The 60,948-nt window shown below is 42.6% G+C and overlaps 1 protein-coding gene across 2 annotated transcripts; it reads left to right on the top strand.

Annotated features, from left to right (window-relative positions):
• The first annotated feature begins 6,020 nt into the window (after window positions 1–6,020).
• FBLN5 (fibulin 5) lies at window positions 6,021–56,914 on the top strand. 2 transcript variants are annotated; one of them, XM_035107353.3, is made up of 12 exons: window positions 6,021–6,326; window positions 10,110–10,164; window positions 15,136–15,186; window positions 18,771–18,822; window positions 21,912–22,160; window positions 44,169–44,291; window positions 47,104–47,220; window positions 48,564–48,683; window positions 51,587–51,706; window positions 53,560–53,686; window positions 56,262–56,454; window positions 56,576–56,914. In XM_035107353.3, the coding sequence occupies exons 1-12, from the start codon at window positions 6,232–6,234 to the stop codon at window positions 56,735–56,737; spliced, it is 1,464 nt and encodes a 487-aa protein (XP_034963244.1). In that variant the 5' UTR covers window positions 6,021–6,231; the 3' UTR covers window positions 56,738–56,914. The 2 variants fall into 2 exon arrangements, with proteins under 2 accessions (XP_034963244.1, XP_034963254.1); XM_035107363.3 differs by lacking the exon at window positions 15,136–15,186 and having other exon boundaries at window positions 6,042–6,326.
• Window positions 56,915–60,948: the final 4,034 nt, after the last annotated feature.

Below are 60,948 nucleotides of genomic sequence, written 5' to 3'. Positions count from 1 at the left end.
TCCTTAAAGATGTTTGTCTCATGCATGCCATGCAGATGTACTAGTGCAGCAAAAGTAATTGCACATTCTTATTTTGCCAAACTGTTTAGCTGTATAAACTCAGTTGCATTTGCTTGGTACTGTTGCTCAGTTGCATTTCCCTGGTACTGTTGCAAATTAATACTGTTCTAAGTGGAAGTTCGGGGAACACTTTTTATCTCCGCTTCATTGTGTTTATATAGTGCTCGATGGAGCTAGTCTTCCATCCACAAGTCATTGTTCAGTTTCATTACTCAATGGCTTATGCAGGTTCCAGTTCACAAAACTGTGTATGAAGGATGGAGAGATAGACCCCCAAATCTAGGGGTGTACCAAGTTATGTGCCAGGCAGCAGCATTCTAAAAATGCACATGAATACAAAATTGTTTCAAGGCTCTAAAACTGCAGGTAAGATTATTGAAGTTCAAAGTTTGCAGACTCCTATTTCTCTCCTACCTAAAATATTTAAAATGTGTCATGATCCCTTTTAATTCCTCTCAACTGAAGGAGTGCACAAAGGCTATAAACCTCTGTCAGGATAGTAAAGGGGCTGGTCTTATTCTATCCACTTTGTGAATTTTATTAAACAATATACATGTTTAGTGATAAAGGGATGGGAAGGAGGTCAGTTGGTACTTGACACTCGATAGCAGGAGGGAAGGATAAAGGGGTTGGGGGGAATAAAAGATGAGTTTGGTACATAACTGTTGACCAACAGATACATAATTATATTTGTCTTCTTCAAAGCAGGCATCCTCTTGTTGCATTATAATGTAGTTTGCAAATGAATTGTTTTTTAAAAAAATACCTCTTTGAAAAATCATGAAAATGAAGAAGGTGGCTTCAACCAAGGGCCAAACAGTGGCTATGAAGTTAATATTTTCATCCACCCAAATGGTTAAAAACCAGGTGCTCTTTAGTGTAGTAAAACCTCTTCAGCAACACAGTTCTGGGCTGGAGGGCTCAAGAGGAGCAAAAGGTGGTTGTGAATTGCATATCGTCCCAACTTTTCACAGATAAAAATGTGGATTCCTTGTGTATTTTCAACACCCCTGTTCCCACACTGATGATTGTACCTGTCTATCTGCTGAATGTTGCATTCATCTACTCTCCAGTAGCTCCCCTGATTTAAAAGCAGAGGGGATCTGGTACAAAAAGCATTCCTGTCCTATGATATCTATACCAAAATAAACCTCACCAGTTGTAGCATGAGCAATTGTAGTCTGTGCACTTCTTGGTGCCTCGACAACACAATCCTTTTTTCCTTTCTACTCAGATGTAAGCCCCATTAAGTTCAGTGGGGCACAGGTAGTTATAAGATTTCAACCTTAGGCTCAATGGCTGTGCATTTATGCATATAGAGATTAGAGACACTATATATCTGTTCACTTCCCAGATTTAATATCTAGCAGCTTTCATGCACAAACTTATACTTTCCAAAAGGCAAAAACACTGTTGTAGTCCAAGCACCTGCCAGAAGGAGGTGTACAAGCCAAGGAATCACCTAACCATCTTAGGGACTCCACTCCAGATTTGTGTAGGGTTTACTCCATAGCCTTTTCTTCTCCCACAAGGCAGCAGAGTTTTAAGATCAGTTTTCCTTCTCCTAGATGGACTAGCTTTGCAAGTTGATGAGCCACATCTGCCCCTCATTTCCCTCTACAGCACATGCAGAATCTACCTCCTTGACCATTGAACCCACTATTGGTCTTGTCCACTCAATCTGCTGAAGCATGCAGGGGAACTGCCCTAACTCACAGAGGGTTTGAGACCCGTTGGCTCCCTTCACCTGGTTTAGCTGGCCACTGAAAGCCGTTTTCCCGAGATGAGGCTGCTATCGCATGCTGACAGCTTCTAGGAGCCACAGGCGAGAGCTCCATGCAGGGTGGGGGCCAAAGGTGAGCAAACAATCCCAGAAGGTGCATAGTGTGTCACTCATCAGTGGTACTACCCCCCCCCCTGACTTCCCATACACCCCAGATAGGTATCATGTTGTTTAGTCGTGTCTGACTCTTCGTGACCCCATGGACTAGAGCACGCCAAGCACTCCTGTCTTCCACTTCCTCCCACAGTTTGGTCAGACTCATGTTGGTAGCTTCAAGGTATCATAGAGCAAGCAAATAAGTGGTGAGAATCTGTATCTTACAAAAATACTGCAAAACAGAATTTTGATTGCATTTTAGTAGTCAAAGTTTAACCAGTGTGGGAACAGTGGATTAATTTGATATTGTATACGTGATATTAGCTATAAACCTTCAGCACATGATGGACTAGAAGCATTTAAAGCTTATTCAGTCAGACTACGAAAGCAAACGGGACTTGGCTTGCCATTTATACAGTCAGTACAGTCTCTTATCTGAAAATCCATTCAATTTGCACTTATCTCTGAACTTCATGTAGTTTCTGGAATAATGAATTTTAAAAGGATATGGGTACATTGCCAACATTACGATAAACAATAAAAAATACCAAATAGTGATTTAAAACAACACTATATCATATTGCAGACAGCAGTTAAAACAAACAATATAGAAATGTCATAAAACTATTGGCCCAAAGCCCGTTTTTTAAAAAAAGATATTTACATGTTTCTTGAATGGAGGTAAAGGTTTATTAATTGTTAAACTAGTCAGGCAAGTTAATGAGACAATGGCCACCTAAGGACCACCATTAGTCTAAAAAGAGAAGCGACGGTGCCCTCTGGGCAAATGAGTGGAACCTGCTGCTACTTAAAAAGGCAATAGGCAGTGCTAGAAGCAGGACTATGGATGGAGGCTCGTAACATTATACAGGAGGCAGCAACGAAAACCATCCCAAGGAAAAGGAAATGCAAGAAAGCAAAATGGCTGTCCAACGAGGCCTTACAAATAGCGGAGGAGAGGAGGCAAGCAAAATGCAAGGGAGAAAGGGAAAGATACAGGAAACTGAATGCAGATTTCCAAAAAACAGCAAGGAGAGACAAGAGGGTCTTCTTAAGTGAGCAATGCAAAGAAATAGAGGAAAACAATAGAATGGGGAAAACCAGAGATCTGTTCAAGAAAATTGGAGACATGAAAGGAACATTTCGTACAAAGATTACCATAATCAAGGACAAAAGTGGTAAGGACCTAACAGAAGCAGAAGACATCAAGAAGAGGTGGCAAGAATACACAGAGGAATTATACCAGAAAGATATGGAGGTCTCGTACACCCCAGGTAGTGTGGTTGCTGACCTTGAGCCAGACATCTTGGAGAGTGAAGTCAAATGGGCCTTAGAAAGCACTGCTAATAACAAGGCCAGTGGAAGTGATTATATTCCAGCTGAACTATTTAAAATTTTAAAAGATGATGCTGTTAAGGTGCTACACCCAATATGCCAGCAAGTTTGGAAAACTCAGCAATGGCCAGAGGATTGGAGAAGATCAGTCTACATCCCAATTCCAAAGAAGGGCAGTGCCAAAGAATGCTCCAACTACCGCACAATTGCGCTCATTTCACACGCTAGCAAGGTTATGCTTAAAATTCTACAAGGCAGGCTTAGGCAGTATGTGGACCGAGAACTCCCAGAACAACTGAGTGGTTCAAAATTGGGAAAGGAGTACGACAAGGTTGTATATTGTCTCCCTGCTTATTTAACTTATATGCAGAATTCATCATGCGAAAGGCTGGACTAGATGAATCCCTAGCCGGAATTAAGATTGCCGGAAGAAATATCAACAACCTCAGATATGCAGATGACACAACCTTGATGGCAGAAAGCGAGGAGGAATTAAAGAACCTTTTAATGAGGGTGAAAGAGGAGAGCGCAAAATATGGTCTGAAGCTCAACATCAAAAAAACCAAGATCATGGCCAGTGGTCCCATCACCTCCTGGCAAATAGAAGGGGAAGAAATGGAGGCAGTGAGAGATTTCACCTTCTTGGGCTCCTTGATCACTGCAGATGGTGACAGCAGTCACGAAATTAAAAGACGCCTGCTTCTTGGGAGAAAAGCAATGACAAACCTAGACAGCATCTTAAAAAGCAGAGACATCACCTTGCCGACAAAGGTCCGTATAGTTAAAGCTATGGTTTTCCCAGTAGTGATGTATGGAAGTGAGAGCTGGACCATAAAGAAGGCTGATCGCCGAAGAATTGATGCTTTTGAATTGTGGTGCTGGAGGAGACTCTTGAGAGTCCCATGGACTGCAAGAAGATCAAACCTATCCATTCTGAAGGAAATCAGCCCTGAGTGCTCCCTGGAAGGACAGATTGTGAAGCTGAGGCTCCAATACTTTGGCCACCTCATGAGAAGAGAAGAATCCTTGGGAAAGACCCTGATGTTGGGAAAGATGGAGGGCACTAGGAGAAGGGGACGTCAGAGGACAAGATGGTTGGACAGTGTTCTCGCAGCTACGAACATGAGTTTGACCAAACTGCGGGAGGCAGTGCAAGACAGGAGTGCCTGGCGTGCTATGGTCCATGGGGTCACGAAGAGTCGGACACGACTAAACGACTAAACAACAACAAGAAGAAGCAGGCAGCAGCTAAAGACAGAGCCATTTCTGCTTGATTCCAAGACTGTGACTCTGGGACAGGCAAGACCTTATAGGTCCGGATGTTAATGCTGTGAGCCACCCCAACCCAACCCAAATCTTAGGCTCAAGTTGTATATTTGTGACCATATATCATAAGACACCATGGTCTCCACTGTCTCCCATTCCAAGGAAATCAAACCCTGGGAAAGCGCCCGGAACCCCTCGGAGACTGGGGTGGCATGCAACAATACATAGAAAGCAGCCATATACTGTCTATCTAGTGCAGTATTGCCTGTATACCTTGTGAAACATGGACCACTTATAAACGCCATCTCCAACTCCTCAAAAGATTCCATCAACAGTGTCTCCAAAAATTTTACACATCACTTGCAAGGCAGGAAACTAATGCTAGTGTAGTGGAAGAAGCAAAGATCATCAGTGTCAAAGCAATGATTCTTCAACATCAACTTTGTTGGACTGGTCATGTTGTTTGGATGCCTGATTATTGTCTTCCAAAGCAACTACTCTATTCTGAACTTAAAAATGGAAATTGTAATGGTGGTGGTCAACAAAAGAGGTTTAAAGACTCTCAAGGCAAATCTTTAAAAATGTAGTATAAATACCAGCAACTGGGAAACACTGGCCTGCGAGCGCTCCAATTGGAGAACAGCCTTTACCAAAGGTTTCATGGACTTTGAAGATGCTCAAACTCAGGACAAAAGGGAGAAATGCACTAAGAGGAAGGCACACTTGGCAAACCCTCACCATATCAACTCCCACTCAGAAACCTGTGTCCCCACTATGGAAGGACGTGTGGATCCAGAATTGGCCTCCAAAGTCATTTACGGACTCACTTTTAAAACCATGTTTATGGAAGACAATCTTACTTGGCTACGAGTGAGAAGAAGAAGAAGAAGAAGAAGAAGAAGAAGAAGAAGAAGAAGAAGAAGAAGAAGAAGAAGAAGAAGAAGAAGAAGAAGAAGAAGAAGAAGAAGAAGAAGAAGAAGAATCTATTTGCGTTTACTATATTTATTTTGCCATTACATTTTAATTCTACCTTTTCTCCAAAGAACTCAAGGAAGGAACTCATTCTTTGCCCATCAGATGGTTGAAGCTCTCTTTGGTATACATTTGGTTGGCAACAAATTGTTTAGGAAGGGATAAGATGAGACATAAGCAAGATTGTTCTTGAGGAAGGCTTTCTGTCTGCCCTATGCCAGTACTGCTGCTCCTCCCGTGGCACGCTCCTCAGTAACATTTGCAGCGGGAAAGGCTTCCCTTCAAACTGCGAGCAGTTTTTTTAAAAAATCCTGGCAGGCTCCTCAGGAGTGTTGTGAGGAGTCTAGCCAGTTGGTGAGCTCTCTAATCTAAAACAGCTGTCCCCAGACTGAGGCCTCACATTTGCATTGTTTAACATACTTAGAAAATGAAGTGTTCATTTTTAACATTCCTCCTCCAATTGGTTTAATGCTGAATTACAGAAGAGAACTAAGCAAAACCAGGTGCTTTTGCTGTATTCTCTCCAGTGTCTAAGGAGGAGCAGATCTCTCCTTCTCCCTTCACTCTTCTCCCCTCCCTCCTTCCTTCCCTCCCTCCCTCCTCCTCCTTCCTTCCTTCCCTCTTTCTCTCTCTCTCTCCTTCTGCTTCTCTATGATTTTGGGTCTTTCATTCTGTGGAATATAAATGATGGCAGGACTAACGTTCTGGCAAAAGGTTTAATGTGCAAAACTATTTTTCAGCTATTCAGCTGTGCACACATTATTTCCCCCGCTCAACTTTTTTCTTCAGTTTTGGACATGACAGGATTAAAAAGGTAGGTCCTATGTGCTCTCTCTCTCTCTCTCTCTCTCTCTCTCTCTCTCTCTCTCTCTCTCTCTCTCTCTCTCTCTCAGTGGTTACTGAATGCAAACCTTGCTTAATAGCTGATTTCTCTTCTCCTATCACATTTGCTAAAACTGTATGTAAACTACCGGTAGCAGGAGGGAGAGCGGGAAACAGACTATTCTGTAGCATGATGTATACGTAGCATCTACCAATATCCTTTGCACTCTTTTCTGCCCTTGATAGCTGCAGTAACTCATAGAAAGTGTGGATCTTAAAGGGGGTTTCCCCTCTGTGCAAACATGCATTAAAAAAATATTGATTTCATCATTCACTATTATTTAACTGCTATTGCATCTGGTGGCTGAGCCAGCCTCTCCAGCTGATAAATGTGACAGATCTCTTGAGAATAGCTGTCTTGAAGAAGTGATAGGGATTGTAAATAGAACTCTTACAAAAGTAAACCTGGAAACATGACACTGAAGAGATATACAGAAATTCAGGGATTTGTTGTTGATGATGAAGATTATATCACTCTCCCTGTAAATGGTGCTTTACAGAGGAAGCAAAAAAAAAAAAGTCAGGTCTCTACCCCAAGGAGCTTGCAATGTAAATTTTGAATGGGAAAAAATGACAGAGGGAGGAAGAGGAAGGCAAGAGGTGAATAATATGCACAAGGCCAGTTACATGCAGCTAGGAATTAAGCCAAATCCTTAATCTTGCTGTTGACTGGTGACTCTGAAACCTCTTTCTTCCTCCACCCTCAAAAGTGTCGATGATCAGACCTTTATGTGTAGCACTTTCAGTACAGAGGAACAGAGCTCCTTCAGGGCCATTTAAGCAAGAAAGGTCTACTCTGAATACCAGTTGCACCAGCAAAGGATGACTTTTGCTTTCATGCGCTGCTTGCAGGTTCCATGGGTGCACCTGGTTGGCCATGGTGGCAAACTGGACTAGATGGAACTTGTGTCTGACCCAGCAGTCATCTTCCTATGCTATATTTGCACGTGTGCATGTTCTAATGTGTGGATGTAACCAACGTGTGGTCACAAACAGGTGTGCCATATACTGGTATATTAATCAGGGATCCAGGATTGCCCACTCTCATTGGCAAACCCAGGTTTGCTGTGTAATATGAGCAACAGCTTGATTTCCTTCTACTTGTGCTACAGAATGAATCTGCACTTGGGTGTGCATTTTTGAAGTTGGACTACCTCTCTGGAAAGCTTCCTGGAGCTCCATAGACAAAGTTCAGCATTGAATGACATATGACATAGCACTAGGCAGTGTCTCTGGAGAACAATTCTAGTTTTCTATGACTGAAAGGCCTGCCAAGCAAGCAAACATCTGTCTACACAGGATTACCAATGGAGGGATTTGCTTGTTTGTTTGTTTTTGGTGCTTTGTTTCTGAATCATGTTCTGAAGGGCTTGAAAAGTTGCTGTTAGAATTAAAAACAGCATTGTTTGCCTCCTCTGTAATATGCAGAGAGAACAAAATATGCTGTTAGCATCCACTTGTGCTTTGGGAGTTGAAAACTCTGGGAGCGGCAATGAGGAAAGTTTTCTTTGAAGCACTGGCCTTCCTAGAAAATGTTTTAAATCAAATCCCCTGCAAACAGTTAAATAGACATAGAAGCTATATATTAATGAAGGTGCAATCAACCAAAAAGTTGTATTGCACAAGCTCCATTATACCATCACACTCTCTCATACATCAAATTTCAGTGGGGCTTGTACTAAAAATTATTAGCGAGTGGCACTGTGGGTTAAACCACAGAGCCTAGGGCTTGCCGATCAGAAGGTTGGCGGTTAGAATCCCCACGATGGGGTGAGCTCCCGTTGCTTGGTCCCAGCTCCTGCCAACCTAGCAGTTCGAAAGCACGTCAAAGTGCAAGTAGATAAATAGGTACCACTACAGCGGGAAGGTAAACGGCGTTTCCGTATGCTGCTCTGGTTCGCCAGAAGCGGCTTTGTCATGCTGGCCACATGACCTGGAAGCTGTACTAACGCAAGATGAGTGCTGCAACCCCAGAGTCGGTCATGATGGGACCTAATGGTTGGGGGTCCCTTTATCTTTTTATGTCTGCTAATGTAAACAAGTTGCTTTCCTGGAAAGTAGATCACACAAATACAGTATGAACTGAAGTTCAAGAAACTTATGTTGAGAGACTGAGAGATTATATGACAACAAATCTACAGAAATATAATGCTCACATTTTAAACATTTGATTTCCAAGGCATAGGGAAAGCTGTATTTTAACCTTAAGTATTGTGAAAATATTCAGCACTCTTATACCACATTAAAAGTCATGGCTTCTTCCAAAGAATCCTGGGAACTGCAGCTTGTTAAGGGTGCTGAGAAGTGTTATGATTGCTAAGGTTTCAGTGGTTCATACACAATCTTTTACCTGGAAGAGCTAATGATCAATTGTAATGATGAGCTGTACCTTTGAAGAGTTGGCATCCAGCACCTAAACACAGGACAGATATTAACCCAGCGATTCTCAAACTGTGTGCCATCCGAAAGTGTGCTGTAAAAATAAAATTAGGCGTTCTTTTAAGTATAGACTTCACATGAAAGGCAGCATGAGGTCTCACTAACTCTACTGGGAGACCAAAACGATAAAACAACAGAGGACAGCAACTCCCTGCTAGCTGCAGGATCACATGGCTCAAATTCTCTACAGATGGGGAACCTGTAGCCCCTGTGGATGGTTTTGTAGTACAGTATATTTCCCATCATCCTATGCTATCTGGGGCTAATGGGAGCTGGAGTCCAACAACGTCTTGGAGGGCCACAGTTTCCCCACAGTTTCTGCCTAGTCCCAACAACCAGGAAATGACCCTTAAAGATACAGCAACTCTATTTTAAAGAACTGTTCAATAGGCCACAAGCTCCTCCTGAATGCTTTTATGTACCTTCTTTCATAAAGTAGGACCATAAAGTTAGGTCCAGTCGCAGACGACTCTGGGGTTGTAGCACTCATCTCGCTTTACTGGCTGAGGGAGCAAGCGTACAGTTTCCGGGCCATGTGGCCAGCATGACTAAACCACTTCTGGCCAACCAGAGCAGCGCACAGAAACGCCGTTTACCTTCCCGCTGGAGCGGTGCCTATTTATCTACTTGCACTTTGATGTCCTTCGAACTGCTACGTTGGCAGGAGCAGGGACCGAGCAACGGGAGCTCACCCTGTCACAGGGATTCGAACCGCCGACCTTCTGATCAGCAAGCCCTAGGCTCAGTGGTTTAGACCACAGCACCAAGGTGGCTGCATATTACTTGACTCTGTGAATGTTTCACTGCCCTGCCCTGCTATTCTTCTGTTGGGAGTGGGTAATTTAGCCATGTCTCTTGAGAGTGGCCAATTTTGCTGTGTTGTGCAATCATACCTGGTGCAGAGAAAGACAGCATTACTTACCCTCAGAGGAAGTGCACATTACGGTCAGGACAGACCTTTGTAGGCAAAAGCCCAGAGTCTTGCTCAGCGGAGAGCAGCCTCAAATGCAACAGGACTGGCTTGCCGCATATTAAAGTCAACAAAGTGAATATATAAGCCTTGAACACCCCACCACCACTCATGGTTACTGCAGTTAAGAGTGTGCTTGTTCTCATAACCCCATTTTCAGATTATAATAATTATCCTTAGCTAAATGTTCCTCTGGTGTAGCTCTGCATGCAGTGGTGGCTAAGTGCAGTGGGGTCATATCAGAAAACAGGTGGGTTACACATATCGCTGTCCTGCATAATGATGAGGTTTATGTTCCTATTGCAGGATAATTACCATTTTCATGGTGGCTGCCTGCCTCTTAAGTTGTGGGAAGACGCAGGTAAGATATGTAACAAATATTTCAATGTTTTATACAAGGAGATTTCATGACCATGGACTGCCAAAGAGGAAGACCAGGACACAGTGCAATATTGGATTTGTAACAAAATAAAAAAATTCCTTCAGTAGCACCTTAAAGACCAAGTAAGTTTTTATTTTGGTATTTTATTTATTTATTTTATTTATTTTATTTTGGTATAAAAACTTAGTTGGTCTTTAAGGTGCTACTGAAGGAATTTTCTTATTTTGTTTCGACTCAGACCATCACGGCTACCTACCTGTAACTAGAAATATTGGATTTGTGTTATACTGTTGTCTTGGGTCAAGGCAGAACCAGAGCCTGACATCTGCATTAGACTTACAGTGGTTTCTCAGGTTAAGAACTTAATTCGTTCCAGACGTCCGTTCTTAACCTGAAACGGTTCTTAACCTGAGGCGTGCTCTCGCTAATGGGACTTCCTGCTGCCGCTGCGCCGCTGGTGCGTGATTTCCATTCTTATCCTGGGGCAAAGTTCTTAACCTGGAGCAACCACTTCCTGGTTAGCGGAGTTTGTAACCTGAAGTGTTTGTAACCCGAAGCATCTGTAACCCGAGGTACTACCAGTGGTACCTCTGGTTACGAACTTAATTCGTTCCGGAGGTCCATTCTTAACCTGAAACCGTTCTTAACCTGAGGTACCACTTTAGCTAATGAGGCCTCCTGCTGCCGCTGCGCCGCCACCACACGATTTCTGTTCTCATCCTGAGGTAAAGTTCTTAACCCGAGGTACTACTTCTGGGTTAGCGGAGTCTGTAACCTGAAGTGTCTGTAACCCGAGGTAGCACTGTATAGGAAAACACGCTGTAGGCCAGAATTCTAAGGTGTGCAGTGAAACCCAGACAGTAGAGAGTTTAAAATAAAAAAAATAAAAATTAAAAGGAGGTCCAGGCCCAGAGGCCTACCATTTGATGAGAATGAAAAATAACAATAATAGGTGGCCAGGGTTTTTATTTATTTATTTATTAGATGGTCTTGAATTTTTGTAGTTGTTAACAATATTTTAAAATGTTTTTATTTGCGATTGTTTGTCTCCAGTCTGGCCTGTTAGCAAAAGGAGTTCCACTTGTATGACAGAAGTCCCCTTCCCTCTCATCTGCCTATGCACCCCTAACCCCAAATAGTTTGGCAGCGTTGGAGGATTGGTTCCCAGAATAGTTTGGGAAGGCACAGGGGGGATAATAGCGAGGGGACTTTCTGTTGCTACAACCCTTTATTTTCAACTGTATTGTTTTGCCGCTTTGTTGATTGCTGCCCTGGGCTCCTTGCAGAGGAACTGCAGGATGTTGATGGTGATAATAATAATAATAATAATAATAATAATAATAATAATAATAATAACAACAACAACAACAACAACAACAACAACAACAACAATATAGAACCCTGGTAGCATAGCTGTCTCTGGGATGCTAGGAGCACAGTCTCTCTCTTTTTGGCTCTAAGGAACCGCAATCTGAAACTGAGGAGATGGGGGAAGAGATGGAGATTCTGAGGAGAACTGTAAACATGACAGAGAGACTGAGGAGATTACAGAGAGGGAATAAAGGATCCATATTGGCAGAAACAGTGGCAACAGTTTATGCCTTTTGCCGTCACATAGTAGCTCCAAGGCCAAGGTGTGTGACAGAATCTGAGGCCTAGCCCTAAAGCCAGCAATTAAGTTTGTCAGATTCTGAATGCTCACCTGGCCGACTTGAAAGCTGGACTCTGCTTTTATTCCATTGCTTAGAGGCGTTTTAAAAATCATATACTTGCCTGAGCTGTTCCTCTTCATCCCTCACCTCTTTCCTCCTTCCTGTTAAATAAATTCTAGCTGTTGCCTTTCAATTTAAATAATTTGCTCACTAGTTGCTTCAGCTACCTATGGTAGACATTTACACATAGCAAAAAAAATTAGGATAAAATAGGATACATGTTTTCATAAACATTCCACATGCTACTTTATATGTATAAGATGCAAATTTAGAAATAATTGCTGCAATTTAATTAGAAATGCATCTGATGTGCAAATGTCTGCAGCTCAGTGGCTTGGAGGGCTCAGTAGACACCGATGATTGCAGCTCCTTCCGCCCGCCCCGCCCCCAGTACCTTCATCCATTCCAGCACCTTGTAAAGGTGTGGGTTGAATGAAACTGTCCTGGATGTGGGGCCTGGATTTCATTTTCTACTATAGACCTTATTGCTCATTTCAGTATGTTATGGAAGCAAGGCAAGGATCACTGGTTCATGGCATGGCAACCTAAGACATCCAACCGTAGACATGCCTCTTGTATTCCTGTTGCAAAGGAGCAGAGCAGGCATGGCATTAGCTCAGCAATCCACTGGATCCCTCCATGGCATTGGATTCCTAACCCATGGACTTCTCCCCTGGACTACACAGATGGCACTCAGGGCCCGGCTGCGGTCTGGCCCTACCATCTGGGTTCCTCTCCAGGATCATTGCTAGGCATCATATTGAACTCCTCCCATTGTTCACCCCAGTGAGCCCAGCCTCTCCATGATGTCACCTTGGGGCTGATGACATTATCCCCCTCCACCCCTTCTCAGCCTTCGGATTTGGGTTTATGTGGAAAGCAGTCAGTTCAGGGGCCTGAACATCAGCTTCCCAGGACCAAGCATCAGGGACATAGCCCTTCTAGTGGATCAGGTATTGCAGGCAAGCGTGGTGCTATCAAAAGTCTAAGATGTGTCACACTTCAGATTATTCTTCCCACTTGATGTTCACTGGGGGTGGTGGGCTGCTGTCAGATTGGTATGGGTGTGGTGGAGGGGGCAGGGATAATAAGGGTGGAGCTACATGGAGAGCCAGAATGTGACTAGGTTGATTTGTGCTTCAATGACACAGGACCCAAATCTGAGGGCTTCTAACTTGTGGCTTCACGCTCAGGTGGTCTTTTCCAGGTGGTTAGTGCACATCAGCAGCTTTCATGTAAGTGGCCTTGGCTCCTTCTAGTTTTTGTAGCAGCTATTGTATAGCTTGCAGTTCTTGGACAAAGTCAGTAGCTGAAGCAACCAATAAAGCATGGGTGGAATCCATAGCTGGTAAGGAATGGAGTCTATTGAGTGGAGGTCTAGAAGCAGTTGCATACAAATTTGGGAGTCCAGTGCAAGGGATCAAAAGGAGCCGTCTTGCTGAAGGTGTCGACCACCCACTAAAATTGTAGTGTGGTGCTGAGGTTTGGGTAGTTCAGTGATGAAGTCCATAGAAACCATTTCCCACGGTCCAGTGGGTGTAGAGGGTAGTTGCAGGAAGCAGGCTGGCCCACTAGCAGGTGTCACACAATTTTTGTACATTCCTGTGCATATTTTTCTACATGGTGGTTTATTTTTGGCCACCAGAATTCATGAGCGACCGTGTTCAGGATTTTATGTTGTCTGAAGTGTCCTGTAGTGGGATTATCATGGCATTGCTTGAGCATTTGGGCTCTAAGTTCTCATGGTGGCACATAGATTGCTTTAGGATGAAAGAGTAGTCCACCCTGAACAGAGTAGCCAGTGGAGCTGTCAGCATTAGGGGAAGTTAATTCTTGCATTTCCCCCCTCAACAAATGGATTTTTGTTGCTCCTTTAAAAAGGTAAAGGACTTCTGACAGTTAAGTCCATTCGCGAACGACTCTGGGGTTGTGGCGCTTATCTCATTTTACTGGCCAAGGGAGCCGACGTCGGTCCTCAGACAGTTTTTCCGGGTCATGTGGCCAGCATGACAAAACCGCTTTTGGTGAAACCAGAGCAGCGCATGGAAATGCTGTTTACTTTCCTGCCGGAATGGTACCTACTTGCACTTTTTGGCATGCTTTCGAACTGCTAGGTTGGCAGGAGTTGTCCACTATCAATTGCTCTGGATGAAGGGTTCAGTTCAGGCTCCCACTCTGCTCTGGTGCTGTTGTATTCCGGCTTGAAGGAGAAGGCATCCTCTCATCAACTTTGGATGCTGAGTATGTTGGCGATCTTGAAATGGAACCAGGTGAAAAACTGGGACTCGTAGAACTGTCGTTGATTTAGTGGCCAGGCAATCCGTAAGTTGTGGTGGCCCATCTGGATCTCTATGGTGTGTTGTCACACGTTGAAAGTGTCTTTGATGTGTTTGCACCAGATGGTGTTGTTCTGTTTGGGCAGGGTTTGGGGGAGTAGTATACATGTAGGGACAAGCTGCTCCTCCCATCTCTTCAGCCTGCAGCAGAACCACCCTGATAGCCACATCAGAGGCATCAGGTTCCACAGCAAAGGTATGGGCAGATCTGAGTAGTATATGATCAGTTCAGAAACAAAAGGTTCCTTTAGGTATTCAGAGGCTTTCTGTGTGTCTGCTGTCCACTGAAAGGACTTCTTTCCCTTAAGACAGTCTGTGAGTGCAGTGGTGGTTTTCAAACCTCCAGTAATCATTAGCAAAGCCAAGGAAGCTTTGCAAGTTTTTGCTTAGCTTTGGGGGACTGCCAGGTTGGCATGCCATGTGTTTGGTATGGGTCCATCTCTACCCCTTGGTGGGAGATACAGGTATCCAAGGAAGTTGATGCTGGAGAGGTCAAACTTGCACTTTTCCAGCTCGACATGGAGATTTTCCTGTTGTTAACCACTGGAGCTGGGGTGACTCCAAGCAGATAAGGATTTTGTCTGGTTAAACCACCATGAAACTGTCAAGAAAGTATCTGAATATGTTGCTCATGAGGTGTTAGAAGATAGCAGGGGGCATTCCAGAAACCGAATGGCATGACAGTGTATTCATAATGTCCATATTGGGTTTGTAAAGCAGTCTTCCATTCATCCCCTTCTTGGACTCTTACTAAGTTGTAGCCTACTCTATGATCCAGCTTAGTGAAGATATTGACAGTGCATGGCCTTTGATCAGTGAACAGAGGTAGTGATTAGGGATGGTAATCCTGTTTAGTGCACAGCTGTTGTTACATGGATACTCCTGATTTCTTCTTTGAACAGGATCGGGGCTCCAGCAGGAGACAAGGAAGACAGGATGGATCCTCACTTGAGGTTGGTATCAATGAATTCTCCCAGTGCTTCAATGGTACCATAATAGGGACAGTGAGACGGGAGCTAATACTCCTCTTTTTTGCAGAACATGCCTCTGTCAGTTGAGTATTTGGTGGGAATCTTCCGCTCTGCTGCCCTCACACACATGAATGGATCATGCTATGAACTGATCCCAGTTTCCTTGGAACTTGACCAGTGAGCAGATGAGTCTTGACTGGTGGGGAGCTGGCTGAGCTGCTTGCACAAGCTGTCCTCTCAGGGTGGTAATCTCCAGGGCCAAGGATGGAGGGCTCAGTGGACATGGATTATTGCAGCTGCCTGCCCACTCCCAGCACCTTCATTTATTAGAGCACCTTGAGGAGGTGTGGGTTGGATCAAAATGTCCTGGATGTGGGACTTGGACTCAGATCTCATTTCCTACTATAGATTTCATTGCTCAGACCAGTATGTTCTGGAAGCAAGGACCACTGTTTTAAAGGAGCAGGGCATGCATGGCTTTAGCATAGCAAGCGGGATGCAGCTCTGGACTGAGCAAGCAAACGGGAACTCTGCCTGAGAAACTGTGCCTGAGTTGTCTGTCTGTACCAGTGCCAGCATCTCTGTGCCCTAGGTGGCAGAGGAGGCAACAGGGCACCTAAGAATCAGACTGGGCATCAGCCACCTCCTCAGTGGGCAGGGGCATATCAGTAGAGGCTGATGCAGGCTGAAGCTCTGGTGGCACCAGGGGCAGTGCTGGTGGCAGAGTAGTTGAGGCTGGTACTTATGAGCTAGGTGGCAACCTGCTGAGATTCCTCAACTGTAGACTCCTCCTCACAATGCACAGATGGCAGTCAGGGGCCAGGCCACAGTCTATCCTAACCTGGTTCCCTCCCCAGAGTCATTGTCAGGCACCATTTTGAACTCCTCCCACTGCTCATCCCAAGTGGCCCAGCCTCTCCAGGATGTAAACAAGGGGCTCATGAAATTTGTATCTGCTAACGTTCCCTTTCCTCTTTCCCTTAAGGGTGAAGACACACCCAACAAGTTTAGAGCAGCAAGGCCACTCTGGAAACTCTCCTTCCATGGAGGTTTCTAAGCAGAGGTTGGATTGCCATCTGTCATGGATGCTTTAGCTGAGTTTCCTGCATTGCAGGGGGTTTGACTAGATGACCCCTGGGCTTTCCTTCCAACTCTACAATTCTATGAAACAACCTCAAGCTTAGTTTTTTTCTCCGTTCTCAGATTAAGCTCTAAAAACCATTGCAAGTCTGAAGCAGAAGGTGAAGCTGATATATGGCCCCTGTCAATAATCCCCCTCTCTATTTCTCAGAGCAATCTTGCAATAAAAAACAATTAGTTTTACTAGTGGGGAGCACTAATAGTACAAGCACACTAATGAACTGATGAATGTATGAATGTTTGTGCAGTGTTTTGTTAACTAAAAAAGGCAAGCAGCCCACCTGAAGAGCCCATAGGGAAGAGGAAATCTGAGGGTTTAGCTTCAGTTGTGAGGCCAGGTGGAAGCAAGGCTCACTTTAAGAATAAGAATAAAATACACCTAATTCTCGTCCTGACTCCACGCACATTCTGAGAGTGTCTTCTATAAGGTTTATATCAATATATATAGATGACAGGTATCTCATATAACTTCTTTAAAGGTAAAGGGACCCCTGACTATTAGGTCCAGTCATGGATGACTCTGGGGCTGCGGCGCTCATCTCACTTTATTGGCCGAGGGAGCCAGCGTACAGTTTCTGGGTCATGTGGCCAGCATGACTAAGCCGCTTCTGGCAAACCAGAGCAGCGCACGAAAATGCCATTTACCTTCCTGCCAGAGCGGTACCTATTTATCTACTTGCACTTTGACATGCTTTTGAACTGCTAGGTTGGCAGGAGCTGGGACCGAACAACAGGAGCTCACCCTGTCGCGGGGATTCGAACCACTGACCTTCTGATCGTCAAGCCCTAGGCTCAGTGGTTTAACCCACAGCACCTTGCCATAAAGCCAAGGGATAAGTTGAGAGTTCAATGTTATAATTGGGGGGGGGGGCGTCTTCAGGCATTTGGGATATTTAAAAATGAAGAGGAAAGATGCACAGTAAAGTTCAAAGGCCTGTTTCTAGACAACAGTCATGTTTAAATTGCAAGAAAAGCATCACCACCTAGGTTGGGTTAAGTGCATCATTTTTGCTTTGTTTTATCCTACTCCATTACTAAAGATACAAACATTACTAAAGAATATTTACATGTCGTCTGAAATACAAGGGAAAGGTGGGCGACTTCTCCCATCCTTTCTAAATGTCTCCCCTGGCTATAGTCAATAAAAGAGAGATGTACAGTAAATATAAACGCTTCAATATTTTTTTTAATAGGTTGGGTATGTATCCTTGCAAGTCCCTTCCACAAAATGAATCCATTTATGCTTCCAGACAATGGAATTATTAAGTTTCACGTGGTTTAAACAGGCTTGCATCTTGAATGGCAGATTGCTATATTTATAGAGTTGAACCCTGCTAATGGCAAACGTTGGAACAATGTGGGAAAGTGATGGGAAAGAGGGTGGTTTCCTGAAGACCTCGTGTTCACCCAGCAAGATCCTCTAATGGTCTGCCAGAAGATGCATGATGGAATTTGGAGAAACTAAAGCCAATGATTTAGTTGAGCCACCTGGTCTTTTGAACTACAGTAGTTTTTACCAAACTCATTGTTAGCTTCTTCTTTTTTAAAGAAACCTTAAAAAATGTATTTAAATTTCTTGTTGCTTTTCTTTCCTTCCTTGTCTCTTTCTCTCTTTGAAAAGGATATCAGAATAATGAAAACTTCAAAATCAGCTTGTGCAAAGGGGTGGGGTGCGGGACACAGGTTTAAGTTATGACTGTGTACGTACCATACCTTTAAAGCACCCCCCCCCCAAACTTCAACTGTTGTTTGTTATGGGTTCTGGGAATTGCAGTTCTGTGAGGCGTAAACTACAGCTCTGAGGATTATGGGTGGGTATGCTTTGAGTGTCCTTTAAGGATATGGTGTGATAATTTTGCAGTAGTTTTACATTTAGGGCTGTTCCACACTTCACTTGCCCTGTGCATGGGGCTGAGTGGGGCTTCCCCCCCCTTTTTTTTCTTGTTCCGCAGCTTTCCTGGAGAAAACACACACTTTACCACTGAATTGGGACAAATGGCAACCCATGCAAAACCTGATTGCCATTTGGTTCAATTCACTGTTCAACTGTGGGTTTTCTTGGGGGAAAGCGGCAGGCCAAATGGCAGCGTGGATGAGCCCTTAGTTTAATAATTGCACATTTAATGACAAGAGTAAATCTAGCCCTGACCCAAAAGAATGGAACTGTTATATTATCTCTATTGTGCACATTCTCTAGTGGTAGAATGCTTTGTGTTTAGGACCACAGTCACCTAGGAGTTTCATCATGGCACTTGTGGGTCCCACCGTTCTTTCATTCACCTATCTTAAAGTGGTACCTGAATTTGTGTGTCTGCTGCAAATTTCACAACTCAGCACAGAAGTGTGGAAGGGAGAATGCTAATTCATTCTGATCTGTGTTCACCCAGGTTTCCATTGACTGAGTGTCCTTTCTTTTCTCTTTTTAGCAACAATGCTCAAATGGGTTTGAGATGGACCGTACCTTGGGCCAGTGCTTAGGTAGGATTTGATTGCATCAATCCCTTTGAACCAGGATTCGACTACTCATTATGTACAGTGCCTTTGTCTGATCGTAGCATATTGATTATGGTTCTGTCCTTCAGTATGTCTGCTTCAGGATGTTAACTGCATCTGCTACTTTCTGTTCCTCCAGAGGGTAGGACCCAAACCAATGGGTTAAATTACAAAGGGATTTCAACTAAATGTTATGAATAACTTATTGGTGGCATGAGCTGTTCTCCTTTGTTAGAGGTGTTTAAGCAAAGGCTGGATGGCCACCTATCAGGGATACTTTAACATCAGATTTCCTGCATTAGCAGGGGGTTAAACTAAATGACCTTCGGAGTCACTACCAACTTATGATTCTAAATGGCTATGGTTGGGGAAGATCTCATTAATACGTGGTGACAATAGCCAGGCTGCTGGATTTTGAACATATAAACTAGGTTCAAATCCATACTTGCCAGTTGAATCCATGTATTCATTTGGTGGTATTTAGTATGACCACCAAAGCTTTAGTTAGAAACATAGGAAACTCTTATATACTGAGTCCATATTGTCCACACTGATTGGCAGCAGCTTTCCAAGTTTTCAGACAGGGAGCCTTCCCAACTCTAGCTAGAGATGACGGAGATTGGACTAGGGACCTTTTGCATGCAAAACCCTCTCCCAAATTCATTCGTTGTTATTTAGCTCTCTGGCAGAGGAGACAAAACAGGAATAGGGTCTCCAAAATGGTGACTGCAGTCTAATCTTATTAATCAGTTTGTATCTGTCTGAAGTCAATTCATTACGACACATGAAATAACTTTCAAATGTTGGTGAGAGCTAAGAGGAGATCTGAAACAAATCCTCAGAGTTTAATATCCTGTAACCATGTTTAAGCAAGCAAGAGTGTAAAAGAAGTTTGCAGTTCCAGATTAAGAGCCAAGTTTCACAGCTGCCAATTCAAACCATCAGTGTCAGGGGTGGTGGTGGGAAACCACAAGATTGAAATTTGTATCCCAATGTTCTGTTACAAATGTGTTAGTAAAAAAAGGCTACAGGAGTTTGTAATTAGCAATGAAACCATAGTAGAGAAGGCAATAAGAATGGGATCTTTTACATTTTCATTAGAAACGTAAGAGTAGGATAAGATAAAATAATGTGGGTTAGATGGGGCTTTCTGAGTAGTCTAGTTTATGCCGGACCTCTCTCTGTTGGCCTGTGTTGATCTTGTCAATGTGGGACTACATTTTATTGTACCATTAGATGGTTCTTAGCAGCTGTGCGGCGGAATGTTAAAAATGGGCATCTGGGAAATTGCATTACTGCTTCACCTTGTGCACAAACCATTATCAATCTGCATGACATGGCAAGACCAATGAGCCTTCCATTGTTTTAGTTAATGAAATAAATGTATGTATGTATGTTGAGTTGTCTCCAGAGTGCCCTTTAGTGAAGAGAAGGGCCCCTTCCAGGTCTGAGATCCAGTGGAGGCTCCCACTTGAGAACATATGGGGAGGCACCTTTTGGCCCATTGCCCTCTGCAGCCCCCTCTTCTGGGCAGCTTTCCCCACAATGTTCTATTCTCCACTGCTGTAGAACTGCTCTGTTGTTAGGCATGAGTCAGCAGTAAATCACACTGTGCAAGTTGGAGTTAACTCTATATTAGCAAAATCACAATCTGCAAAAGAGTGTTAGGTCTAATGAATGCATATGCATAGCAACTCATCTCTGGTAGGTCTTGCCCCCATGAAGCAGTTGCAGAGACTGAAGGTTCCCGCCTCCCCATAGCTTCCTAAGTCCTCTCCTCTCCATGGTTTTCCCCAAGCAATTTGAGACTGTGCTTGCATGAAGATAACTTCTTCTCTGCCCTATTCATGCCTCTCCCGGTTCTGGGAGACCAGGGAGGAGAGGAACCTGTTGCAGCAGGAGGGGGAGCCACGCATGACTCTTCACTAGCCTGACTCATTTCTGCTCTTGGCCTCTGTCGTTCCACTCTACTGCTTCAGCTTCTGCCTCTGATTTTGGACTTCTCTTTGCCACAGACTCCGAGCTCACTAAACCATGTTACCTCCTCAGCTTCTGACACATCCTCTTCCCAGTCTTCTCCCTCTGACCACTAGCACTTCCTGGGCTCTGAGCCATCTTCCCTTGGTGGCCCCCCCACCTGGTTCCTCCCACCATTCCTCTGCAGCCAACCAGTCCATGGCATCTGTGGTGCTTTTAGTGTGGGCTCATGCACAAGAACATGAGAGGTTTGGGGGCAGGGGGGACACTGACATTCTGAAAGCCTGTGAGGACACATCCCCCCCTGGTGCAGCTTGAACTCCCACCTCCTGCTTGCCAGCTCCATGCCTCGTGCAGTTAGCCAATGGATGCTGTTGCTGTTGCTGTCAATATGGGGTAGTGGCTGCCCTTCTTGTGACCTGCCTTGCCCCTTGGCTTCTTTAACAAAAGGTTCTTTCCCTCACATGGTTGGTCTTGAACCTTTGAACCCAGGAGGACTGTGCAGAGCCCCATGTATTAGCAGTGAAGTGAAGGCTCCTCCTACCTTTTTTGTGGAGCATAATGGAGTTCTAGAGGAATGCCTGAGGACTGGCAGTGGTGGGGCTGTTGCCTCTGCAAGTGATGGGATGGGTGGTACTATGATATAATATTGCCTGTGGTGTGTATATGAAGGTGCTGGGTGCGTGTGATGTCACTCTCACAAAACCACTGGCTCCCTCTGTGTGGGCGGCATGTGGGCGTTGTCACCAACATAGTTCTGGAGTCACTCCTGGGCTGAGCACACAGTGGATGTGTCTGGTGTTCTGCTAGTGTGTAGCAGCATCATATTTCTCTCCTGTAATAGGGGGAAAGTATTAAAAATGCCCCCCCCAAGTTAGTGGTGGCTTAATTAAAAAAAATAAAATACTATTATTGAGTTTTCCTGCACTTCTGTAACAAATAAGGCACTTATATTGAAATGTTTATAGTATGAAAATGCATATAAATGACAAATGATGAATTGATTTAATGTATAGACATTCATTGTTGACTGATTTGCTAAATAAACCTTCAACTGGCAGAGAGATACATTGCTTTTCCCTTCTGCATCCTTTCAGATGTTGATGAATGTCGGACTATTGCTGAGGCCTGTAGAGGAGATATGGTGTGCGTTAACCAGAATGGTGGTTATCTATGTATACCACGAACAAATCCCGTTTATCGAACGCCATATCTGAATCCTTATGCTAACGCATATCCTCCACCACCTCCAGCCCCAGCTCCTGCTCCCAATTATCCAACTGCTGCACGAACTCCAGTCATTTGCCGGTTTGGTTACCAAATGAGCGAAGGCAACCAGTGTGTGGGTAAGTAGCAAAATGTCTTATAGATCCCTGCATAATATTTATTTTATTTTATTTTATTTTAATGGATGGCTGTGTTATTATTATAATCTGAAATATTTTTCCTGCTATTTTTATTATTGCACCAGTTTTATCCCAATTTATTCACATGTTATCTATCTATCTACCTATCAGGGCAAAAAAAGGAAACAAATCATAACAAATTGAAGATATGATAATAAAAAAATATAGAGATCAAAAAAATAACTGTTACAAACTGACATAAATACACTGCTTATATAAAAATAATTTTATGAAATCTAGTGGCAATTATTAAAAAAACTATACCTCTACTTCAAAAGCAAAAAAATAAATAAATCCAAAGGGAATAAGGAGAGAGCTTTTAATTGTCATTTATTTGTCTGTCTGTTTATATACCTACCAAATGTATTTATGCTAGTTCATTACAGTTAATCTTTTTATCTGTTTTTCTATCATGTCATTTATTTATTTATTTATTTATCAATCACTGTTATTATTTATTAGATTTCTTACCCACCCTTTACCATAAATATTAGTATCAGTTAAAAGGATTTATAATCAAGAGACTAGGGTAGCTCCTAAAAACATGAGCTAAGAATATGCTGATGTAAAAGTCCATGTATTAAGTCAGAAGCTAGTCTGTTTTGTTTTTTAAAGTCCCAAATCCTCAGTGTGCATGCGGTTTAGAAGATATTCAAAGTGGTAGATAATGAGAAGACCATCCTTCTTCACTGTATAACCTTTGCTGCTCCACTGTGTGGAGGCCTCCTTTATTTTGCCAACGCTCATGCATTTTTAGGTCAAATTGATCACAGTGGAGCTATTTTTTATATTAAAAAAACCCTACCCCAAATATTAGGTGTGTAGGTTTCTAGTGCTTCTTCTTTGGCAACCACTCATAGCTGAGTAGAGCCTGAAAAGTTTAGGTGATATACAATATTTCTGTTATGATCCATGTTACGCACCATCTCTTGTTATAGCTAGGCAGCTGTGTGCTTGGCAGTAGCAGCTGTTCCCAAGGACTAGAACAACAACAAATACAGCTCTGATCATTCATCTTTACATCCACTTGCAATGCCGGCACAGGTCATGATAATATACCAGTATGGTGGTCTTTTCCCAACAGGATGCTTCCTTATTTTGAATCATCAACCCATAAGGTTTAAGTTAAAAGTAATTCCTGGTGAAGTTCAGTCTGTTTGGATAAGGACGTCACACTGGGGTCATCCCATTAGTATACATGGAAACAAAAGTTGTAAAACTAATAGGATTCCAGGGGAGCAGAGTGAGAGCAAAATCTTGGCTGCACTGTTTTTTGGAAACATGCCAGCTACTTTCAGTAATTCAGTCCATAATCATCCTCTATGTACAATGGTCCAAACATATTTGTCTGCTGCCTTTGCCAACCTGATGCCCTCCAGATGTTTTGGTTTACAGTTCCCATCAGCTCTGCTGGTTGGGGCTGATGACAGTTGTTCTTCAAAACATCTGGAGTGGGACAGCAGGTTGGTGAAGACTGATCTAGATTGTCAGATGAAACACACAGCAGACATTATGGCTTGTCTGTTCTATTTATGTTCCATCATTCATAGTAATTGATGGTGAGATTCCCCCCCTTCAGCTCATATGAGGTATTTAATTTAATACGATATCTTTGGAGGGCTTCAAAAACTCATTTTTATTAAAACATTTCATGGGCTAGTGTCTAGTACATTGCATGTTAACATTGATATACCATGTGGTACATTATATTCACTCTTTCCTACAATGAATATCCACAAAAGCATTTAGTGCATTCAGTGTGGGAAAATGGCTAAGTGGAAAGATTGTCCATTAATTTAAGAGATTGAGAGAGTGAGTGAGGATACAGTAGCCCACTTCCTGCCCTGCTATTCCATATGGTTCATTCACTCACCATTCTCTCCAGCTTACATCCCAATGAAAGGTAGTCAAGAGGACCATTGGAGCAGAAGGGCAGGAGTTCACTACCCCAATAAATACTCCCTCATTGGCTCTGTGCTCTTAAAGTGACAAGCAAAGTCTCCAGGCTAGGACCTGGGAACCCTACTTTCTTCCTGCATTGTGAAGGTTCTTCATTTACTAAGAACTAGGGGTTGACAAGGGACATGGGTGGCGCTGTGGGTTAATCCACAGAGCCTAGGGCTTGCTGATCAGAAGGTTGGCAGTTCGAATCCCCGCAACGGGGTGAGCTTCCGTTGCTCGATCCCTGCTCCTGCCAACCTAGCAGTTCAAAAGCACGCATTGCAAGTAGATAAATACCAGTAGGTACTGCTCTGGCGGGAAGGTAAACAGTGTTTTCGTGCTCTGCTCTGGTTCGCCAGAAGCACGTCAAAGTGCAAGTAGATAAATAGCGGGAAGGTAAACAGTGTTTCTGTGTGCTGCTCTGGTTCGCCAGAAGCAGCTTAGTCATGCTGGCCACATGAAGCTGTACGCCGGCTCCCTGGGCCAGTAAAGCGAGATGAGCGCCGCAACCCCAGAGTTCTCCACGACTGGACCTAACGGTCAGGGGTCCCTTTACCTTTACCTAGGGGGTTGACAAAACCAGTCAATTTGGCTTTCTCTTAGTTTCTCTTTTTTATTTTAAGTTCAATTTGTAACATTTCTACATTGGTTTGCAATTTTTAAATTCAGTTTGTAATATTTTTACAATGGTTTGCAAATTTTGTCAGCGTGTTGTTGTTTTGTTTTTGTTTTTTGTACACAGTGATTGGAGAACTGCATTACAAAAATTCTGGAAGTGTGACTTCTGAAGGATAGGTGCATTTTGGTCCACATATTCTATTGGGAACTGTGAATTAGAAAAGTTCACATTAAAATGTATATGTACTGTACCAAATTTCTCCTCTATCCCTCCTTTGCACTCACGGACATATGAAACTGCCTTATCCTGAGTCTCAGCATCAGTCCATCTGCCCCAGTACTGTTCACTATTCACAGCAATGATTCCCCGAGATCCAGGCAGTGGTTATTCCCAACTCTGCATCTTGAAATCCATTTATTCTGGGGTCATGTGAAATGGCCATGGCTGCAGGCTTGTAGGATAGGCATTTCTTCACATTTAGTTCTCAAGCTAAATTGCATATTTGAGACTAAGGGGGAGACTAAGGACTAAGGGGTTTTGACTTATCAGATTGGCTAGTGACCAAGGGTGTGTGTCTTTTCCACTGTAGATTATGATTTGCCCAATTTCCTGAAGCCATCAAGATTGTTTTAAGTATTCCTACATTTGGCAGACATTTCTGGCATGCCTTAGGTTTGTGGACTGGAAAGCTTTCTTTCTTGTCCTGTGATTATAGGATTCTAGTGCTGAATATGCTCCCAATATGCATTTGTGCACCACCTTTCTGCTTTTCTCCCTAAACTTGGGGAAGCAACCATGTAGCATACTACTGACTGACTTCTCATCAGATTAAAAAGTTGCTGTTGCCACAGTGAACTTCTGGTTTCTTAGTGTGAAAGAACTGCAGGGGCTCTTCAACAATTTAGCTGTGATTCCTGCATTGCAGTTCCAGTACTAGTTAAAGAAACCACTATATGCATTTAAGAATTAAATTATTGCCTTGCTAGAGGAGGCAAATGGTGTATTTAATCTAGCAGCAGCAGCAATTTTGGAGTTGTTGGCATCTGTCTATCTCGGGAGACAATGAAGGAGTGAAGTCAAACCATTGGAGTGCTGTGGCTGTAGAGACCAATATGGGAGCGATATGTTTTAGAGCTAGGGCAGATGAAGGCATCCAGTTGTGCTGATGCAGGTGCACCATGCCGTTTCTTCTCTTTGAGCTCATTCCAGAGGTTATTCCTCCTCCGGTCACTGCTGTGGATACACAACCTGTCCATCTGTCTCCAGGCATTATGGTCATCTGCATGGGATTCCCACCATCATGTCTCATTTGCAGATATCTTTGTAACCAGAGTTGGTCTGCCAATGGGCCTGGTGCCTGAATCCAGCTCTCCATAGAGCACATCCTTGGGGATCCTTCCATCTTCCATTCTGTGGAAATGACCCAACTCCTAGATGGGCTACCTTCCCAGGTTTCTGAGCCCCATCTGCCCTTCATTTCCTTCAACAACACATGCAGAAACTGCCTTCTTGACCACGGGACCCGCTATTGGTCTTGTTCGCTCAATCTGCCAGAGCTTGTCTTCACATGCAGGAGATAGAGAAGACTCACCAAGGGTTTATGACCTATCGGCTACCTTCACCTGGTTTAGCTGACCAGTCAAAGCTGTTGCCCAGAGTGTGGCCACTGTCACATACTGGCAGCTTCTAGGAGCAACAAATGAAAGCTGAGTGCAGAGTGGGGACCATAGCTGCCAAGTCTCCCGTATTCCCCGGGAAACCCCCGTTTTTCCAGCCATTCCCGCTGGCAGCCCGGATTTTAAAAAACCCTATAAATCCCCCAGATTCTTACCGGCCCGGGGAGGCTCCTTCTGCGCATGTCTGGAGTCTCTGGACATGCACAGAAGTGACTTCCGGTGCTGCTGCCATTTTGGAAATGGGCAAAGCATGCATAGAAGCAACTTCCAGTGCTGCTCTGCCCAGTTCCAAAATGGCCGCAACGCGACTTCTGGTGCTGCGCCGCTGCCGATCCTGGATTTTTCAGTCTAGCAGTTGGTACCTATGGTGGGGACCAGTGGTGGCCAAACTACCCCAGAAGGAGCATGACGTTTCCCCCACCAGAGATAGTGCCCCTCCCCATACACCCCATATGCCACATACTTTGGAGTAACTCACATGGTTTATACAAGTGCTGAATTGACATGAATCATGTTACCATGAGGAGCTCTGCCATTTGCATGTTTGCCATATTTGAAACATGAATGAAGGATTTAAAAAAATGCTGAAACAACATGGATTAGGGCATTGCAGCCCAAGCAAGCAAGCTAGACATACCTACGTGTACGGGTGTTTAAAGACTCATGTTTATGTTTGCTGGGGGAATACCATGACTTTACCACCATAGACACAACTGCTATGAAGTTGCTTGGATCCAGGTGGAAGTAAATTGCATTCCTGAAGCAAAGCATAAAGCACTAAATCTAGGCCAACGTTTTTGATCTGGCTGTGACCCCTTTTAACTTATTCCATTTTTGACTGTTTTTCTTGTAAGCTCTTAGAATGCTCAGCCATAATAATGACCCTTTTGTTCAGCATCCCTCCTTGGCACACGGTGACTGAAGCAAAGCCTCACGTTCTTTCATTACACATTCATAAGCTAAGCTGAAAGTCGCTTCCAATTTCCCTTCACTCCACCCCTGCCATTTCCTGCTTCACAATGATTTTCGTAATCCTCGTTCAGAATTGTTAGAAAGAAACGCAATGGGTAGACTTAAAAAAACAAAAAAAACAAAAAGGAGCTTTCCTGCTAAAATGTTTAATGCAGAGTGGCTGCATGAAAAAGCAAAGATATGAAAACATGGAAATGGGTAAGGAAAGAAAGAAAAATCATTTGTAACAGAAGGGGAAACATAGGAACAGTGATAAAGGGAAAACAAAGAGAAAACCCCATGCTCTCCTCTTCCCCAACTGGTAGGAAGTTCAGGCAGTAGCCTTCTATGGGATTTGCTTCCTTGTCAACAGAGAGGACTGTATTTTTGTAATACTTTTTTATTTGCAAATTCACAGCATGAGCCTAGAGATGCATGTGTGTGCACCCAGAGAAACAGTGCTAGTTTTAAAGCTGCATCAGTTTCCAAAAGCAGCAACAAACCCTGGGAGCCCACAGGGCCCCTCTGCTTGCTGGGGAGCTGCATTTGGATAGCTGATAACCCCAAAGTTGGAGGTTCGACCCCCATATGGGACAGCTGCATATTCCTGCATTGTAAAGAGTTGAACTATATGGTCCTCAGGGTCTCTTCTGACTCTACAATTCTGTGATTCTATGACTTGGTTATCTATTGCTGGGTACATTAAAAAAACAACAACTCTTTTCTTCACTGCCCTCCCCTCCCAAAGCAGATTGGATATGACATATAGCTAGTAGCCCCCAGCCATCAGTAGTCAATGGATATTAATGCACAGATGACCCTGTGGTTGTTTCATCTCCCAGCATCGGGGGATTCCAAGGTATGCATTATTGGGGAAGCTCGGTGGTAGAACATCTGCTTTTGCATGAAGAAGATTCCTGGTTTATTCTCTAGCATCTTCAGATATTGCTGGGAATATCCTGATTGAAACCCTGGAGAAGCACTGCTGGTCAGTGTAGACAGTGCTGAGCTAAATGGATTAATAGTCTAATTTGGTATAAGGCAACTTACTAAGTTCCTATACTTGCCACATTTGGGGAAGAAGAGTTCTGTGCCTTTCAGAATTCCATGTGAGACAGAAATGCAACTGGCATAGTATCTTCTGGCATGAAACAGCACGGATGGAAAATGTTTCACCTGGTGAACATCTGTCTGCCGTGCAACTATTTCCCCATATGTAAAAAGGTAGCAGCTATAACCCTTCTATACCGGTAGTTATTTCCTTTGGGAAGGTCTGAATGCAGGGAAATGGAAAATAAGAAATGAAGCAGCAGTACAGTTTTAAATTTAGGGAGATGGAAAAGTTGTAGAAACAGGAGACTGAAACTCATCCTTATCAGCATTCTGCATCTCATACTAAGTGCATTCTCTTTATATCTTTTCCCAGGCAAAAATATTTTATTTTTCAATTCCATCTTTGGCATTAAGAAGCTCTTCAGTAAATTAGCAGGCCAAAACTTTTAATCTTCATATTCTTTTTTATATTGTTACTTATTTCAGAGTACAAATAAAATAAAATTGGGATGTTTCAGTGGCTAGGGGGGAACATATCAAGTAGATGGGAAGCTTTTACTTTATATTGGAATAACAATATAGGCAGAAAAGTGGTGCTAGAGATAATATAAATATATAGATATTCCTCCAAGGTCATATTAAAACGATATTCTTTCCTTCCCTCTCCCTCTTTGGCTCCTGCTCCTTGGAATAGGTTTGTACTGTAAATCTGTTTTGGCTGGTGTCTCTTGGAATAAGTTATGATGAAATTATTTTTGTTGTTTGCTTGTTTATCTGTGCTCAGCATCTGTTTCTTAGAATAGGTTTGCAATATTTCGTTTCTGAAAAATGTGGGAATAAAACAAGTATAGTAACTGAATCGTTAATATGATTGTGAATTCATATTTTAGCTATTCTTTGTCTGTAGAGGTCTTTTTGCTCTTAAAAAGTTTTTAAGAAATCCTTTGATTTTTAGGGGCCTACATAAAGCAGCAGCTCAAGTGTGTGTGTGTGTGTGTGTGTGTGTGTGTGTGTGTGTGTGTGTGTGGCTTCATATTGTCTCTCTTCAGCCAGTGTATGTAACCCACTAAAAATAAAAACCCCAAAGAGAGATGATCTGTTTCAGTATGGAATATCTTGATACATCTCTCATAACTTTTGAAAATGAATTTATTCTCCTTACCACATAAATTGTGGGTAACGGTTTTACCTAGGAAGCAGATAAAATAGTTTGGAGTCCAATTTTGGTTTGTGCGGACAGCTGTTTGGTCATGAAAACATAGAAGGAGAGAGCAGCTTTCATGTTTCCATGCGCTTGTCTTGATACAATTGGCTCTCAGCCTCCTCCTGCCAGGCAAAATCCACACTACAATTGGAAGACAGGCAGAGCCTGACTACATGAACAAAGGGACTTCCAAATTCCATGAGGCAAAACTGTGCCCCATATCCCCTCAAGCAGTGGCTCTAGTACCAGGGCCAGATTGGAAGATTTTGCTCACACTGTTTCGGTTTGCAGAGCTGAATTATTTATTGCATTTTTATCCAGACCTTCCTTCAGGGAGGTCAGGGAGTGTGCAGAGTGTCTCTCTCACTCATATTAACTTCTTAAGAACCCTGAGAGTTATATTAGACAGAGACATGACTAAGTGGGAATTTGATTTCAGATATCTGAATCTATACGGTACAGTACAGTACAGTACTCGGTTCTGTATACCTGAAGGAGCGTCTGCACCCCCATCATTCAGCCCGGACACTGAGATCCAGCGCCGAGGGCCTTCTGGCGGTTCCCTCATTGCGAGAAGTGAGGTTACAGGGAACCAGACAGAGGGCCTTCTCGGTAGTGGCACCTGCCCTGTGGAACACCCTTCCAACAAATGTCAAGGAAATAAGCAGCTATCCTATTTTTAAAAGACATCTGAAGGCAGCCCTGTTTAGGGAAGTTAGAGTGGTTGGGGAGACTCAGCCAGATGGGCGGGGTACAAATAATAAATTATTTATTATTTATTATTATTATTATTATACATATCATTCATCTGGTTTGCTGGATGTAGTTACAACACTTGGGCTCATGTGTGTGTGTGTGTACGGCTTGTTTTGCTAAACCATAGTTAAGACAAATTACAGTTTTTTAAAAAAAGAGATAATGAGTAAACATGGTTAGTTAGAATTGAAAGCCAAAGTTTTCAGTCTTCTGCTTGCATTTGTGCCAGAAGGGAGGGTGGAGCCCATAAAACCAAGAGAAATTCATATAACACTAAAACATAGTTTATCACTGTGTCTGAATGAGACCACCAGCTTTCTTTATTAGTTGCTTATTCTCCACACCAGGGGTTCCCAACAAAATTTTCTCGAGGACCCCTCATCGAGCCGCTATTGTGACAAGGACCCCCATTAATTCCTAATCCTAAAATTAAAAAGTGAGAGCCAAATTAAGAGTCTTTTTATATTTTATATTTATACGTTTTTTACAGTTACAACAGAGTACTCCATCAGTATACAGTTAGTTTTAATTTTCAGTTCTTAATGAGATGAGTTAAATCTGTCCTTTGAGTCCATTATTTCTGAAATATTAGGTTCCAAACTTGAAACTTTCACTCTGAAATCCGACCCCATGTCGAGCCGATTCCTATATTTGTTTTTCATGAAACACATGGAAGAAAATGCTTGCCCACACCGATATGTGGTTGCAAATGGAAGGATCTTTTTCATTGCCTTATCTCCCAAGTTTCTTGTAGTCCTTGCGGCATACAGCAGAACTACTGCCTCTATCTAATTCTAGTTTTGCGCTAGACTCTGCTCATGCAGGAAGCGGCCAAAACAAAAAATCTGTTATCATACGAAATATATTTAATATATTTTTTATTCTAATAGCATCTTGCGGACCCCTCTGGCATAGCTCGCGGACCCCTGGGGGTCCCCGGACCACCTGTTGGGAACCACTGCTCCACACTGTTCACTGTCCTTGCCTTCCTTCTGTTCAACCTTTCTTTTTCTCTTAATTTCAGCATTGTCAAGTCCATTAAATTCAGCATGTGTCTGTCGGTTCAGTCTGTTCTGATAGTAATTTAACATAGCATGGGAACCATTTTACATGCTGGGTAAAAGAATGCAAGGAATGAACAAATGATCTTGGCCCATTAGCAAGTTTTCTTTACAAGTCACTAAATGATTGTGTGTGGGGGGGATCTCTCTATTCCACAGAGGGCATCTGCACATGTACTTATTGCCTTAGGAAACATGGGTAGTTGTACATTAGGGTAATGGTCATTTTCTCACAGATTTTTGCACTTTTCACTGGTAGAAAAAGTTATTATTACATGTAGCAGTGTATTTGCATAATCCTACATAGTCATTAGATTACAGAGCATATGGAAGGACATTCAAGAAAGTGCTGGAATTCTTTATTATTCATACAGGTTTGAAGAACACGAGTGCACAATTCTCTCTCCCTCCCACCCATGATGTAAAGTGGAGAGTATGGGAGTGGGGGCCCTCCACAGGTTGCTGCTGCCATCATCACTTACCAAAGGCGATGTTAGAGTCTGGAGAGTCACAATTTCCCCATCTGAGTTTGTCTTGTTGGGATAAATCTGAGTTTTCTCTCTTTCTCCAATTTAATGTATAGCCATGTTCTCTGGTGATAAGAACAATTGAAGCATCCCAAGCTGTGCTGGAATTATCTTTATTTATTTATTTGCCCCGTTCTTCAGATGAAATGACTCCCAGAGCAGCTTGCAATGATCAGTAAAAAGACTGTTCCTGCCCTCAGGCTGGCAATCTAAAGATATTTAAAGAGAAGCCTGCACTTCAGTTTCTTCATCAGTTAAGCCCTTATATGAGGCCTGGTTCTCCTCCTTAGCATCTCATGCTAAGCGCTTTTTCTTCCCAGGCCAAAATCCTTTATTTGGTTCATGTATTACTGGTCTACATGTTCCATTGGCCTCCGACGGAGGAAACTGTTATGGCGTTGCAGTTGTTCAGCGTGGCAAGTATAAAATATAGCATGTTCGTGTCTGGTAGTGTCACAGAGTCTCACCGTAGGGGATCCATGAAGCAAGCCACTCTACCATTAGAACTGCAGCACAGAGCAGCCATCAATGTGGAACATGTTTCAGCTGGGTTCCATAGTGTTGTTTAAATGTCAAAGCAGCCCTCGGCGTTCTGGAAAATTGTGTTGCCTGCAGGTTCTGTGTAGCGTCTAGAGATGGCAGCGTTCACACTGACACATAAAATTGATTGCTATTCTTGGCTCCTGCCTTATATTTCTTGGTTCAGCTTTGTTTGTTTCTCTTAGTTTTAGTTCCAAACCTAAAACTGGCTGCAGTTCTATGCCATAATCAAGATGTTTGGCCAAAATATATAGAAAATATGAATTGGCTCTTCAACATTTGCACATTGGCCAGATAATTTGAGTGCATTGCCAGACTCCATAGGCAGAGACAAGTTTGAGGTTGATGCTGTTCTCTGTGTATTGTCACTGGAACAAATAAATTATTAGTTCTGCATTTCAGAAGCATAAATGCTGCCTATTAGAGAGTCAGGATTGCCTTCGACTTCTTGCCATGCTCAGCGGCAAACCCAGGTTGTCACTATGTAATGTGTGAAATGCTGGTTTATTCAGTGAATTTTACAGAACCTTGTGAGAAGACAAACTGGAGCTACATAAGAATAGTGATTCTTAATAGAAGGTCCATCAGTGCTTCATATAGGTGTCAACAGTCAAAATGTCTCATCTCCTAATTCATACTTTCCTGGAGTATCCTCACAGGCTAAGTATTAGATGCTTTATGTCATTTTCATTAGAGATGACTTTTGATGGCTTGGCTAAGCAAGAAAACTGGATTTTATGGTTTGCATTGAATTTCAACATATATATCTCTCTCCTGTATATGGAATGGTTGTCAAATTTTCCCTGTCCTAGGATCCCCCCCCCCCATATATTGGTGACATATTTTGTCTAGACGGGTCCTCAAACTAGATTAGGATTGACTTGTCCATTTTCCTTTGCTGCCACTCTTCCCCCTGACTTGGAAAGAAGTCAGGCAACATTTCTAGAAACACTAGTTCATTGGCCAGGCATCAAATGCTCTGCTCCAGATGTCCTCTGGTTATTTCTTTCATTTGATTTGTGACTTCTAGCCATGGGTCTAAGAGATGTTTCTTCTGCCCCACTGCTTCCCCCAGGAAAACCCTCTGTAATCAGGACAAACGTAAATCTGCAGAAAACTCAATTGACATTTGCTCTGATTCAGCAGTAAATTGTGGGTGTTCCCAGGGAAAGTGTTGGGGCAAAAGAAGAACCTCTCTGACCCATGCCTGGAAATCATGGGCCAAACAGGAGTGCCCTGAGTGCAGTTGCTGAACCAAATCAAGTCTTCTGTGACAATTTGGCCTTTAACTATCTATGGCCTTTTAGAAGTGGATGGGGTGTTTTAATGTATGCCCCACCCCCTGGTTTTATGTGGGTTTTTGTTGCTGTTTGGTTGTAAATTGCTCTGGGTTGCCTTGGGCAAGACAAAGCAACTAACAATTTTAATTAATAATTGCAATAATAATATTGTTAGACGTTTGTAGGTAAAATTGCTGAGCTCTTTGTGACTTGGATACTGTGCAATTAGTACAGAGACTAAACTAGAAGTGTCATCAGTTGTTTTTTGTGGATTTGCTTGTGCTCTTGAGCTTTGTCCTTGCTGGTTAGTGACTACTATTGGACCAACTATTGTCCTGTGTCCCATTTACCATCCTTTGACAGCATGATAAGAATGGCTGGACATGTTCAGGCATTCCTAGATGATACAAAAATTCTTTTATCAATTCCAGCTTACCTTTCAGCTGGACCACAAGTTTGAAGGAAGCAAGTACACAGCCGGTTTAGGATGTGCTCATCAGTGTTTACTATGAGCACCACTGATTGTGTAACTGCATTGATATGTGCCTAAAATCCAGTTTTACACATGCTGTTGGTTGGATTAGGAAAGTGTTTTTGAGAAGCATGCATTGTAGTAAACACAGTTTGCTGGATTGTGTTAAGAATATGCAGCAGGTTGCATATCTGTGACTCCTGCACAGATGGACCTTCCCATGCAAGCCCCAGCTGCAAGGCTCAATGGGCCATTATATTTTAGAACCGAAGTGAACAGCTGTAAAAAGAAGGAACCTGTCTCCCCACCTCCAGCTAACACTTCATGCACATCACTGATGAGGAATGTGGTAGTGCAAGCTAGAACGGTAACAACAGTCCTCTGACATGTCAAAGAGCACCAAACACACATTACAAAATCCAACACTTAACTCTCACTAATGTGACTTGTATTTGTATCCTGAAAGTGCTTTTAAAGGGCCTGGTGAATTATCTGCATGTGGTGGTGGGTAGAAGAACTACTTCCCTGTTGATTGGTTTGGACACTTCTGCTGCTTCTGCTATATAATAGATCACGACCTTTTTCTGAGTCATCTTTGGGAAATGGTAGGAACAATGGGACTAGCACTGATGGGCTGCACTCTGTCCTTTCCAGGCATTCCTGGAGAATTTGGCTGAGGAATTTTAAACCAGTGTCCCCCTCCCCCAAGGGCTTTGTCTTGTAGAGTGCCACAGGTGTTCATTTTATTCTCCCAGCATTCAACATCTGTATCAAAATAGCTGAGAAAGATCATTTGAACATTTGGAATGTGGTGTTATTACTATGCTGATGACACCCAGCAATATAGGTTTGGTTTTTGTTTTTAACTGATCCAGAAGCAGAAGCAGCATCTTCCCTTAGACAGCGTCTGGTGGAGGCTGAAGTTGAACTAACTTAATGCCAGACTACACAGAACTGCCAGTTGGCAATCTTGCCTTCTGAGGATAATAACCGGTCTCTTTCTTGATCAGACCAATGAAGCGTTACAGGAGTCATGCCATATCATCAGCTGACTGGTACTGGTCTATTGAGGCAAAAAGATTTCCTTGGTTGGTGTGGCTGATTTCTTGGCAGTTTACTTACCCCAAATTGGATTTATGATCTGGGTAGCTCATAAGCTAAATCCCCTCATGAAATCCCACAGGTCACTGTGCCAAAACCTGTAATATCACACAGCAGCAAGAGAAATTTCAATTATGGGGGTTAGGATCATTTCCTTTTCGTGAGTGTGGTCAGCTTTGTGATACTCCTTGATCAGTGAAGATTGTGAATGGAGGACTTCTCTGCAACTGGTAAAAGTAATGCCCTTTAGATTGGTGCTATGTTTAAGTGGTCGCTTAAAAATGGTGGACCTCCCACAGAAATACAATTGGTGCCATCATTGGACTCAACTATACAGCTGCAAATAAAATGTTTTAATTGTCTTTTAAGTGTAATATACAATTTGACACAAGATGGCGATGGTGAGCCTAATGGAAAATGCAATCTTTTTTTAAAATGCTTTTTAAAAAAGCATTTTCAGAACGGTTTTTGTATGTGTCTAGATCCCATCCTAGTTATGGCTTGAAAATGTTTTTCCCCACGGATTGGTTTTAATTAAGTGGGTAGATCAGTGTTTTTAGTGGTCTGTTTTAGTCTTTGTGCTGGGTGGCTTGCTAAAAGAGATTATTGGTTTTATTATTATTGCATTGTGTATTGTTGTGATATTTTAGATGCTTTTAGCTGTTTTATCATATATTAGAGCCATGGGAAGCTGCCTTGGCCTGTCAACTCAGACTATTGGCCTGTCTAGCTCAGCATAGCAGTGGCTCTTTGGGGTTTGAAACAGAGGCTCTTTCCCAGGCCTTCTTGGAGATGCCTGTGATTGAACCTCTTTGCACAAAAGAATATAAGGAGAGCATGGTGGATCAGGGTAAAGGCTAATCTAATCCAGCATCCTGTTCTTTTGGAGGCCAGCCAGATGCCTGTGGGAAGCCGGCAAGCAGGACATGAGTGCAACAGCACTGTGCCCATCTGCAATTCCCAGCACAATGCCTCTGATAGTGGAGGTCATCATAGCATTGTCTTCCATGAATTTGTCTCGTCCTCTTTTAAAGCCATCCAGACTGGTTGCCATCACTGCCCCCTGTGGGAACAAGTTCATAGTTGATAACTATGCACTGTTGTTCTCTCTCTCATAAAACCAGAACTCAAGGACAGCCTATGTTGGATGACTCAGGACACGGTTGTCCACAGCTACTATGCAGATGTGCATCCAGTTGCTGCAAATCACAAGTAGGGAAAATGCTGCTGAACTCGGGTCCTGCTTTTATGCATCTGGTTGGCCACTGTGGGAACAGGATGCTGGACTAGATGGGCCATTAGCCTGATCCGGCAGGCTCTTATGCTTCTATATTGTGTTTTATATCTTAACTTTTATGCTGTGAACTGCTATGGTTTTAGCTGAAGGGGGATATGCATGTGTTATAAATAAATGAGTACATTTATAGCTAATATCCAAGATCTTTGTTTTATCATTTCCTCCAAGCTTTGATGATTAGTGACAGATGATGATGGATCAAATGTGTTTTCCATATGAGCTGTGAAGAAGAGTCCATAGAAGACTGACAGTGGTGCAAGTTCTGAAAATGGGAGGCAGAGCTTCTAAAAGAGTTTGGTAAACCTTCCTTAGGAATTTCCCTCCAGTGTGATCATTTGTAACTGGCATGTACACACATAGATGAGATTTGCCATCCTCTCCCCATGTTTTACGGTCAAGTATTTGATGCTTTATTGACTCTGAAGTACTTGTTGATAGGATCATATTAGTGTTGAAATTGTTTATGCAAAAAGTTGTTTTCTGACTCACTCAAAGGCAGCTTGACATTTCCCCTTGGCTACATTTCCCATCATTATGTGGATTAGCTGTGACCCAAAGCCTAATTGCATTTTCTCTCTTGCTTCAGAACATTCTGTATGATTAACCCATGAAGGTCAAAGGATTTTGTCGTTCAATCGTATAAATATTGTTGCACATCACCTCAATCTCTGAGCAGTGTGAGATTGCAGGGGTTACGGGTGCTTACGCAGGGTTTTTGGTTTGCTTGGAATAAGGGACAGTGGAGACTTTGGTGTGTTGCAGAATATACGGTTTATTTACACATGCATACAACCTGAGCCTATGATAGAGGGGCTCACAGCATTAATACCCCAAGAAGGACTTGTTTCTCCCATAGCCACAACCTTGGATTCAACAGAAATCAAGCATGTTTCTCCCTTTCAGGCTTCTGCCTGCAGCCTGCCTCAAGCCCTTCTCTCTCTCCAGCACTCAATTCTGAATTTAGTCTTTCTAACAACCAGCCAGTTGAAGGGGGGAGGGCACCTATCTTCTCTCTGGCACAGAGCCACTTCCTTTGTTACCTTAATGACCCATACTTAGGTCGTTACCAAGAAGCTGGATTGCTCCCATCTTCCCTGAAGAACTAGCAATCTGAAAATTGCTGAAGAGGTAAGTGAGAATGATCGGAGGAAGAAAATGGATCATTGCTACCTGCAAACTGATCATTGGTACCTGCAAAGCTCTGTGCCTTTGGGAGGGCTACCGATCATCTGACTGTCAGCCTTGGCAAACCCTGAAATCATTTGAAGCCCCTGCTGCTAGCACATGGTATTTTGCACTCTCTCAGCAAAAGGTTAATATGGCTACTCTCGGTGCTATTTTTTTATTTTTTATTTGAAGAAAAAGTGGTGCCGGAACTCACCAATAACATCTCCCTTGTTCTCTTATAATGACAATGGCTCCCACCTGAGAGGTGCCAGAACTCAGTTCTGGTCAGTTCCCACTGAAAAGAGGCCTTGGCTACTCTAATGGAAAGGGTTTAGAACCCCCTCTTTTGCACCCATGCTGGTTTTTCTCTTTACCTTGCAGCCTTTGTGCACTTCATCAAAGCAAAAGCAACACCACTAGGGACAAGCTACATGCAACTAAACATCACATGCCATTGGGCTCTCTTACATATTTTTTCATTTATTTTTATATCCTACTTGGCATAAAAGTAGGTTGAGTTTCAAGCTGACACATTTCCCAGTTTTGTTTTGGTTTTTTTTTAAAAAAAAACTTTTGTTCAAATTTTTTTTATCCCACCCTTCATCCCAAAGGGATCTTGGAGCAGCTAAAAATGTAAGATAACACAATAAAACACATTATAAACATCGATCAGACTGAAAGGAACATCAATTAATCCCTTCAATGCAGAAACCTCATGAATAATTATGCCCCAAAGACGGGGACAAATGGGTAAATCTTAACATTCCGCTTGAACATGGCCAAAATGTGAGACTGACTGATTTCACTGGGTGGGTGGGAGTTCAGTAAACAGGGTGCCACCACTAAGAGGACCCTGATCTATATCACTGTCCTTCTTGTCACTCCCACTGACAGGTCTCTCTCCCTGATCACAATGTTCAGCTCAGAAGGCACTGGGGAATAAATGCTAAATTGGAGTTTAAAACATTATTCAAGCTGGGGTTAAATGCATTTCCAGTTGACAATACTACTTGGAACATGCCAAAAATAAAAAAAGAATAAGAAGGCTTTGTGATGTGTAAGTTAGAAAGGAACACTGCATCGCTCTGGTGCATTCATGGTAATGAGGACACAGCTGTTACATTCTTTAAGCCAATAATTCTCAAAGATTTTTTTTCTCCAGGACTGGCTTTCATCCACTACAACTTATTTGCTTAAAAAGAAGCCCCAAAGCCACATTGCTTATAGAAGAATTACCTTAGCTTTATGGAGATTTCACTTAGGAGCACATCTGGCTGACGAACAGACCCCAAAATTGAATGAAATTTTAAAAGCAATTTATTTTCTCCTGGATAAGTCATCTAGCTTCCACAAGGCCAAAGATCGCAATGCCTTGGCCAGGCAAGAATAGGCAGTCTTCTTTTTTCTCAGAGCCCATCAAGACTTCCCCAGAGGGAGGTGGCAAAATGTCAGTGAGAAATTTACCCTTTCAAACAAAGCTCTTCCCAATTCCCTTTGTTTTCAGGCTAGGACAGAGTTACTGACAATGTCTGAGGATCATGTGTTAGCCAGATGCCAAAGGCCAATATTCTATCATTTCATATTAAGTGGTAAGAGTGTATTAGGTGCTCAAAGATAGATAGATGATAGATAGATGATTGATTGCAACCTGCTCCATAGCGCGACGTGGAGTGGGCTGCCGGGGATCCGGGCGCTGGAGCACCGCTGCCGGCAACCCGCTCCGTAGCGCGACATGTGCTTCTTCCTACTCAGGCGGAGGGGCATCTCTCATCGCTCCACCTGAAGAAGCACACGTCACGCTACGGAGCGGGTTGCTGGGGGCGGTGCTCCAGCGCCCGGATCCTCGGAGTCAAAGCTGATGGAAGGCACTCTGTGCCACTGAGGCCGCTTGAACCTCAAGCAACAGCAAAGGATCCAGACGTACCCACAAGTTACATACCTACTCCTCCAGAGGAGGAGCAGACAACCTCCCATCCATCCAGTCTAGGGAACCACCCACTAACAGTGCCTCAGTCTTGTTCTTGTTAAATCCAATTTAACTTCAGTTAAATCCAGTCCATTACTGAGGCAAGACAACGGTCCAAAGCATCCATTGCCACACTTGCAGATGTAAAGGAGAAGCAGCACTGTGTGCCATCAGTATATTTATGATTCTTATTCTCAAAAAGCTTTGTGTGGCATTCTCCAACAAGCCGTGTTTTTGCTCCTGTTGTGAAATTCTAGGAGTGGTTTTCTTTGCTTCATTGACACAGTTCATCCCTCTGAAACAAGCTTCAATGATCTGAGGGTTTAACTCTGAATAATAGATATGCAGAGCAATGCAACCTTAAAAAGCAATGGATGTTGCATCATAAGGATGAAGAGAGGTGCAAGATTTTAAGAGCAGTGGAAACAATTTTGAAGCGCCCTCAGCTGCATTCAATATTTTGCTGGCTTTCCGAAAAGCCTTGGAGCGAAGGCATTAATGACTCAGTTCAACTGTACCGTCAAGAAGTTCACGCATTAGTGGGAATGTAAACTAATCACTATTTGGCAAAATCTACTAGCTCAGTTCCCCTCTTCTGATTTCTCCAAGCTTCCCAAAGAAGTATAGCAACATATATAGAACAGAATGATGATAAGAACCTTGCTGGGTCAAACCAAGGAACTATCCAGTCTAGCAATCTATGTCTGCAGTGGTTTACCAGATGCCCCTGGGGGAGCTTACTAATTGGGGGGGGGGGGGAATCAACAGACTTTCCAATATGCATGATTAGGTTATTATTAGTTTAATCCCCCATTAAGGAGGCAGTTTTTGCTCTCATCTGCCTATTTAATTTATAATGTTTTGTGAAAAAGAAAAAGTAGCTCATATTACTTTAAAATGATGATTCTAAAAATGGTTTGGAATCTCGTATCTGATATGACATTCTCTCAAAACCCTTTTGCCACTATATTTTGGGACACTGACAAAATAAAGTTCTTTCTTGTAGATTTTTCTACAGTGAAATAACACACTTCTCTTAGCCCCCCCCCCTCTCAAGATAATTGCATTTGATAAGAAGGAGTGCTTAACAGTGCTACATTCCTAAAGTACAAACCATGGCCAAAATGCAAATCACTGCTGTGTTTGAGCAGTGTTATTCTTTCAAGGACAGCCCGATAAGTTGGGAACCATCCAAACTAACCATCCAAACTCTTAGGTTCAACAGATTGATATGAATATATTTAGTCCTTTTTTCTGGGGGGACGTTAGGGGTACCCCTAAACATTTTGTGAAACTTTGTACTTTTGTCCACTTACTGTATTTATTTTTCCCAATCTGAACTATAAAATGGTATTTTCTTGAGTCAAAATGAGAGTACCCTTAAACATTTTTTAGGAAAAAACCACTGCATATATTAATGTGCTTAATTCTTTAATTGAAATCAGTGTGACTTCCAAGTGTCTACTGTAACTCTGACAGGATCGTGTCTACAGTATTTGCATACTAAAATGAAGCACAGTATTGGAAGACACAGGTTAATATTTTAACGGCAAGCGGCATTACAATTTTAGTATATCAGAAAGGCTGACTATGTAAAAGAGAATGAATCTAGCACCTGCAAAAAAACAACAACACCAGTTGTAACCAAAGAGAAGTAGTCAGAAATTTAGAAGACAATCTTCCTAGCAAAAACAAAGTTATCAAGGGGTGACATAAAATACCCATCTTCAAGGATTTTTTACCAAAAAATCAAATCAGGATGTCAACTTTTTGTTCTTTGGTGGGGTTTGGGGTGATTTCCAAAAGGAGATTATACAGTCTTCTCTATATCCCACTGGTTTCTGGCAGCCCTTATTCCTTATCAGAGATTCACTGCTGCTGTTCCACACTTACATGTAACTCAAGATCTATTCTGTAAGGCCTGATTATAAAGTGATACTGGAGAAGGAAAAGAAACTTACCTGTGGAGGACTTAACGAAATTGGCTCACCAGTTCTTATGTGTACAGCATCATAGCCCATTAATTAGTCCTTTTAAACAACACTTGAGGTGAAAAGCAGTAGAGACTTGCAAAGCATTGTTTCTGCCATATATTTCAGTGATGTTCACAGCTCAAAAGGACCTGGCAGGAAATCAGTGAGTTGCACAAAACTAAGCAGTTTATTCCCATATTTATATAATGTAATGTGCAAGAGAGTAGGGAAGTGATGTTTGCACAATGCCCTCCGTTCCATTTGCTCTTGCTTGTAATTTTCCAAGGAACAAGAAGGTGCCAAAGAATGTCCTTGGAGCACTTGTATGTATAGATCTTGAGTTACACGTAAGTGTTTGCATGTGGAACCCCAGCAGTCTGTCACTTAAAGCTTGGCTGAATAAAACCATTTTGGACAGGTACCCAAAACCCCGAAAGTGCGTGTGCCAAGCAGGCAAGGGGTTCCACAAATAAGGCACCATTACAGAAGAGGCCCTGTTTTGTTGTCCTAACCTTGCAGGGGCACTCAGAAAATGATGTCCATATATTACAGATGTGAATGGGCAGGTTTATATGGGAGCAGTCAGCCATTTAGGTAAGATTAGAGAATCTAAAGGAAAATGAGAGAGAAAAAAGGGAAAAAAGAGCAAGTCCCTGGACCAAGGAGGACAGTGACATTAATTTCCCCGGTGAAGATTCACCCTCCACACCAAGTTTGCTATGCACTGCCATTTGCTGCAAACTGCAGGGTGTGTGTGGGGGGGGGGTGGATTTTCAGCAGGGAAGCAACAAAAGGAAATGTGTTAACCCCCCCCCCCCTTCTGCATTGCAGTCTAATCCAGATCAGGACTTGCAAAGCTACCTTTAGTTTTAAAAGGGAGAAGAAAGACAGGGCATTTGAAGTAATGTGTTTTGACCCCAACGGGTGTACAGGATGTGAAATTAAGGCTGGATGAATGTGTCGATTTTGGTTTCTCGTTTTTCCAGTCTTAGGTTGAGTTCTCCACATTTCCACACCAGTTTGCAAAAGCTTAAGACCTCAAGAAAATTTGTCAGCATTATAATGCAAGTATCTCTTAATATATACATCTTTGAACGACATTCAAAAAATAGTTACACTTGTGGAAGCCAGCACAATGAATCTTACTAGCACAATAGGGCCTTTCTTCCTCTCCCCTGCCCACGTGCCCCTCCCACTTGGCTCTGGAGGGTCAGAAGAAGCCCCAAAACCGAGGCAGGAGGGGAGATGGTGCCATCTGACTAGCAGAAATGCTTGCACTAATGGATTGTTCATCCCAGTGCAACATTGAATTCTACCCTAGGGTGCAATTTTGCCTAATATACAATTTTTTGCAATCAATTTTCCCGAATTTTATGCATTTTTTTGAAGTTATTCTCACTCATTTTTGCATTTTATGCACATTTCCCCAAATGTATGCATTTTTGTACATTACTTGGTTGAAGAACTGTGCTGCTAAACTCAGAAGTGTGGATTTTGCAGGATGGTTTCATTTCCATTCACGCATAGCTTCTGAAAATTCAGTGGATTTGCCCTTAAATGTAAGCAGAATCAAATTTCTCCCCCATCCCTAATTGTAATCATATTGAGCATTCTGTGTAGTGTTTGTATCAAATGGGGGGGGGAGGCAGTTTGTTGTGCCAAATCCACACTACCTGTAATTGCCAAACCTGAATTTTCTAGTGTACCATCCCACCCACAAAAGAACAGTCTGGAAGCATCCCTAGGTTTCAACTTAATGCAGTTACCTGGCTGTAAACTCCGCTGAACACAATGGGAATTGTTTGTAAGCATGTGTAAGACAGTGTTGTCAGTCCCATTGAACTCTGAGGAGTTACTTCTAAGAAACCTGCTACATCATGCTGCAAGTATGCTTACGAATACAGCCCTAGTGCTCTGGAGATCAGGCAAATGAAAGGTCTGATTGAAGAAGGCGTTTTTATTACGGGTTACAAATTCCCAATTGGTAGGTGTTCAGAAATGTTATTTACCAGGAAAGCAACTAGTAGATGTAGCATGATATCAAAGAAACTGGAAATAACTTTTGTCATTGAATCAACCCTATAAGAGACAGAGCATCTGTTGGGTGGACATGTTTCTCACGAACTGTCAATGATTCTCCTGCACTCAGTACCTTGGCATAGAGAGTACAATACTGAATTTTCTTCAATGCCTCAGAGACTGTGGTTAAAACTGCTCCAAATGTATTTGGCATTCCTCTTCCTTGCTTTCTCAGATGGATCTTTTATATACAGTATTTCATTATAGGAATGGGACTCTGCAGTTGCAACAAATGCTTTTGTATCTGAATAATCATGTAATGCTTTATTATTCTCTGAATTGCAGATGTTGATGAATGTGCATCTGAATCACACCAGTGCAACCCCACCCAAATCTGCATCAACACTGAGGGAGGATATACTTGCTCCTGCACAGAAGGATACTGGCTTTTAGAAGGCCAATGTTTAGGTATGTAATACTTTGGGAGGAAGTGTCTTTAAAACAAAACAAAACAGATTGTGATTTCTGCATGATGTATTGCATGATGTATTGGGGAAAATGTATGTCTAGACCACGTAAATAAAGGGTAATAAGGATGCTATTATTCAAATGGATGGCAGGTCTCAGAGAGAGTGTCCTATGAGGTGTTAAGCAGTCATGTCTGACCCAATGCAATGTCTGAATGCAAGACACCGCTACACATTTCAGCAAAGGAGGTGGGTGGCGCTGTGGTCTAAACCACTGAGCCTCTTGGACTTGCCAATCGGAAAGCCGGCAGTTCAAATATGTGCAACAGGGTGAGCTCCCGCTGCTCTGTCCCAGCTTCTGCCAACTTAGCAGTTCGAAAGCATACCGGTGCAAGTAGATAACTAGGTACCACTGTGGCAGGAAGGTAAATGGTGTTTCTGTGTGCTCTGATTTCCGTCACGGTCCTCCATACGCCAGTAGTGGTTTAGTCATGCTGGTCACATGACCCGGAAAGCTGTCTGTGGACAAATGCCGGCTCCCTCAGCCTGAAAGCGAGATGAGCGCTTCACCCCATAGTCACCTTTGACTGGACTTAACTGTCCAGGGTTCCTTTACCTTTACCAACATAGCAAACAGTGTCTTGCATCCAAACAAAGTATTGGGTTGGCTATGAATCAATCATATCTCTAAAGCATAAGTGAGTGTATAATTTGGGCTGGCCAGAATCTTAATTTGAGGTGCACATACCTGGCTCCATATTCATGTTTACATATTTTGGCTATTATTTTTATGATGGCACCACGCTTGACAGTGTCTAGTGCCCAAACTAAGCACTGATTTTAAAAGAAAAGTTGTAAAGTTTTTTTGTTTTGTTTTAAGGCATGGACCATCTAAAACCATTCCATCAGTACTCAACCATTGACTTTTCCATTTTTTAAAACAAAAAGTCAACTTATTTGAGCCATAGTGTTCTATTATCGATTGGAAGTGTTACACATCAATTCGAACCTTGAGGTGTCTTCTTTCAGGTCATGTTAGATTTATTTATTTGCCCTAGTGATCTCAAGAGATACTCAGTTGTAAACAAAAGAGTGTGCAAAAAACAACAACAGGAAACATCATAAAAAGGAATTGTGGCTAATGTGTGTACACCACTTCCCAAACTAGCAGTGGAAACACACTGAATGCTTAATAAATGGGAGTGCATATGTAGCCCAAGTCCACAATAAACTGCCTGTGTGGACATGCCCTTCCCAAAAGATGCATAAGGTGTTTGAGAAACCATCATTTTGATGTTTCTTCCTATTCCTTCGGCTCCAGTATGACATCTTTTCAACAAGTGAACCAAATGCAAAACACATGCTATCAGCTGTTATGAATTTGTGCTCCTCCAACTCACAAAAAGATTTTCTGAAATTGAACACATTCTTTCTTTAGAGATGCTACAGTAAGGTTCCATCTGGTCATTGGGCTTTTCCTACATGCATGGTAATAAAACTTGCCTTTATTTTGCCATTTTCATTTCCTGGCCTTGGAATCTCGGTCTCTCCAGTCTAAATCCCAACATTTTACCCACTACATTTTAATATTGAATTTTTAAATTGTTGTAACCCATCCTAGGACCTCACGGAGAAGGGCAGGTAAGAAATATAATATCATACTGGAGATCTGGAAATGCCTTTTAAACTAAGATTTGTTTAAGATAATGATGATGATGATGATGATGATGATGATGATTTACGAAAAGTGTTTGTAGCCAGCACAGCAGACTGGTAGACTCGCAGCTGTTCTCCTGACCACTTTGCTCTGAAGGAGGACACTTTGAGCCCATTCTCAGAGTCCAGAGATGGTGAAGAAACTCTCAGTGCTGCTGTTGCTTTCACACCAGCAAAAAATTTGATTACCATGCAAGTCAGTGCAGCATTCTTTTAAATGTAACTTTAAAAAATTTTTTACAGCTGGGGGAAAGTTGCTGCTCAATTGTCGAGCTTCCTCTGTTAAAACATAATTTTTGCAGACGTGCTCACAGTGTGATATTTTCTGCTTTGCTTCTTTCTAATGCCACACTGGAACATCATGAGCTTATAAAGCTTGAGAAATACAAATTAAGACCAAAGATTTTGTGATGGTGTATGAACAATGAACAGCTTTATTTATATATTACAGCTGCCATGTTTATTAATTGTACTGATCTCCAACAACACACTAGTCTGCTAGAAGCAATAACAAACATAGTCCCTGTTAAACAGGCTTAGATTAGAACCAATGTGCTAGTTCATGTAATCGAGTGCCTCGTTTTTTCGTACAGCTTGTTCCATGAAAGAGATTTTGCTTGCTCAGCCCACCGTTACAAGGTTTACGATGGTATATTATAAACATGATTTGTGCTTCTGATATACAGGGTTTCTGACTACTGTGTGTGCATGCAGTGATCTGGACTAAAAGCAAAAAGTATCATTAGGAGAGTGTTGGTATGAGCTGGCCTTCAATGGATTGCATAATCCTCAGTTCTTCAGACTTGGACCCCATCTCCAGCCAGTTTAGCCAATGGTTAGGGATGATGGGTGTTGTAGTCCAACAGCATCTGTGAACTCAAGGCAGGCATGGACACACCAACGGCAAAGGGAGATTACAGGGTTCAATGAAATAAGATTTTGCATGCAAAGTAATGGGCCTGAACAATACAGCCTTTGCACACTGAAACAATGAAATCTTTTAGCAAATGGTTGTTCGGGGTGCATGTGGTTATAAATTTTACTGTGTGACAGGTGCAACTAATAGTCCCGTTTGGTATTCACATTTTTCTTTGCAGACATAGATGAATGTCGCTATGGTTACTGTCAGCAGCTATGTGCCAATGTACCAGGCTCCTACTCCTGTACATGCAATCCAGGCTTTATCTTGAATGAAGATGGAAGATCATGCCAAGGTACTGTTTGTGCATGAGAGAGAGAAGACCAGAGAGCACAGTACTTTTTAAACAAAACATTCAACTGATAGAGCTTTCCGAATCTCTTTGGAAGGGTATTCCAGAGGGTTTGTACAACAACTGAAAAGGCCCGTTTCCATGGCGTTTTCAGATGACAATCCATTACGGCCAGCAGAGTCTCCTATGAGGAACACAAAGACCAATGTGGCCTTCAGCCGGGCGGATATTCTGCTATGTAGCCTGGTCCCACGCTGTTTAGGGTTTCCTTGAGTTTGGCTTGGGAGCAGCAACAGGCAGCCAATGCAGATCCCTAAGCACAATTTCAATTTACCCACAGCCTTAAACACATTTATGAACTTTAATGCATGGTGGTTCTTGCAATTTTCTTTTATGAAAGTCCTTGTTCTCCTTCAGCTGCAAAATCATCAAAGCTGTCTGGTCCTGAGTGTGGGGTGGGGGAAATCTCCTAGCAATATGCCCATAAAAAAGTAATCTTAAGAGTTAAGGCTACAGTTTGTTACAGCCACAGACACGCCTTCATCCATTGCCCTTTCCCCCTTGTTTCATCCTGCTGCTTTTGGCCAGGTTTTGTTATGATTGAAGCAGTCAGAGTCTTGAAACTTGTAGATAAACAAGGAAGCACCTGCAGGATACACTTCAGTTTTGTTTGCCATATTGGTCTGAACCCAAACAGACTATGCAGAATCTTTTCAAGATGTCACAGTGGTAAATTGAACTTTTCCAGCACTGAAGCTTTGTTTGCACGTCAGGGTCCAATGTGTACTACCCCATGTTGCCCATTGAGAATAGTGGTTCCCTTGGCAGAATAGCTCCCTCTGGCCTCGTGTACAGAGACAGTTTGGGCAAACTAGGAGTAATTCTTACTTGCCATAAAGTAGTTCCACAAAGAGAGTGAGCAACTGACTCACACATCTGTCACCACTTTCTCTCTAAAGTGGTGATTTGTACATCTCCCAGAAATGACCTTTGGAACATCTCTCAAAGACAAAATATCAGCTATGTTTCTGTGGGCTGTGTCCAATGTCATGGCAGGGATGAGGAATTTATGCACTTTCACATGTAATTGTACTACAGCTGCCACCATTCCTGACCACAAGCTATGGTGGTTGTGGCTAATGGGAGTTGTAGTCCAACAAAATCTGGAAGTCCCCACCTCTGCTTTAAAGGAAAAAATTACTCCAATTACTATTCTCTCTCTTTTGTAGCCAAAATCATCTTAAGATTTGTTAGTTGGTTTTAATTTTAAAAAGTTCTTCTTCGTTGCTGTAAGCCTTAAATAAACTAGAGCCTTGAAAAAAGTTACTGATACCGGTTTCCCACAGATGTGAATGAATGTACAACCAACAATCCTTGTGTGCAAAACTGTGTCAACACCTACGGCTCATTCCTTTGCCGCTGTGACCCTGGCTATGAATTAGAGGCTGATGGTATTAGTTGTACTGGTAAGTAAAAATTGTGGGCATCATTGGCTTTTAGGGGAAAGAACATTTTTTCCACATGTACTTACATTGTTTTAACAACAACAACAACAACAACAAATAATTGTACCCTGCCCATCTGACTGGGATGCCTCAGCCACTCTGGGTGGCTTCCGACAAAATATAAAGGTACACAACGAAACGTCAAACATTAAAAGCTTCCTGAAACATGGCTGCCTTCAGATGTCTATGGAAAGTCATATGATTGTTTATCTGTGTGACATCTGACAGGAGGGCGTTCCACAGGAAGGGCACAACTGACAAGGCCTTTTGCCTGGTTCCCTGTAACTTCACTTCTTACAATGAGGGAAACACCAGAAGGCCCTTGGAGCTCGACCTCCATATTCAGGCTGGGCGATGGGAAGTGGAGATGCTCCTTCAGGTATACATGGAAGGTTAGAGTGATGAAACTAGGAAGGATTAACAGGAACATCCAATCCCACAAAATGTAGGACTCTGAGCAGTTATTTCCATTGGTTTCAATGGAGCATACTCTCAAGGAAAGGTGCACAGGATTGTGTGGGTATATGTATTTTGTTGAATCAGTGCCTCTTAACTGTAGAACCTTGGACTACAGCTTGCTTGGCCTCCTGCAGGTGAACTAAAGAAGCATTTACAGTACACATGTTCTTGCCCCAAGTGTGCTGGCAGTGACCTTAAATCACTGAAGTCAATGAATTTAAGCATATGACTGCAACAAGGATTATACGGCTGTTTCTTGTGCTTTCATACTTGTTTCAGTTATGGAACTTAATACACTTGGTTTAATTTGAAAATGATTAGTTAAGCCTGTTTGTGTTCTGAAATGGTCTCCTGTGCCTAGTTAAATGAGCCAAGCTCTGGGAAAAACAAATCTCCAAAAAATGCTTCGGTCCCCCACCCCCACCCCCAATTTACTATAAGTAGATGCAACACTGCCTGGCTTACAGTAAAAAGAACACTTGGGGTGGGTCTTACTCAGAGTAGACCTATTGAAATTAATGTACCTAGCTTAGTCATGTTCATTCTTTTCAGTGTGCCTGCTCTGAGTTAAATCTAGCTGAAGACCACCCTCAGTTTGTGCAGACAGGGGACCTCTGTGGCTAGGGGTGAGGAAACTCAGGCCCAGGGGCTGAGTGTGGCCCTCCAGGCCTCTCCAACTGGCCCTCAAAACCCTTCCCAAGTCACACTCCCTCTGCCTAGGCTGAAAAAGGTTTTGTTTCGTTCAGTGGAGACTGGTTCATTAGGGAGAGTGGGGCACTGCCCCCCTGACCTCTCTCTGTCCCCATCCAGTTACCACCTGCCTGCTTTCTTACTGACACCTAACCCAGGGGGTGGCACTGCTTGTCAACTTCTTCCTCCTTTGTTCAATGTTGCCTCTTGTAGGGAGTAGAATGGGGCAAATCTAGACTTAAATCGGATCTGCCTGTCATTTGCTCTGGCTACACTTCCTGGTGGCCTCTCCGCCATCCAACTCACCCTGTCCCATGAGCACCAGCCACCATGGCTTCCTCTGCCTTAGGTCATTCATCTGGGCAAGATTTCATTTTAAAGGGAAAACAGTACTCCAGACACAGCATTTGAGTTGGTATTTCTGCCTACAGTAGAGCTTTTTCAACATCATGATGTACTTGCTAAAAAATTAGAACACTCCATGCTAAACACTTAGTTTTGGTACTTCTGAGGATCAGTTCTTAATTTGGCATATTGCTACTAGACATGCTCCTTTTTTCACCATCTGGCTGCATTTCATATTTGCAGACATCACAGGAAGGAAAAAATTCAAAGCCCAATGATTTCCCTAAGAGATACAGCATGCCAGTTCTGGGATTAGACTGCCTAGTTGTCAAACCCAAATCCCCAAATATTATTTTGTTCGGTGTTGTTATTGTACCTAAAAATGCAAGGTCCTGTACAAAAATAGCGCTGGTGTTGCCCATAGATTCCTTTCACCTCCTCTCCCATTGGTGTCAAAAGGTAATAAATTAGCTTGGCTTTCCTTCACTTTGGCTCAGTGTTGGAATTGCTTTAATCCTGTGGGCTTCTTCTGAATCTTAAGTTCGTGCACATCTCCCCAAATATTCCAAATAAAATCTGGTTTCAATCAACGTTTTGGAAGATTGCTTAGTCATCCTAGTATTGTGAAACCCTTTGCTGGCCTAGTCTGGCACATCTGTAGTGATTCTAAAATTGGTTTATGGCTGTAGATTATATAACATGATTTACACAATCCAGCAGTGTTACAAGGGGCAGGGCAGCATCAGAATCCCTTATCTAGGAAAGGACAGTTTTAGATAGACGGCTTCCCAATGTGGGCCAAGAGTGGCAGAGGTGAGCATGAATGGTACATAGGTGGAGAGCTCCTTTGTCCCATAAGATGCTTGTGATAGGACTGGTTGAGGAAGTGATATATGGTAGGGAATATGATGTGAGGGTGATGGGAGATGGGCTGCCCTCTGTTTGTTGAGGTGGAATTTGGGTCATGAGATGGTCCATGGGCACTGGCGGAGGAAGAGGAGTGCGGGGGGAGCACACTGCCCCCGGCAGCGCGATCCCAGCAGGGTGCCATCACGGCTGACCCCCCGTCTGTGCTGGGTGTCACGCCCCTGCGAGCGGCACACCCCACACCCAGGATGCATGCCAGCCCCGCTCCCGCCTGCTCTCTGCCCCCCCCCCCCGTGCCGGTGCATGTAACTCCACCACTGTCCATGGGTTGTAGCCTCCAAAGAAACTCAAGGGCAACTTAAGAGGGTTGGTAAGCACCATAAAACTAGTGTTATAGAAAATGAGTTGAGAAACATAGGTTGAACCACTTACTCATATTGACAAGTAATGGTCTGAACCTATCACCAATGAACTGCTAACTCTTCATGATCCCAAATTTACAGATATGGATGAATGCAGCTTCTCGGAATTTCTTTGTCAGCATGAATGTGTCAACCAGCCAGGTAGTTACTACTGCTTCTGCCCTGCTGGCTATGTTCTTCTTGATGATATCCGATGCCAGGGTAAGAACATTTTGCCAGCTGTTTGTTTTTGTTTTTAATTTTAAAAAACACAAGAGAAAACATTAACTTTTTCTTGAAATAAATGTTAATGAAGCAAAGGATGAACATAAGGTCTAAGCCATTAGAAATGCATGTTGGGAGCTATTGTGCAACACTGCTGAACACATAACTATGTGTGTGGTGTCATTACAGTTCACAAGGTTCTTGGCCTAAGCAACCATTCTCCAGTGCAGTTAAGGATTACACAACAGGTCCCATGCTATTCCTTTTTTTCTGCTCCAACTGTGAAGAAAATGTCAAATCTCCCAATGACCTTAATAGAGAGAGTTGACTCCATACTAAACATGCTTGTTTACTACCGAATTGTGGACAGCAGTGAACTCATTAAAATACCTTACCAAGCAACCAGTTCTTCTGGGTGTATATAGCATTCCCCCCCTCTACCAAGCATAATTGGGAAGTGTTGTTTGCACCGGATCCAACATAGCAAGAGTTAAGCTCAGCAAGTTTTCCTCTCAACCTGTGCAGAAATGCCGTCTGTACATAGCTAAAGTCCTCCAGACAATTGACTGTGCCCGAGTTACAGTCCCAGATGGTGAAAGGTCAGTCAGTGTAAATACTGTAATGGAAAGTGCAGCATCAGTCAGGGAGGATGTTGCTGGGTCCCACAGGTACATCCTGGTTCATGCTAAAATAATTCTCCGAACACAGTTGCATGTACGCTTCTTTGATAATACAGCATGAAGCAGCTATGAAGAAGCCTTATCAAGTATGAACCAGTCATCACAGTGCCTTAGCTCACACCAACATTCTCCTTCGGCACACTGATTACATTGATGGGGAAGCAAACATGGAGTATGGCCAGTTGAATTACATAGCTAGTTCACTGTTGCCCCACTTAAAGGAGAAAAGGTAGTTGGGGGCCATAATGAAACCTCCTGGTCAAACCCCCTAATTCCCTTCAATTTTTGCTAGATCACACATATTTGCTAGATCAACATATTTTGCTAGATCAATAATTTTTGCTAGATCAACATAGCTTTATCTTATAATTGTATAACTCCTTGAGGAGACATCACAATGAGTTTTAATTACGTGCTTGCTTTGTTGCCCTTTGTTGCCCTGTTTAGGGTTTGAGAGTTTTGACATGATCTGCAGTGAATTGTATGATCTCACATTTGCAAGAAGCTGAGCCAATATTCATTTGCTGTTCCTTCGTCCTGCTCTTCTTTGGGTACATTCAGACATGTCAAAATATTTGGGTTGATCCCCATACTCAGAACAACCCTGTGAGATAGATTAGGCTGAGAAAGTATGACTAAAGTCACTCAGTGAGCTTTATGGTGGGTGGAGATTCAGTCCCTGAAAACACTCTAAACACTACAGTACATCATAAAGGTAAAGGTACCCCTGACTGTTAGGTTCAGTTGTGGACGACTCTGGGGTTGTGCGCTCATCTCGCTCTATAGGCCGAGGGAGCCAGCAATTGTCTGCAGACAACTTCCAGGTCATGTGGCCAGCATCTGGTGAACCAAAGCAGCGCACAGAAAGGGTACCTATTTATCTACTTGCACTTTGAGGTGCTTTCGAATTGCTAGGTTGGCAGGAGCTGGGAATGAGCAACGGGAGCTCACCCCATCGCAGGGATTCGAACCACCAACCTTCTGATCAGCAAGCCCTAGGCTCTGTGGTTTAGACCACAGCGCCACCCGCGTGGACATTATACATGGGTAGCATCTTGCAAGACTCTTTGAGATGTGTTTTAGTTAAATTGTTTTCTGTGCCACAAGTGCTAAGGGATTAAAACTCTTACTAAAATATACCAATATTTATTTTTATTTTTTGCATTTTAGATATTAACGAATGTGACGTTGGGAACCACACTTGTACCTTGCAACAAACGTGTTTTAATGTCCAAGGAGGATTCAAATGCCTAGACCCAATAAGGTGTGAGGAGCCTTATATCCTGATCAGTGAAAAGTGAGTACAGTAATATCTTCCTTCGAGAGGCATGTGCTGTTTGGACTTTCTGCTGCTAGCTTTGTGTTACACAATTCAGATTTTAGGGATCTGATCTTTCTCTTATTCCTCTTTAGGTGTATGCATGAAGTGAGAATGTAACTGACAGAAAACTGGAAAAATGGGCTTCACATGGCTATGCTTCATCAAGAAGCTAGAACTACCTGTGGCTCATTGTTGAGTGCATACTCAGTGGCAAACCCAGGTCTATTGCTGTGTATCTGTCCCTTAGCTTAAATAAAAATCTAACTCTTAACGGCATGTATTCCCTCCTATAATAGTACATTCAATATGAAGAATCCTTGTGAGGATGAAATGAGTTGTAGACCTTCCCTGAACTCATGGCATTCTTTATTCAGTCTACATATCTCATCAGGCTCACTTCAAGTCTGCTCCCTTCTGCGCAGAAACGTATGAAACTGCCTTTTATGCAGAGTCAGGCCATAGGTCCAGCTTTGCTGCAGAAGTGCTTTGTTGAGTGCAACCACTGCACTAGCTTTCTCACACAGGTGGGTCATGGTTGTTTACCTGGACAGGTGAGGTGACAGGGAAGTTGACATGGCTTCCAGTGCTCCTACAAGTGAATCTGCACCACACCAGCCACCTCCCAGTCCACCTCCCAGCAGGAAGAAGAAGAAGAAGAAGAAGAAGAAGAAGAAGAAGAAGAAGAAGAAGAAGAAGAAGAAGAAGAAGAAGAAGAAGAAGGGGAGTTTGGATTTGATATCCCGCTTTATCACTACCCTAAGGAGTCTCAAAGCGGCTAACGATCTCCTTTCCCTTCCTCCCCCACAACAAACACTCTGTGAGGTGGGTAGGGCTGAGAGACTTCAGAGAAGTGTGACTAGCCCAAGGTCATCCAGCAGCTGCACGTGGAGGAGCAGAGACGCGAACCCGGTTCCCCAGATTACGAGTCTGCCGCTCTTAACCACTATACCACACTGGCTCTGATAGCCGCTCTTTGGGGTTTCAGGCTGAAGCCTTTTCCAGCCATATCCGAAGATGCCAGGGATTTAATCTGACACCTTCTGCATGCAAAGCAGATGTTCTAAAAATTGATGTCCCTTTCCCAGCTTGTTTTAGTCACAGCGTGGTTTACACACAAGTTTTCAGCAGTAATAGGTTCTGCTTCTCCTTGATCCTGCATTATTCCCTTTTCTATCTGCATTCTGAGTCCATCATTCCTGCCTAGCCCCTGATGGAGATGCAGATTGCTCCTTCCCACTCATCAGATGATAGATGCAATGAGCAGGGAAGGGGATATTTTGGTCCCATTCTGCACCAGGCCCCCTTGCTTGCGATTTGTGTGGGCAAAGCCTGCACTTAAGGTAACAGACCTTAACAGAGCCAATGTATTGCCTTGCCTGCCCCCAAGATGATGTTATAAGAACTGCTTTCTTAGCTTTTAACAGTAACAGGCATAAAATATAAAATTCCTTGTCAGGCCACTAGATGGCAAAAGACTCAACTGTATTTCTAGTTAAACTAGAAATACTGTATGCTTATGAAGAAATAAGAGCAGGTCATTCAAAAGTCTTCAAAGTTGAGCTGTCAATTAGTGTATTCCATAGAGGATGTTGATGGTACTTTTTTTGTATCAAAACAATCCATTTAAGGTTTAAGAACCCAAGTATAAATGGTATGTGCATATTAATTTAGGTCTTGTAAACTGTGGAATATCATCACTCAGTCAATAAACAGATTGATTTAACTGTTATAAACTGATTAATCCAACAGGTGATTGACTTCACAAATTTGTTGATAAACGCTTGTAACACAGCAGGGTGTAGATTATAAAACAGGTTATAGAGAAAACTGAAGTTGAGGATGCAGAGGTTGTGCTATGAAATACTAGATATCATTTCTTGCTAAGCAACACAAAACAAATTCTCTTTGGAAATTTGCTCAATGTCAGACATTGTTGTTGTTTAGTCGTTTAGTCATGCCCGACTCTTCATGACCCCATGGACCATAGCACGCCAGGCACTCCTGTCTTGCACTACCTCCCGCAGTTTGGTCAGACTCATGTTCGTAGCTTCGAGAACACTGTCCAACCATCTCGTCCTCTGTCGTCCCCTTCTCCCCATCTTTCCCAACATCAGGGTCTTTCCCAGGGAGTCTTCTCTTCTCATGAGGTGGCCAAAGTATTGGAGCCTCAGCTTCACGATCTGTCCTTCCAGTGAGCACTCAGGGCTGATTTCCTTCAGAATGGATAGGTTTGATTTTCTAGCAGTCCGTGGGACTCTCAAGAGTCTCCTCCAGCACCATAATTCAAAAGCATCAATTCTTCAGTGATCAGCCTTCTTTATGGTCCAGCTCTTACTTCCATACATCACTATTGGGGAAACCATAGCTTTAACTATACGGACCTTTGTTGGCAAGGTAATGTCAGACATAGCAGCAATAATAATTAGTAGAGTGAATAACTCATTCAGGAAAACATATGCCATTATAAATGTGTTAATTTTCAGGGTACTGCATGACTCTCTGTTGCTTTTGGTGGCAATACTACTACTAGTAACAATTTCTGTTCTTCCAGTCACTGTATGTGCCCAGCTGAAAATCCTGGTTGCAGAGACCAGCCATTTACCATTTTGTACAGAGACATGGATGTTTCAGGGCGCACTGTGCCATCTGATATATTTCAAATGCAAGCAACGTCCCGCTACCCTGGTGCTTATTACATCTTCCAGATAAAATCAGGAAATGAGGGAAGAGAATTCTACATGCGTGTAAGTGGGACAGGATCTTGCATGGCAGATTTACTATTATTATTATTACTACTACTACTACTACTACTACTACATTGAATACCATTTAAAACCTCAAACCCTCTTTGTGTCTTCCACACAGCAAACTGGACCTATCAGTGCCACTCTAGTGATGACCCGTCCTCTGAAGGGGCCACGTGACATTCTCTTGGACCTGGAGATGATTACTGTTAACACTGTCATCAACTTCAGAGGAAGCTCCGTCATTCGGCTGAGGATATATGTACCACAGTATCCCTTCTAAACCAAGAGTTTCATTGCTTTCTTTTGTAAAACACACACACACACACACACACACACACACACACACACACCAGCTGAAAAGGGCATTATCCCTTTTCTGCCAGAACTTTCTTCTCAGGAGTCAGTGCATCTAATAACTCAACATGAAATCAGCATTAAAAGTTGCCATAATGACTCATATTACATCCTCCTCATGGTTTGAAACCACCTGAGCAGTACATTGCCAATGGATTCCATAGGCATTTTTCCTGCAATGATCATGTTCTGTTAAGAATCTTTTGTCTTGCTTTCCAAAACTTTTTATACAGTGTGATTATAAGCTTAAGAAACTGTGAAGTTCTCAACCTTTATACTGGCAATGCTGTTTAGCAGAATAACCAGAGAAACCGTGGGAAATGCTGGCTTTTGCTGTTCTGCTCTCTCTTTTTTCTTCTGCTAACACTTGTGGAATCAGGGAACCACCAGCCCACACTCTCAAAAATGTCTGTGGAATCATCAGTTCTGACCCTGTTATGTGTCTCTATAGAAACTGCCCCTCATTCATCTTGCTTTTTCCCCCGATAGAAAACTTTCCTTCTTTTTAGCCTGGGTTCTTTTCTGCCTTAAAACTTTGGGAAGAAACATGTAGTCACACATGGCCAAGAGAACTGAAGGGAAAGACAGTGGCTTGGTGATGGAGCATCTGTTTTGCAAGCAAAAGGTCCCAGGCTCAATCCCCGCCATCTCCAGGTAAAGGATACCCCTTGCCCTGTCTAAAACCCTGGAGAGTCATTGCCAGTTAGTGTAGACGAGCCTTGCATCATTCCTAGCCAGCATGGCCAGTGATCATAGATGATGTTCTTGTAGCTCAAGAACATCTAGGGGCCCAAGGTTGAGAAAGGCTTGTGTTGACGATGTGTAGCCAGGTAGACCAGTGGCCTGACTCAATTTCCTATATGCTTGTTGAAGAGCTCCCCCACTATCCAGGGCAGGCATAGGCAACCTTGGCTCTCCAGATGTTTTGGAACTACAACTCCCATGATCCCTAGCTAACAGGGCCAGTGGTCAGGGATCATGGGAGTTGTAGTTCCAAAACATCTGGAGAGCCAAGGTTGCCTATACCTTTTCCAGGGCCATGTGCTTGTAATATGCCATAGGCATTTGATGCTTAAATCTGAAAAATCCCACTGGACATGCTCAAGCCACTGGGTTCACATGTTGCGTCCTTTTGGATCCCAGCCACTACCAGGCACTGGTTTTTGATGGAAAGATCACTGGATAGTACTGTTTAAAATATTTATTGTAAAATATACAGGGCCTGGTTCTCCATTTACAATTTGGGCTCCATTTATAATTCTTGTGATTTATAATCACAAGACAGTCTGCAATAGATAAGGAGCTGCGCTATGAAATCAAACACATGCAGGTCACATTTCAGTAGCTCTGGGAAACAGTCCTCATTCTGAACACCAAGAAGAGGCTTCTTTGTTCTCTTCTGTTAGTAGGGAAAGCAATACCTAGGGTTGTGGCACAGTTCAGTGGTAAAATGCATACACATAGGGGCAGAGGGAGAAATTCCAATCAGTTCACCAGCAGCATTAGACCATTTGGGATAGAGCATTTCCCTTTGGGGAAAGAGAACCTGTAGCTCTGTATGAACTACACACAGTGCCTCATGCCCTAAATAACCATTTTTATGTTGCATGACATTTATTTGCTTTGGGGAACTTTTTATTTCTTGATTCTTAACTATTTCAAGGTGTGAACTATTTCACTCTCTTCTGTTTCTATTAGATTGCTTCCAAGGTTGAGCTGACATAGTATTTAGCAAATGTGAACTAGTTACACAAGACCTAACAGAGCAATCCTAACCACATCTATTCAGATGTAAGTCCTATTAAATCCAACAGAGTACTCTTAGGCAAGTTGGGTGACGATTGCAGCCTTAGTTTGCTCTCTTAATGCACATCCCAAATAGCACATTTGCTCTGAATTTCAAAAGTAGCTCAGCAGCCAAGACAGCCAGGGCTAGGAAATTTAAGATACAAAGATATTGCCTGTGCCTCACCTGGGATTATTGTGGTTGTACACAATAATGCTCTTCTAAAATCCCAGCGAGGTACATCAAGAAGATATTTATGGGAGCAAAAAATGAAACCAATTATATTTAGGATACAACTGTGAATGTGGCTCCTAGTTTCCCCCCCATAAAACATGTTTTCTTCTTCCAATTTTGTTTGAAGGGTTGATTTCTAGCACTAGTTAGTGTAACATGTGCACTTCTAAATAATTTCAACAGATCTGCGTAACAATAGATAGTCATGAAATTTATTAATAATATTATCTTGCCTAGTTTTCACAAAGGTTTTTGAGAGAGGAATAGATTGTTCAGGAATTTAAAACATAAAATTGTTCAAAATTTTTAAAATTCAAGTCATTTATAATGCATCAATATGCTTGGTTAGTTTCCCCATGAATATTCCATAACCAATAGAAGTTTGGAGTTGTACTTAACTTATAGGCTGTGTAACATGTTAATAGAGGATCAACCTCCATTTCAGTGGTTTAAGCTCCACAAATCCTTCTGTGAAACAAGCAAAGATGTGCGGATCCAAAGAAAATACAATTATATATGGTTTGCATATGTAGGTTGGGACTCTCAATAACCTCTACATTAAACGATTAAATATGGTTTCATAGAATATAACATTTCAACATAGACTGATAATTATTTCATGGGACCAGCACACCAAGAAAACCTATATGTACATAACACAAACACGATTTAATACTCTAGCTTGAATATTGCAATGAACAAGCTTGAAGTATTCTAAAAAGTATTTTTCAGAGGGCTTTTTGCCACAGCAGTGTCCCCAAGTATAGCACTTTATCCAACACAGGGGTGAAATGGTGATTATTCACTTACATGCAATGAAGGAAAGAGGTGACCTTTTGAGGTACCAGTGACATGGAGGCTGTTCCCCATTCCTAGTGACGCGTAGCTGTTGAGAAGCCTGTTCCTATCAGAATCTCTTTCCCCAGCATTGCCCTATCATGGGTCCTGTCTGGGTCATTACAATCCATTCTCACCATCAACAACACATACATCTTCATAATCCAGATGGTCAAGCATTTGATACTGCAATGTAACTAGTTTCCAACACAAAGAGGATAATGTCATTTACGCTACATGTCTTTGGTGTTTCTGATTCATACACAAATCCTTACTAATTTGTATCTGAACCAAGCTTTTAAAAAAAATAAAAATAAAACTCTTGCATTATTTTTTAAAGATTGTGAAGGAACACAGCATTGAATATGCCAATGTGGAAATGTTCTTTAAGTGTTTGTACAAAAAAAAATTCCAATAAAATTATAAGTGATTTTTTTGATGTGAACATTATTTTTTATTTATTTGTTGTTGTTTTTTTAAAAAAGTTACAATAATGCACAGGGGTTACTTTAGCATTTCTAAGTATTGTTCCATGCAGCCCAATCTCCAAGAGACTCCAGGGTGTTCCAGAACTTACCCAGGGTTCAGTTTCCTTGGAATGAGGTCGAGGCTGTGGTTTTTTGGTTTTTTTTTTTTATATATAGGTAATATATAGGATATATATTACACATATACACAACCTGAGCATAGGATGCTCTAGTTATCTCTAGCTTGGACTACTGCAATGCACTCTATGTGGGGCTACCTTTGAAGGTTACCCGGAAATTACAATTAATCCAGAATGCGGCAGCTAGACTGGTGACTGGGAGCAGCCACCGAGACCACATAACACCTGTCTTGAAAGACCTACATTGGCTCCCAGTACGTTTCTGAGCACAATTCAAAGTGTTGGTGCTGACCTTTAAAACCCTAAATGGCCTCCGTCCAGTATACCTGAAGGAGCGTCTCCACCTCCATAGTTCTGCCCAGACACTGAGGTCCAGTGCTGAAGGCCTTCTGGCGGTTCCCTCGCTGTGAGAAGCCAAGTTACAGGGAACCAGGCAGAGGGCCTTCTTGGTAGTGGCACCCGCCCTGTGGAATGCCCTCCCACCAGATGTCAAAGAGAAAAACAATTACCAGACTTTTAGAGGGCATCTGAAGGCAGTCCTGCTTAGGGAAGTTTTTAATGTTTAATAAATTATTGTCTTTTAATACTTCTGTTGGAAGCCGCCAAGAGTGGCTGGGGAAACCCAGCCAGATGGGCGGGGTATAAATAATAAATTGTTGTTGTTGTTGTTGTT

The sequence above is a fragment of the Zootoca vivipara genome, chromosome 1 (assembly GCF_965207765.1).
Source record: "Zootoca vivipara chromosome 1, rZooViv2.hap1.1, whole genome shotgun sequence".
Taxonomy (NCBI): Eukaryota; Metazoa; Chordata; class Lepidosauria; order Squamata; family Lacertidae; genus Zootoca; species Zootoca vivipara.
This window is presented reverse-complemented; position numbering and strand designations above follow the sequence as displayed.

Excerpts from the sequence above, each read along its gene's own strand:
- FBLN5 (XM_035107353.3), top strand. The coding sequence starts at position 6,232 with ATGTGCAAAACTATTTTTCAGCTATTCAGCTGTGCACACATTATTTCC. Across the intron at positions 10,165-15,135 it reads TAAGTTGTGGGAAGACGCAG|GATCGGGGCTCCAGCAGGAG; the intron begins GTAAGATATGTA and ends TTCTTTGAACAG. Across the intron at positions 15,187-18,770 it reads AGGATGGATCCTCACTTGAG|CAACAATGCTCAAATGGGTT; the intron begins GTTGGTATCAAT and ends TTCTCTTTTTAG.